This window comes from Pinus tabuliformis, chromosome 4_2, assembly GCF_031772625.1.
Source record: "Pinus tabuliformis cultivar Carrire ecotype Pingquan chromosome 4_2, CPIR1, whole genome shotgun sequence".
NCBI classification, from domain to species: domain Eukaryota; kingdom Viridiplantae; phylum Streptophyta; class Pinopsida; order Pinales; family Pinaceae; genus Pinus; species Pinus tabuliformis.
This window is the reverse complement of record NC_142304.1, coordinates 169458731-169530819: the sequence shown is the minus strand read 5'-3', so window position 1 is coordinate 169530819 and position 72089 is coordinate 169458731.

The window sequence follows — 72089 nt, the reverse complement described above, 5'->3', positions numbered from 1 at the left end:
TATAGAACGCAATTTGAAGAACAGTTCTGTGAAAGGAAATAAAGTTTCATCTGTCATCGTTTGAAGGGAGTAGTAGACAGCACCAACATTGAAGTGTTTGTGAGTTTCTTTCTTGGAAGTAAGATATCGCGATAGTAAGAGGTAACTTTGCAGACTTTATGTGGGAAATATGAAGAGTTGTGAAGACTCCTTCATATGAATACAGGTTGTCATTAATGATGTAGCATGGAGACTACAGTGAAGCTATAGATTGACAGAACTTAGTGAAGAAGATTTTGGGAGCAAAGAATTACTACCAAATATAACTTGACAAGATAGCGTCGGAGCCCTTGGGGTTGGTGCCTCAGAATTGGAAGGATTAGTGTCCTTGGAGTTGGTGCTCCTAAATCCAAGGTTGGTGCCTTGACAAGATAGGGTTGGAGCCCTTGGGGTTGGTGCCTCAGAATTGGAAGGATTAGTGTCCTTGGAGTTGGTGCTCCTAAACACAAGGTTGATGCCTTGAGAAGATAGGGTTGGTGCCCTAGATGTTGGAGCCTCACAAAAGACCAAGTTGGTTCTTGGCAAAAGGTTGGAGCCTTATATATATTGTACCTGATTTATTGTAAATATTATATTAATAAAAGCATTTATTCCTATTTTTCATGTTGTTTTCTAAATATAATGATTTTACTGGTAAAAATAACAATTGAAAAGGAATACTGATTCACCCCCCCCCCCCCGCTAGCATTTCCAACACACATCTACTTTAAATTTTGGTGTGGCTTGACATATTTGATGGTTCATACTACGTAAACCAAATTAATGTTGGAATTCTAACATTCATGTGAATCTCTATCATTTTGGTAATATTTTTTAAATGTGTACGCATAATCTTCTCTACTTAAATGAATGTATGTGTGCGGGGTTCACTCCTTTATATCTCTTTAACTATTTTGGAAAATAATATGCTACATTACAATAAGTGCTAATATTATTTTAAAAATTTATGATTCGAGCGGTAGTTGCAAATTGGGGATCTCCAAAAGGCTTTTGTTTACTGTTATCAATTTCCACCATCATTGTTCTTGTTAGAATTCAGTAGTGTCGAGATAAATTTCCCCTAAGGGAATCCCTAAGCCCTCTATAAAGACCATCTCACCAAAGGGAGAATTACAAAATAAAATTATTTGGAACAAATATTTATAAGAGGGTTTATGTTGGTCATAAGGATAATTTAATTGGTCCAAAATTACTATGACAAATAAAAGCAAGTATTATTGGGCAAATTTAAATTTTGAATTTAATGATCTCCGTCCATATTAAAGTTGGCCTTAAAGAAAGGGATTTGATTAATAAAAATAGATATCAATGAGATGTCATTCATATCATCAAATGGAGTATTCTTTGGAAGTTTGTATCTATGGGTCAAGTCTGGCATCAAATTTCTAAGGGATCGAAGTTTTGTTTGGGATTGAAGTACTTCTTCTTTTCTCTAGATCAAAGTTCTTTTGGCATATATTTTCTCACTACAACTCTTTTATATTTGTTATCATATGATCACATTGAAAGACTTTCACATCACCAGTATCGAACACTATATATCGGTTATAGGGCCTTGCACACAATTTCTCAATAATGGGGTTTTGATGTTTCAGAGTAGCATCTCCTTGGTGACTTCACTTTTCATGCATTACAATATTTCAATGGCATCACTTTAATCTATAGTCTTGGCATTACTTTAATCTAAATTATTGGCATCACATTATAGGCTTCACATGACATGGATGACACTAGTGTCACGCTCTTTATCTTTGTAATTTCACACTAGATCTCACTTGAATATAATGGCATCATCATCATTCTTTTATTATGGTTCATCATAGAAATATTGTACAGGACTAATTTGGTATCAGATCTGTGCAATGTTTTACATTGTCTCGACTCACAATTTCTTGTATATATATTGGTCTCAGCACAATCTCAGCGACATATGTATGATTGGTATAGTCTTCTCATGTGCTCTCCCCTATATCTACATACACTAGTGCATGGTAAGGTCTCTCTGATATATATCTATGGTTGACACAAGTTTTTATAGCTACGATCTCGACACTTCTATGTATATTACAAAAGAAGGGTGGTATATAACTTGTACAATGTATAATATATGCTCTGTGATATATGTCTCAGTAGCATATATTTCAACGCAGTAGTATATATGTATGCCTCATCTCTGTAGCTTATGTATGATCTCGGTGCTCATGTATGTATGGTATCATTAAAATCAATATAATCATGTATGGCATCACAATTCAATGATATGGGTGGGGTTATTGACATCATAGCTTAGTTATATCTTTTTAGTTCAAAATAGTGGTGGGATCTCTATGTTGTGACTCTAATGTCAATATGATGAAGTTATTGATGACAGTATTATGTGACGGTCTTGTTCACAAACAAAGTTGTGAACAAGACGAGTATAGGTCTTGGGTATCTTGATTTTTTGACTTATCACTCAAGATATTTTTTACTATGCATATCAGTTGAACTATTGATGAAACCTAATAGAAGAAGAAGAAGAATTTTGGGTTTTTCCCCCTTATGGGGTTTTCCCTAATCTCTGACCAATTCTGGTGTCTCTATATGTGCTTGATTTTCTTCTGTTGTTCCAATTTACTATTCCACTGCATTACTAATGATGTTGTTCTTTCTACATAATTCCATATGATGTAAAATTGTTATAATGTCGTGGGGATAATTCAATGGGAAAATGATGTAATGAAATTATTAAACCAAAGAAAAATATAGCTCTAAGAGAAAACTAGCATGGTATCAGAGGTAGGATAGAAGAAAAATCATTGAGATCACCCCTTTGAAGACATCGATGACGAAGGAGTGAAGATATTGGAGACCTAAAAGATAGGGTTTGAAGGAAACCCTAGGCACCCTTACTAAGAAAAAATGGGGTTTTTTGGATAACATGAGATTAGGGTTTGGTAGAAACCATTGATGCATAACATAAGGTTTGTAGGTTTCAATCCTATACAGAAATTATACACAAACGAATTCTTAAAAATAGAAAATATATATTGGCAGGAGCATAAAACAAATACATAGATGTTTTACTCTAGATCCCAAAGCCGGGACTACTAGATTGATTTTTCATTATGTTCCTTTCAATGTTACAATACATATATATACATGTTGAAGAATTCATAAACCCTGGATTGGAACTTAATTGTAGTTCCCTTAACCAGATCTACAAAATACCATGGGAAGAAAACCATCATGCCCAAAACCATGTGAAAAACCCATGCTTAAAACCATAGGTAGCTCCACCTACATAATATAGGGTCCAAAAAAATTCTCGGGATGCTACCCCAGACCCTGTATAGGGGGCTACCGCCCCCCTACTATGCCTGATGCAACGGACAGAGGGGTCATGTGCAACTAGTCGTGGAAAAATATAATACACACCCAAAAAAGTTAGGATTTGAAAAAAGACCTTGAATTTGGTCCGTGGAAGTCTGAAATTATAGGGTCCAAGCATGCAAATGTGAACATTTTTTTTTTCCTATGGCCATAGGGTTGGAACTAAGAATTTTAGTTGTAGCCACATGCTTGATAGGGTTATTTGTGTAGCTGGAAAGCTTAAACCACACACATGGTCACTAGCTCCATGTGGCTGTGACCTACGATTTTGTTGATAGTTGACTACTGACTTTGACCATTGACTACAGGATTGGAAACCCTAACCTAGATCTGATCTATCTATTGGGCTTATCTCTTGGATATTGTTTGGTCAGTTCTATTAGATAGTCTCTTGAAGATTTAGTGTAACCCTAGATGGGCTAGTATCATTTGGGTGTGGAAGCTAATGAAGACGTTTGAAAATATTGAAGGCAACGTTGACAAGGAGCTAATCACTTCATTCCATCCTTATTAAATATAAGTGCTTCCTAAACCTTTATTATCTCTTTATGACATTGGTCTTGTTTTGACTTATCATTTAGATTATTTCTTATCCTTCCTCTGTGTTTGAGTAATTCACTTCTAGCTTCCTGATGAAGATATGATAAGAAAATCATTCTTAAGGATCATATAGAAACTAAGTGGTGCAGGAAAAAAAAGCTAGTACAGGTAGTACTAGAAGAAGTTGGTGTAGGAAAAAGGAATTTGAAGCATATATGCAAGTTGACAAAGCAGCTACATAATGCAAGTGTTACAAATGCCAATGGAAAACATGTTCTACAAATTTCTAAAGGTATTTGAATGTTACAAGGTATGTATAGTATATTGTTTTAGTGTTATGATTTATGTTGGATTGCAAGTTATGCCCTGAGGTATGAAAATAATATCACCTTCTACAATTACTTAATTCATGCATAATCATCACATTCATATGAAAGCAAGTTTTCTCTCTGGTACATAGGATATATTGATGCACTCTCTATAATAATAGTTAATATGATCTCCTTGATATTTGGCATTTGGATACTTGCCGTGTGATTGACTTTGATATGCAGTAACTTTATATTGTTGTCAATACTTGTAATGAAAATCGTAACCTTGATGGAAATAATGTGGTTCTAATATTGTTCTATTGACTATTTTCATGTTGATCTTGATAAGGCATTGATAAGCAATAAATGTTTTGATGTCTTAACAACATGGTAAATTTGACAATGTGACAAAATAGATTCCCTGACTTGATGGTATTAGGACTTTGATGGAAATGATTGTATATCGTGATATAGAATTGATATTGTATGGATATACACTTGTCAATTACCTTAACAATATGACATTAACACTTGATGAATATTTGATGACATGTTCATATGTGACAGTAAAACAACTAATGGTGACTTGTCATGACTATGGTGTATATATTTATGAGAACCTGATATAGTTGAACTCTGCGATTTAACAATTTTTTTTATACATGATAGTAATATATAAGACAAGTTGATGTCTTGATGGATGGCGATTGAAGAAGCTTCCCATTTAGAGGGAGAAACCCTTGATGAGATCCCAACACCTACTATTTAATTACACTGGATGATTAGAAGTCCCATTATTGCAGAATAAAACAAGTCTTCTATTAATAAACATCTAATATTGTTAAAGATATGTCTTTTCCTTAATTTTATGAGCTAAAAATTATTTGCTAACAAGATTGGTTTACCCCATGAAGTATCATGATCCACCTCTTATATGGAAGTTGCATTGCATTGATGGATTATTGTTGCTAATTAGTCATATGGACCCTTGTATCCACTCTAAGAGAGACATAGTCTAGCCATATATAGTTGGGACAAAGACATCTTCATGAATTGAGATGATGTTGCAATATAAAACAAGATTAGGTTTGTGGTTTCCACCTCCCTACATGAGTGGGAGAAAATATGAATATAGAATTATTTTCTTTATGTCATATATGTTACTCTGAAATTTGTTATCCTATATAAACAAGAAAACTAGAGGATTGCTTCTTGAAAGTACTGCATAAGGCGGTATGGTTGAACTCCTCCGTGAGTTGCTAGAGTTAGTACTAGATATGGGACTTTGATATGATTCTAATCTTTAGAAGAAACATGGATTGATGGATGTGACCCTCCTAGGTAAGGTTTTGAACTGAGAAGGACAGTGAACAATGTTCTTCCCCTGTTCGAGTTCCCAGGGTGAGGAATTGAGCTATAGAGATCCCGAGGTTGAGGGAACTCATGGAAAATAGGTGTGTCTAATCCTTACCTCACGATAAGTGTATATCTACCCTATTTTCATCACAAGGAATGTTTGATCCTTACATCACATTAAGTGTGTATCTCCCCCTACTGATTATACCCTATTATGCTTCCTACCGACAAGTTGGGCTTGTTGGGATTGTTCTTACTGATCTGGCCAATGGGTTGAGAAGATGACTTGGGCATGTATGATCCTCACCTTGCAATGTAAGTGTGTATCTCCATCAAGTGCCTTGGTTTGTGTCTGATCCTTACCTTATAGGGTAAATCTATATCTCCTCCCAAGGTTGTGGATGTAAGTGTTCTACCACTGACTCTTAAAGGTCATGTTGGGAATATTAACATAGTTTCTCAGGTCTTATAACATTGGCTCCCGACTAGCATGTGTTTTGGGTTGAGCTGGGTTCCCTGATGTGTTTCCATGTTGAACAAGGCTCCCTGATGTTGTTTTGGATTTTTCTTAGCTCTCTTATGTTTTTGTGGGATGATATGGGATCCCCTATGATGTTAGATCATTCTTCTTCATATTTGAGATTGTTCAACAATTGGAAATGGAAAAAAATGAACTAGGACTAGATATGACTTGATGATGATGATGATTCTATTTCAGATGACAACATTGATTATTGGACATATGATGGAAGTCAAATGCTTCCCTATAATGATTATTTTGGGTTGATATGGACTCCTCTGTGATTCTTCTTCTTCTTCTTCTTCTTCTTATATTAGATCGAAATTATTCATCTGAGTCCAAAGGAAGAGTTGTGATAAAATAGATGAGATGGAGGTCATGTGATTTGGCCTGGAAACTAGTAGGGTTTAAAATATTGATCTCCCCTACAATTTTCTATGGATTCCTCTTCTTCCATGAGACGATATAATATGGGTGTTATTAATGATATTGATGTTTTTCTTTATTATGAACACTCGAGATATGTCATTATGCAACTATGATGAGATGAGACCTATGATGCAGATGGAAATTTCTCCCTAGCTGAGAGGGTGTATTAAAATTGGCTAGCGTCAGGACAAATTTCCCCTAAGGGAAACCCTAAGCCCTATATGAAGCCCATCTCGCCAAAGGAATAATAATAAAATAAAATTATTTGGAACAAAGATTTAGAAGATGGTTTATGTTGGTCATAAGGATAATTCAATTGGTCAAAATTAATTTCACAAATAAAATCAAATATTATTGGGAAAATTTAAATTTTGAATTTAATTATCTCCATCCATATTAATTTTGTCCTTAAAGCAAGGTAATCGATTAATATAGATAGACATTAATGAGATCTCATTCAGATCGTGCATGGAGTAGTCTTCATAAGTTTGTATCTTTGGGTCAAGTCTGGCATTGAAGTTCTAAGGGATTGAAGTTTTGTTTTGTGATCGAAATACTACTTATTTTCTCTAGATCGAATTTATGTTGGCATATATGGTATCACTACAACTCTCGCATATTTTTTGGCATATGATCACATTGCAAGACTTTTGCATCACCAATATCACACACTATATCTTGGTGGCAGAGCCTCACACACAATTTATCAATAGCAAGGTCTTGATGTTTCATAGTAGCATCTCTTTGGTGACTTCACTCATCCTGTATTACAATATTTCAATGTCATCGCTTTAATCTACACTATTGGCATTGCTTTAATCTAAATTATTGGAACCACGGTCTCGTTATTTTCATGGCATCACATTACAGGTTTCACATGACATGGATGGCATAAGTGTCATGTTCTTGCTTTGTAATTTCGCACTAGATCTCACTTGAATATAATGGCATCATCATAACTATTTTATTATGGTTCATCACAAAAATATTGTAGAGGACTAATTTGGTCTCAGCTCTATGCAATGTTTTACATGGTCTCAACTCACAACTGCTTGTATATATATTGGTCTCAATACAGTCTCTGCGAGATATGTATGATTGGTATAGTTTGCTCATGGTCTCGCCCGTTTATCTACACACAACAGTGCATGGTAAGGTCTCTCTAATATATATCTATGGTTGACACATGTTTGTATAGCTTCGACCTTGACACCTCTATGTATATTACAAAATAAGGATAGTTTATAACTTTTGCAACATATAATATATGCTCAGCACCATAGTATATATGTATGTCTCATCTCTGTAGCTTATGTATGATATCGACACTCATTTATGTATGGAATAATTAACATCAGTCCATTTATGTATGGCATCACAATTCAGTGATATTTATGGGATTATTGGCATCATAGCTCAGTTATACCTTTGCAGTTCAGGATAGTGGTGGGATCTGTATGTTGTAACTCTAATGTCAATATGGAGAAGTTAATGATGACAGTATTATGTGATAGTCTTGTTCACAAACAAAGTTATGAACAAGATGAGTATAGGTCCTGGATATCCTAATTTTTTGACTTATTGCTCAAGATATTTTGTACTTTGTGTCTCAACTGAACTATTGATGAAACCTAGTAGAAGAAGAAGAATACTTTTGGATTTTCCCCTTTGTGGGGTTTTTCCCCAGTCTCCGACCAATCCTGGTGTCTCTATGTGTTCTTGATTTTATTTTGTTGTTCCTTTTACTATTCTATTGCATTATTGATGATGTTTTTCTTTCTACACAATTGCATATGATGTAATAATGTTATAATGTTGTGGGGTGAATTCAATGTGAAAATGATGTAATGCAATATCAAATCCAAGAATAATATAACTCTAAGAGAAAATCAACAGTTCCCTTTCCTTTTAATCTGTAAGTGGAGAGCGAGAACAAGGACTTCCCTTTCATCCTATTATGAGTTTCCTTTCCTTTCTTTCCCTTCCATTTCATTCGTAGGTGCATGCAAGCGAAAAACAAGAACAAGGGTTTCCCTTTCATCCTGTTACGAGGTCCTGTGGTGTGCTACCTTGGTATGAACTAGAGACTAATCAGAGGATTTTATGGGGAACAAGAAATAGCTAGATACTAAAAAATGGTAATCCTTTTAGCCAGTTATCAAAATTTTCACAAACCAAGGAGCTAGTTGCTAGGGCTTTCTTTAGTGGGCTTTTGGTCATATTTTTCTATGGTTTTCATGGGCACCTGATGCATGCACACTACCTATCACCTATTCCCTTCAAATGGTCAATTTATCCTTCATCAAACTTTATTAATAGACATAACATAAAATATCCAATGAATCACATTCAATGCACTATTCATAAAAAAATTCACAAAGTAGTATGATTCTCACTAAACATAACCAACTAATTATGCAACAAACCCTAACTAGAATTTACAATTGTATTTAAACCTTCCTCCTACTATAATGCACAACTATAGGATGGATAATTCAATTAAACAAACTTCAGATTCTTCCACATGCAATTTGTGTTGCCAAAGATCCTTGTTTCATTTGCTTCCCAAATTACTCACTAGTCTAAAACTCGAGCTTTGCTGTTATAGGAAGGATAGTCCGATTTTGTTAAATCCTACAATATCGAACTATGCCGCAATTACAATTTTTTGTGCCTTTAATAGACCCATCTATCTCCCAGTAAAATCTTCACTTGGCTTCAATGTTGTGATGGAGATTATACTTCTGCACAATCCCTTCAACAATAAATAGATTATCTCACTACCTCATTAGTGATACTCTTGTGCCCAGAAGCTTTGTTTTACTTCTACTATTCCCAAAACAAGGGATCTAAGTCAACAAAGACTTTGTTATCCTTCTATCATGCCTAGAACAAGAGATTAATCTCAAAAAAAAACTTCACTACCTTTCTATTGTGCCTAGAATCAAGGATTAAGGTCTCAAAGAACTTAGTTTCCCAAACAAAGATTAATAATTACAAATTTTGTTGCTAAAATAGTAATTAAACCTCACAAAACTCGTTTCCATGGATAAAAATAATGTGTCAATACCAAAGAGAAAGAGAGAAGGATGTTAATAAGGGTGGAATCTTTCACCACCGAAACTGTCAAAAGAGAGAGAGGTCTTAAAGCCTTTAGATCTAATTCTAAAAAAAAATGAATTGATTCACACTTGATGATTCAAAAGGAATTCATGCCTCTCATATTTATAGATTTCCTAGCGGGGTCCTTTCTTCCTTGATGATTTAGTAGACTTTACTGCAAACCAAAAATTTGGGGTTTTTTTTGCCCAACTGCCATAAAACTTTCCTAACAGTGGATAAGTTAGGGGGTGTTCCCCTTTATGTAGGAATATATCATATGGGAATGTATAGGCTATTACATCCCATTCATCCTCAATTTCTAGAGGATGTTATAGCAGAGCATTCCAATTAATGCTTGAATGCTAGCCATGAATTTAAAGGCCAATACACATTATTTTACAATTGCATTTAATTCATAATTCAAGAAAGGCTAGGCATACCCACAAAACATGTTATTAGATTTGTTTTTTCCTATGATCTCATTGAGGTGATTTCCTTAATATTTCATCAAACTGGGTCTATGATTAAGCACTACTCCATGTAAATTCTTTTACCCAAATCTAATGATTGTAACTCCATGCGCTTGGCATTCTACTCAATAGTTGACACTTATAGTTATCGATCCAAGGGTTGTTTGTACAAGTTCTCTTCAAGATAGAGATGGTTCCTTCTATGGAGATTAGATATCTATGTCATTACCAAAAATCTTTGATATCCATGATATGGTAATACCTTTGTGTGACTGATGGCTCTAAGGCTTAAACTTATATCAATTTTAGGAACAAAGATTCATTTCCATGTTTTCTCATAAATTGATTCCTTTATTTTAAATGTATATTTAGAAAAACATAAGAAACATTTGATAGAAAACTAGTAATTGTTCCTAAACCAATATTTACTTGGCCACCCTTGCAACGTGGATATTTGGGTGAATTCTCCACTCACTCCGTCAATCTTTTGATACCACATTTTTTAGTTGTTTAGAAATCCCCTTTTCCAGTGAATGACAATTATGAAGACCAACCGTAGCTACATTTTCCAAAAGTATGAACAACTAAAGAATGAGGCTACTTTGCACTAACCAAATGAGTGTTTATGCAAATAAATACATTTAACAACAACATACAACCCTTAGGCACACCTCTCAGAGACTATAAAAAACACTAGTCAAAACAAATAAGCGTCCAACAATGACAAGGTTAACTCTTTATAATTATTAGGCAGGTCTACTAATGTACATTTGCATGATAACAACTTGGTTTCATTACCAAGGTCTTTTTCAATTCTGTGATATCTATAATGACATGAGTGAGATTTTCTTGCTTAGTTTTCAAGATTCAAAGCTCCCTTTGAATCCAAGGACTAGTCACAAACTTTTCTTTGATATTATAACTTCTTCTAGCCATAGAGCCTTTAGTATGTTCCTATGATCCTTTTTGCAGAGATCATAAGAGAATAGTTACAATAAAACAATGAAAATAAAGCAAGAGACTATATTTACTAAAGAAATCAATAATAGTAAAAGAAGAGATATAGAGCACTTATCTTTTATGAATAGTGACAAATCCCTCTTCATCTTGTACTTCTCAACGTCATCGATCTAGACATTGTTGGGGTTTCTCTTTGTTTCAACAACTCATCCTAGGGTTTTGATCCATATTAGGGTTTTGATCCATATTAGGGTTTTGATAAAAACCCTGATGTCAAAACCTTAAATATATATTTTTCACTAGGATTAGATTACTCTAGGGTTTTTCCAAAAACCCTAGAAAATCAACCAAACCCTAACTCCTTGCAAGACATATTCCTGAACTTCACACAATCCCATGCTTTATCCAAGTGCTCTAAATCATGTATTACTGTAGGTTCTTCTTGAACAACTTGATAATCAAATAAGGTTTCTATTCCTCAAAAGGACTTACGAACATAACACCATTCTTCCATAGAGGGATCACATCAATGAGATAGCAGACATCATTTCATTTTAGTATTCAATGTAGATGACATTCATTTTTATTACAAGAAAATTGGATGAAGTAGCAAAATATTCTTGGATCTTATATGTATACATTGTTCCTCAAGGATGCCATACCAAATAATTTAGGTTTGCATTAGACCATATCACAAAACTTCATATTTCTTTTCACATTCTACGCACTTCATATTTTACCGCAGATTTTGCAATTTGAACTTGTGTCGAGAGGAATTTTTATAACATCATAAACTTCACTCTTAAGCCTTCTTCAAGGAGTGATTTTCATGCTTCTTCCAATCAAACCAAAGCTCTGATGCCATGTTGGAATTTCTCTCTCCATTTGTAAGGTATGAGTTGAAGAGCTCTAAAGCTCTAGAATAAAATTGTCTATTCATTGTCTAAGATATTTTGGAACTATTATGCTACTTTGTTGAATGAGTGGTAGATGTTTTGGGTGCATATTGGTGATTTTATTATTGCTTTTATATTATCAAATTTGACCAAGGTAATAGTGGGTAGTTTTTCAAAGTTAAGTTGGGATCTCACAACTTCTGCTTAAGGACTTTTAAATCAAGTGAGAGCTTAGGCGGTAACACCTGAAAGATTCTAAGGATTTCTTTCAACTATTTTATTGATGTTTCTAGTATTTTCTAATTACATTTTATTGAGAGGTGGTAGGTAATTGAAATATATAAAAGGAGGAACTCTTCTCACTTGAAAGAAAAATTTCAAGAGGAGGAAATACCCTCTATGAGGCCAATTCCATCATCATTTTGTAGGTGTAAGTGAATAAAGGCCTTTTGGTGAATTTATTTCATCACAACTTATTTTGTTATAAATCACATTGAAGTTTGGGATGCCAAATTAAATATGTTGGTGTATCCATCATTCTAGGGTTGTATACACTTTCTCTATGGGTTGTTTGTATTTGAAGAAGGGATTCTAAGAAAAGTGTTTCATCTCTGTTTATCTCTTGAAGTAAAGAAATATCATATCGAAGAAAAAGTTTCATCTTGTTCTATTTATGAATATTTCTTATTGCTCTCTTTTGAATTAATTTTTGCACAAAATAATAGTTGGAATCATTCCCGCACATCACCCTTGCGGCACATGCTCAGAAATTGAAGCACCATGTCTGCATTAAAGAATATAAGGTCATTGCTAAGATTGGTCATTTCCACCACAGGAAGCTCAAGGAAGTGAATGAGATTGAGAGGCATGCTAATAACCTTAATAGGGATGATGGCTGGAAATTAAATAAAATCTGGATCCCAACTCTCCCCTCTTAACTCTTCCGCCCTCTCCTCCCCCTTTCGTTACTTGACTTCTGGTGTTTTCTTCCTCAATTTTATTTATTTATTTTTTGTTCTCCTCCTTTCTGTGTTTTCCTCATTTCAATGAGGTGAGCTTTCCTCCAGCTTATAATCCTGATTAGAGTTTCGATATAATTTTAGTTCTTTTTTTTTTTTGAAATTTTAGAATATACCTAATTCAAATATAGGTTTTAACTTAATATTCTTAAAAGAAATATTCCAAATAATTATCTTAGGTCATAAGGGTTTAAATATTGATTATTAACCTAATATTATTATTTAAATAATTAATATTAGGAACCTATTTTATATCATAATCATCAATCTCTAACTAATAAAATTATAGATTATTCCTAATAGTATTAATTGAATTGATATATTAATTTTTATTTTCTACAACTAATTTATTTCATAACAACTAATTCATTACTTAACAACTAGTTTTTACCCAATATTATTAATATATAAATTAATTATTTATTATAACGACTAGTTTTAACCGAATATTCTTAAAAGAAATATTTTTTAAATAATTAGCTTAGGTCACATGAGTTTAAATATAGATTATTAACCTAATATTATTATATAAATAATTAATATTAAGAACCTATTTTATATCATAATCATCTATCTCTAATTAATAAAATTATAGATTATTCTTGAATATTATTTGAATTGTTTTTCATTATCTACAACTAATTTATTTCATGACAACTAATTCATTACACAACAACTAGTTTTTACCTAATTTTTATTAATATATGAATTAATTATTTATTATAATGACTAGTTTTCTACATAATATTACTATTTAAATAGCTAGTTTTCTTCCTAATTCTCATTGACCAGGTTAACCCTTGCTTTTAATATTATTTTATTAAATTATATTATTATTTAATTAATAAATTGCATCCATTTCCATAATAAATAATTATTTACTACATAACAGCTAGTTTCTGACTAAATAATTTTATTTCACCAATGGCTAATTCTGAGCGGCGAACCCTGAACAATGATGCATCCATGCTATTTGTTCTCTCAGATCGATTGATTTCTCACCTTGTCCTGAGGATGAACCACATTAGTTGGTTCGAAATGTCGACCCAATTCTTTCAATGTGATTAATCCAAAAGAATGCTCTCTAAGTTGGAAAATAATTGAAATAATAGCTGGCATATAATTGGAGGTGAAATAACATCTTTATAGCCTTTTCATTTAACATTATGTATTATTTTGGTTGATTTAATTGGTAAGGTTAATGTGTACTTAACTTTGTTGAATTCTCAATTACACTTCAAGATTATTCATCAAATTATGTTGATACCTATTCTTTAACATTTTTTTAAAAATATTTCATTGCTCTAATTATAGTATTATGTAGTAGGTTGATCCATGTGGGAAAGTACCTATACAATCAGAAGGAAAAAAATAACAATTTACATTTACATTTAATGTGAAATTTTGATTATTTGTTTACATAATCAAAATAATAAATTTCCTATTGTAGCCCCAAGGGTTAGCTCAATTGGTCAAAATCAGTGCCTCGCCATCGGGAGGCCACAGGGTCTAATCTCCTCGAGGCCCTTGGGGTCAGGCCTTGATAGTGGGCCACAGGGCTAGATTCCCTTCGGGGTCGATCAGCCCAGATTTTTCTGTGGACATAACACCACCCATTGACCAGGGTGTCTGTGAACCACAGCCTAAAAAAAATAATAATAATAACTTTCCTATTGTTGAAATATTTAGTCCAAGCACCATGATGTTGGGATTCACGATTGTCGTTACAGAAAAACCCATAGGTATTAGTCAATGATTGCATCATTAGAGATAAGGATCCATGAGAGGTGGTTAGTCCATGTTGCAAAACACATAGGGAGCGTTGGCTTATCCAATGTCCAACAATATCCCCCACCCAATGCAATTCAGGTGTGTATCGAACTCATGACCTACACTATGATACCACTTATTGGGAATCACGATTTTCGTTACACCAAAACCCGCAGGTATTAGTCAACAATTGCATCACTTGAGATAAGGATCCACGAGAGGCAATTAGTCCATGTCGCGAAACACACGCGGAGAGTTGGCTTATCCAATGTCCAACACATGAAAATGATGTTATTGATGAGGAAGACTTGTGGTCATTCCCCAACCTTGAGGTGACAATAAGAAAGTATGTGACGAAAGAAAACAAAGAAATTGCAGAGTTTATTCGCAATAGGGATGGAAATCCTATGGTCAAGGATAGGATCAAGAAATTGAGAGAATATCTTCAATCATAAAAGGTAATAACCATAGTTTAAAGTGAGTTTTGGTACTACTTGTTTTGATGAGACATGGGCATCTGGCGAACACTAGCACCCAACATATATCTATAAGGCAACTATTCACTACTCCACATTTGATTGGTCATGCTCCTAGTATCGACACTAGGTCCACGCCATTGGTTGTGACTAATGAGCACATTAGGTGGTGACATATGTGACCCTAGTACTGATGACATTATGGGTTCATTTCCTAGAACATCATGTGTTAAGAGCATGGGGAAAATTGACTACACATTTTTGGTGAATGAGAAAGGAATTCCAATAAAACACCAAAAATTCTTGGTATTTTTTTTATGTTTTAACTGTTTCATATTTTCTATATAAAACATAAGTCATCTATATATTATTTTCAAACTAATGATTGTATATTTTTTTCATGTAGGTAACAAGTTTTTTTCAAAAATGGATGAAAAAGCATTAGATATTTTTGGGCCCACCATATGTGGAAGGTGGAACCACCAAATTTCCAACCTCAAAAAAGAGCTTATGGCTATCTTGAAGATCTATTTGGGGTAGATACCTTCAATAAAACCAAGCTCACCGCCGCATTTGTAAGACAAATAAAAAAACTATGATACCATTATAGGATAAAATTGGTAGAAAAACCTAGGTATGAGCACCCTCCCATGATTCCTGATATGGAATGGAAGGGCCTCATCAAGGATGCAAAGGAGAATGAAATGAGAAAGGAAGGGAACACACCACCTGGTCAAGCAAGGTACAAATTACATATTGAATTCAATATGTTTAATTTTCTTTAATTTTGAATAAAATTGCATTACATAACATACCATAAATTTTTCATAAGCTCCACGACACTTCGAAGGAAACCAAGGCAACCCTTGAGAAGCATGGGCAACACAAACTAGGTCAGGATGACTATTTAATGCAACACACATGAATTATAAGTATTAAAAACTTATTAACAATATTACTTGTTATATTTCCTTCCAACATTCTGGTAATTATGCTAGCAAATAACAAAAATCAATGCTCTTATGTAACCCAGGGTGATGTATTCAAAAATTAAGCCACGGAGGAAGAATTCGAGATTGGTTTCAAGTTCGGATTTAAAGGCATATTTGAACACCAAAAAAGCACGGGGAAAAACCAAAGATCTAGTTTGAAGGAGAATGTAAATAAAATTAAATCCACATTAACCTTTCAATAATTATAAAATATAATCATATTTGATATAAATATAATGTGCTTATTTTATTTAATTAGCAGGGGAGTAGCACACAATATAGATGATCCCATGACTATTGAGCACCAATCCTCTGATAGTGTACACAATCCAAAACATTTTGATGCTCCCAAGGAACCCCATGGTAGTGGGGGCAAGATGAGGCCCACAACAGTAATAGGGTTGTATATTAATCATATACTTAATAATTTTGTACTATAAAGTATGTAATTTTTTTTTTACTTATTCATTTATGATTATCTACTTATAAATTTTGTGGTTTCAATGGTAGAGCATCTCGTACAAGAGGATCGTCAACCAGAATAGGACCACGAGGAAGTCATTGCAACAATGTCAACTATTCACAAGATAAATAATTACATTGCAAAGGTATTTTTTATTATTAAAAAACTACTTCAATGATATTAATTAACATAACACATAAATTTAATATTTTTTGTAGGCGATGCTTCCCCACAACATCCTCGACTCCATGAGAACATCACGACCGAGACTAGAATGTGTTAGAGGAGCTAATTACAATAATCACCAGGACAACCCTTGAAATAATATGAAAATGAAATAATGGATGTAATTTTTTTTTAATTATATGGGTTGTAATAAGAATAGGAAAAAAAAATTCATGATGCACAATGTTATAATGTATGGTATAAGATATATGAGTGTAAAATATTTTTGATGTAAAAAATACATGTTGATGTATAAATGTTTTTGAATGATTTCTTGCATAATTGTTTGTACTTATTTTAGAAAAATATGAAATATACTTGCTTAGAAGTTGCCAAAGGATGGATGTCAGCAAATATGTTTCTTTATCAATTTTTTGTTTTGCTAGTGTGTATGTTGCTGGAAAACGTAACTAGTTTTGTGAGTTGGATTTCTGAAGGAACCAAATGAAATACAGATGTAAACAGAAACACAAATCTATAGCGAATAATAATAATAATAATAGTAATAATAAAAAAAAACTTTAATTCATTAATAACAAAGTAATAAAAATTGTTATATGCAAAATGGAAATAAACTAGTTCAGGTGACGGAACTTTATCTCCAAGAAAGGATGTGACAGCTACATTGTTTCTAGGAAAACTAGTGTCTTTTTGATCTGCTAGTCCCACTAGGATTGGCAGCTATCCTAGACACAAACAATCAAAGAAATTTGTGATTTCCTCTATGTATGATAGATAAGAGAGAAGCAAAGGGACCAACCTGGATCTTCTGCTTGACTCTTTGCTTGATTTCTATCCCCCTTGATAGAGCTTGCAACTCCTCTCCTACTTGTCCTGATTAGAGAATATTTGTAGAAACAAAGTAACAAAACACCATTAAAGCATCTCGATCTATTATATCATAAACAATGCAGAATCAAAAATACATTGAACATACAATGGTATTCACAAATAACAAGATTCACAAGTACACAATTATATGGAGGAAAACTCAAAGAACTTTATTAAAATAGAAGGGAGAAATACAACCCAGCTGTTTGATCCAGCATCATCCTCCCAGCATCAAAGCCCTCTTCACCTCATGAAAAGCAAGATCACCCAACAATACAATGCTCCTCAAAGACAAACTATCAGCACTTCCTTACAAATTACAAAATTCTAGCCCCCAGATCACTCAGATGAGGGATCCATTTATAGATGTTTGCAAGGGTGTGAGTCATCTCTGGGTTTTTGATTAGTGTCATTCCACTTGGAGATTTCTTGGATCTCTTACTCATCCCTGGGCGAATTCAGAGAGGCAAGTGTCATAGGATAAGTTTCTAGAAGATTCCATGAGCATCCACTTAGCAAACTGTCTCAGAAATTTGTCCCTTCTTGCTCATCGCACCCCACAGAAGGCCTCTTCAGTATGCATCTCACCTAGCTAGTGTAGGAGTCGGTATGCATTGCACCTTGACAGTGGAGCAGTCAGTATGGTCCAGTTTTGGCCAGTTCTGAGTGGTTTTTCAGGTGGAAATTTTAGGGAATGATGTAATCTTTTGACCATGATCCTTTTAGGGTATGAAACAACACTTTTACTGGTTAAAGAGCCCTTGGTTTATCGACATATAAGATTGGGGTTGCAGTATCCAAATATGTCTATAACAGTTGCCCCCAAAGCATGAAGTCGTAAATATTTTGATGTCGAGTGAAATTCTTTATCATGAGGATCTGAGGTATTCGAACTTGAAGTTGACCTGTATAAGATATAATGCAATACATCATCATCATATTATTTTCATGATCTAGCTGAGGCGGGCATTCCCATGCTTAGCTTTATAAATTCATTTTCATGTACATGGAACAGATAATCGTCTGCAGTTGCAGACTAGTGATTCTTTATATGTAGAGTCATCATCCCTATCTTGGATGATCATCTGTGTAGCTTCTATGTAAATTTGATGTCTTTATATTCCTAAATATATCGCAGCCCGGAAGGATGAAACTAGATCCGGGGTCTTTGAACTCGTTCAATCTTCGCCCAATGTACAAGTCGATCCATGTGAAAAGATGTCCTGAAGTCGAACATGGAAAGACATCGCCTGATTACCAGCCAATAATGTAAGTTGTTAACAGGTGTGAGAGGAATCACCGATAATGATAATGACCCTTAAGGTACTACAGCACAATTCACGTGGTGTGAATATATGATCCAATGCCGAACACCACGCAAAATCTCTCGGTCAAAGGCCATTGATGTAAACCTGTCGTCAGAAGTGAGAAACTTGCCATTGAGGCATGCAAGATTCAAAGTACTGAAAGGGTTGTTCCTAAGTCAACTTCTTGGATAATGAGCTGATGTCAACAAGAAGTGACCCGTTGTAGGAGGGCCTTAATGTATCCCACATCTATGACACGAAACGAAGCAAATGATTTTTTGGAGGTGAAATGATCAGATGATACAAGGTTCAAGAATGGATGTCATGAAAAATGAAGGGTGAAGGTATTGCAGTGGATGAGGCACTAACTGGATGGTGAATTCTCTGAACGACTTCTCTTGAACATATCGGTGACACTGAGATGGATTGGTAGCATTAACCCCAAAATATGGATGGTATGGAGGACCAATGGTGATATGACCGGTGAACGAAATAACCCAACCCGACTCAATCATGGTGATGGAGTGAAAGTGTCATGTTCAAGAGCGACCTGCTACCAATAAAATTCTTCAAGTTTTTTTCCCCTTTTTCCCTAGTCATTGCTGACCAGTACCTCTTTATTTTTGTCAAGCTTGAGGAGGATAACATATGCTTGTTCTATAACTTGCCCTTCAAGCAAACCTGTCGCTATGTTTTAGCGAGCCTAGCGACAGTGAAACTTGTTCTTGTATGGGTGGACAAGTTTGTCGCTATTGTTTTAACAAGTTTAACGACAAGGATAACTCGGTCCTTTTCACGTTTAGAGAGTTTGAAAAGGGACGAAAAGGAAACTCCAACAACTCTTTTTCATAGCATAATCCCTTAAGTCTGAAAAAGGATAAATAATACAAAAGGGATGAGTTTTCGATAACTTTAGCGAGCCGAAAAGACAAGCGCTCGAACTTTTTCATGAGATAATCCCTCAAGTCTGAAAATTTTAAAATATACAGGAGGGACGACACTTCCAATCACTTTAGCGAGCTAAAAAGGCCAATAGCTTGACAATATTTTCATATTTAACAAGTCTAAAAAGAGTTTAAAGGAGGCTCGTTTTTTAGGAACGAGTGGCGTTTAGGGTAGCAACTGGTTTCGGGTAATCTTGGAACTTCTCAAAACATGGTGATGTGAAAAGGGTGGCTAACAGGACCACTCATCGCAGCTGTTCCTCAAAAAGGGAAACAATCAAGTGGAAGCGTATGATCAGCCAAAAGAATGGAGGTGACGACACGAACACAACCAAGGCTCAAAAGGCTGATATAATGGAAATCACAAAGGTTATTTACCGGAGGTGGGTTCATTTTTAACGAGCTTGAACTCTGGGGGAACATATGCTCAGTTGACAGGTTTATTTTTTAACGAGCTTGAACCTTGCGGAAACATTGCTCATGGTGGTAGGTTCATTTTTTAATGAGCTTGAACTCTACGATAACATATGCTCAGGTTTGTTTTTATGTAAGCTAGAAATGACCAAACTAAAAAGCTAAAAAAAATCTAGAAAGCTAAGGAACTACTGAGGTTAGGTAGGATGATGTCATCTGCGGAACAGTCCAAACACTTCCTTTGCTTTGTCCTCAGCGTAGACAAAGGTGAATGGTGGATCAGACCAATCACCTAACCTAAGAAGTTGAAAAACTAAAAAGCTAAAAAGCTAAAAAGTTAAAAAGCTAAAAAGCTAAAAAATTAAATTGGTCATTTTTAGTTTGCATAAAAAGGTTTGCATGCCCCCAGGCATCGAGAAAAGGAGAGTCTCCAGGTAACAATATGGAAATCACTGCGGTTAAGCGGGATTGTTTTTTTCAGCGGAGCCGACGAAACATTTCCTTGGCTTTGTCCATCAAATAGACAAAGGTGAATGGTGTGAGATAACACTTCTAATCACATAACCTATAAGGAAACCTATCTTTTCAGCTAGATTCGTCTGCTCAAGCAGACCAGGGTGCATGCCCCCTAAGCTTCGTTACATTCACCAGACTACTCGCAGTAATTAGGTGGATGGAATAAAGGTTGAAGAGACACTCTTGACGCAAAAGGACCATTTAGGGATGATGTTTGACTTGAAGCTGTTTTTGAAGTGGGAAATGAAAGCTGGTCAACAGTGACAATTTTGCCTTCATGTGGGAAACACATCACTTGAAAGAGTGTTGAAACAATAGCTTCCGTTTTGTAAACATAGTCGTGTCCGAGGAGTATATTGTAATTTAACGGTCCCTGGACTACCATCACGTTCAAGTGAACGGTTTTCCTTCTCAAAGTTATCGGCAACTTAGGAAGGATCCCTAACGGTCGAGTGGTTCCTTTATTAAAGCCTAACAAATTGTGTGTAATAGGCATAAGTGATGGTGAACAAAGCACTTTCCAAGTAGTTGAGGAAAGGATACTCACTGAAGCCCCTTCATCTATGATAGTGCCAGACACGATCATTTTGTAAAATTCTACTATGATCCGAAATGGTACATTAGACGAAAGGTGGGATCTTGCAAGTCTTTTCCAATCAAAGGAAGTGACTAGACTACTTGGAGGGGGTACCAAATAAATGGTTGAAATATCCCCTTGAGTAACGGGAACACGGAGATTTTCCTCCGTTGTGAAGGAACGGGTGGACTGCCCCTAAGTTCATCGGACTCTGAAGTAACAAAAAGAATTTGAAAAGTATCATTCTCACTTTTTTTGGGAAGGGTATCATCTGAAGGTGGACCTTCTAAAGGTAAAACTAGGTCGGCTGCCACCTCCTCCTGTTGATTTTGGTCTGTTATGGACTTAGAAGATTCACTTTCAACGATAGGTGTTTCAACCGACGATTGAGTCATGTTAGTCGAATTTTCAACTAGTAAAGGACTTGGGGAGAGTTTCTTGTATCCAGATGGAAGTCGTTGCGGTGAAGCAGGACGGTTATGCAAGACTCTCTTGGCCTCATCCAAAAAAGGACAACGGGGAAGGGTATGGTCCCCTTCACATAGTCTACATGGAGTTTTGACCTTTCCTTTCTATTTGTGAACTTCACTATTACTAGTTGATGGTGTGATATCAACATGATCACCAGAGGTTGATGACACTGGATGGTGCGAACGGGGGGACCATTCTCTCAAGATCCGAGGGATGCACAGACATTCTCGATGAAAATGGTCTCCCCTACAAATTATGCAAGGAAATCCGGGAGATTTAGTGTGCGGATTTTCACCAAATGGTTCTTGGTTACCCTCTTGCTTAACTGACTTCTTCTTCTTCTTCTCCTTCCCTTTCTTCTTCTTCTTCTCATCTACTCTGTTACTAGTATCACTAATTTCACCAAGCAAAGAGGAAGAAGGGGAGGGAGAAACAAACGAAGAAGAAGGTGAAGGGTCAACTTCAGTATCAACTGGTTGTTGATTCGATTGTTGAGGAATTATGGTATTTTGAATGACAGAGGTTGAGAATAGCCATACCGGCAGACCAATTGTGATTCCTGGAAGGGACAATGTGGCCATATACGGAGCACCAATATTTCCCCAAGAAGAAAATGGACTAGGATTCCCCTCAAGAGGGATTCCATGATTGGTGGACTCCATTATCTCAACCTAAGATCAACGAAGGAACAAGGATGTTATTCCAAATTTAATAAATTTTAATGACGCTTTGACACAACTTTGCTTTTTCAATTTTTAAGAGTCGAGAAAAAGCTAAAGATGACTCTAGTCCCCTTCGATTTTTAATGAGCTTGAAGTGACAAGTGCTCAGATGGACCTTTTCTTTTAAGGAGTCGAAAAGGAACGAAAGTGACTACTCTGGAAATCTAGACAGAGGGATTACCAAACCAATTGCAAAACTGCAATATACACCTTGGTGATAAATTAAAGAGAAATTAACAAGGACTTATGTATGGCAGTCAATCTTCCCGAATGTTGTGTTCAGTGCATTGCGATCGATAGGGCGACAGACACGGCTTCCTATGGATAAAGGATATAAGCCTATTACGGTCTCCCAATATATAATCGATGGTACGGGGAGCACAAGTCTGTGCTAGCACTTGTCGTATCAAAGAGGAGGAGTCACCCAACCTTCGATGAAAACGATAGTTACTAGATTTTACGACGCCGAAACACGTCTCTAGCCTAGACCTCTAGATGTGTTGCGTTAGGTTCCAAAGCGTTGTTAAGTTCATTGAAATAATCTAAAATCTACAATGATAAACAATCATTGTTTATTTTTAGCAATGAAAATCTTAGCTACTAAGGAAAGAAGATTACGATTCTTTCAAACAAAGAACAAAGAGCACACACTAAATGCACTTTTCCTAAATCATTTTTTCGCACACAGTCTAAATGCAAATGTGAATGCATGTATTTTTTTTTCCCCTTAATGTGAAGAATGCCAAAAAGGAAAACTAAGTATAGATCTGAAATATTTTCTTCAAAGCGACATTTCGACAATTTCTTTTTCAAAATGAAAGGAAGACTTAAACGACACTTTCCAATTTCGAATAGAATATGCTTTCGACACTTCAGATATCAACAAATCAAATCAAATACATGATAAAAAGTTCAATCGATTATCCAAAGAAGGAAGCCTCAACGACACTTCTCTTTTTTGACACAAAACAACAGTTACGACACTTTTGTACCAAAACGGTAGATCGATTTAAGCAAATTTTCAACAAAGGATCGTAAATGATGGACAAATACATAAAAACATTTAATAATCCTAATCAATGGAGGTTGAACTATGTAAAGCAAGGAGGCTTCAACAATGAGCTATTGTTCATAAGCAGCAAAAAACGACTAAACAGAGTTGAAAACAAAGACAAAAAACCCCAAATTTCAAGGAGAGAAATGGGATTACTCAGTCATCACACTTTCATTTCACAGAAACATGTATGCATCACACCTACTACACTCGAGAAGTGTGATGCATACTAGCTTCTAGTTACAGACAGTGCGATGGGCCAGGGAGCGCAACTGAGATGGGTTTTGGCTCAAATTTGCAGTTGATTTCAGTGAGTTAAGCTGAGCTATTATGGACAGTAAAGAGAAAAGTACAGGTGTATGATCTTGGGAGGTTATTGAGCTACCAACGAGGCATCTAGAATGCTTGTAAGTTAGATGTTCAACTCATAAACTAAACTAGAGATTGACTGAAGCAACATTCATCTACTTTGCAATTGCAGAGAAAGAGTAGTTCGAAGGCTATCTGGCTAACTTCAGGCTCCATCTATAGTTTATAAAACAAACAATCAACAACAAACAAACAAACTATTCACTCCCCAGTAGAGTCGCCATTTTGTTTCCAGGAAAACTAGTGTGTTTTCGATCTGCTAGTCCCACTAGGATTGGCAGCTATCCTAGAAACAAAAAATCAAAGCAATTTGTGTTTCCTCTATGCATGATAGATAAGAGAGAAGCAAAGGGACCAACCTAGATCTTCCGCTTGACTCCTTTCTTGATTTCTCTCCCCCTTGATAGAGCTTGCAACTCCTCTCCTACTTGTCCCGCTTAGAGAATCTGTAGAAAAAAAGTAACAAAACACCATCAAAGCATCTCGATCTATTATATCATAAACAATTCGGAATCAAAAATACATTGAACATACAATGGAATTCACAAATAACAAGATTCACAAGTACATGATTGTATGGAGGAAAACTCAAAGAACTTTATTAAAATATAAGGGAGAATTACAACCCAGCTGTCTAATCCAACATCATCCTCCTAGCATCAAAGCCCTCTTCACCTCATGAAAAGCAAGATCACCCAACAATACAATGCTCCTTCTCAAAGACAAACTATCAACACTTCCTTACAAATTACAAAATTCCAGCCTCTAGATCTCTCAGATGAGGGATCCATTTATAGATATCTGCAAGGGTGTGAGTCATCTCTGGGTTTTTTATTAGTGTCATTCCACTTGTAGTTCTTGGTTCCACTTGGAGATTTCTTGGATATCTTACTCATCCCTGGGCGAATTCAGAGAGTCAAGTGTCATAAGATAAGTTTCTAGAAGATTCCATGAGCATCCACTTAGAAAACTATCTCAGACATTTTTCCATTCTCGCTCATCGCACCCCACAGAAAGCCTCTTCAGTATGCATCGCACCTGGCTAGTGTAGGAGTCAGTATGCATCGCACCCTGATAGTGGAGCAGTCAGTATGGTCCAGTTTTGGCCAATTCTGAGTGGTTTTTCAGGTGGAACTTTTAGGGAATGATGTAATCTTTTGACCATGATCCTTTTAGGGTATGAAACAACACTTTTAGGGGTTAAAGAGCCCTTGATTTATCGACATATAATATTGGGGTTGCAGTGGCCAAATATGTATATAACATACATGCCTTCTAAACTATGTTACAATGAGGCTTAAAGACCTATTTATTATTGATAAACAATGGGAAACCCTAAATATCCAAAAACCAAACCCTAGGAGATGAAGCACCATAAGTCGTGGGCCCCATTGTGGTAAATTGGTACATCAAATCCCTAGGGTCATAACTTTGGCATATGATATTCATTTGATGAATATGATATCTCATTAGAAATATATATCTAAGGGCAACAACTTTCGAATACAAATTTCGCAAGCGTTAGGTTTGTCTAGTTTCAAAAAAATTGTTGTTTAGGGCCTAAAAATGATTCAGGAAGTTCAGGACCTGAAAAACTGCCAAAAATAAAAAAGTGTGATATAATTAAGGAAAATAAAAGAAACAGTGGTGGGGATCCAAGTGGAATAGGTGGGTTTCCACCAATATTTTCCTAGACTAGTCACCACCCCATAGGAAGCAATGGTCCCCATTGTGTTGATTCCCTCCATGAGATGGGGAAACTTATGTTGAACTTGGTGCTTGGTGAGCCACTTGCCTTGGTGCAAGATTTAGCTAGCTTTGACAACCCGATACAGTTGGATCTTCTGTTGGTGAGCAGTATTGATTTGTGTGTCCATGATTCGATCAATCGTGGCCTATTCCATGCATTCTAGGTTGAGCTTTGTTGATGTTATCAGTTCAATAATGTCTGAGGTGTCCAACAATGTTGGAACGTATGGTTGAAGGTGATCCACATTGAACACTAGGTGAAAACCAATGAATGGGGAAATGTTGAGCTCGAAATAATTGTCTCCCATAACCTTGGTGATGTTGTAAGGACCATATCGAAGTGGTCGGGGCTTCCGATGGGCTCTGACAAGGTGTTCTTTTTGAAAATGCAACCAAACTTTGTCACCCACCTTAAAAATATGTGGCACTCGATGTTGATCATGTCGCTGCTTGTACTTGGCATCAGAATTATCCAAGATGTCATGAACCTGTTGGTGGATATGTTGGATGCATTCAATAAACCTGATTGTTTGATCATCCTTAGACTATACATGTTTGGATTCTTCTTATGTAGTCGCAATATGAATACAACATCAATCAGACACAATGGTTGAATCCTAGACCCACTTGAAAGGTACTACAACTAGTCAAGCTATGGAGAGATCTATTATAACTATGCTACACATAGGGAATGCTCTCATCCTAGGTTCGTGGATGCTTAGGGTTGTACATGCAGAGTATGTGCACTATCATCCTGTTGACAACCTTTGTCTAGCCATCACTCTGGGGATGGAATGAATTTGACTTGGTAATCTTGGTGTCCAATAATATCCATAGGCTTGAACAAAATGTGCTCAAGAACCTGCTATCATGATATGATATAATATTCTGCAGGATCCCAAAATGTACCCACACACATCCAAAGAAGATTTTGGTAGTTTCCTCTGCTATGATACTCTTCTTAAAAAATGAAAATATAGCCATCTTCATTACCATGCGTGGTAAAAGGGAGATCAAACATATAGTCCATGGAGATGGATTCATAAGGCTGGCTAGGAGTAGGTAGAGGGGTGTACAGTCCTTGCTTATTGATGGTTGGCTTGGCGGTAGCACAGGTAGTGCAAAATATGATATATTTTCCAACATTTTGTCAGAGTTTTGGCCAGTAAAAATACTTTTGTAGTACGAGCACAATTTTCTCCACACCAAAGTGTCTTGTGACCTAACTATAGTGTGCCTTCCAAATCAGCGTGGCATGCTCGCTTGAAGGAACACAAAGGTGGTTTGGCTATCATAATAATGCATCTTGGTGGTGGACATTTGGAACTTGCTTGCCATCCAGTAGCATCTGGTATGTGATGGAGAACTCTAGATCATTTTTGTATATTTGTAGCCATCGAGAGGTGTCATGGCTACAAGAATTGAGAACAATATTCAGTGTTGTAACTGGGAGCCAACTGAGGAAATCTGCAACATGATTGGTGCTTCCATTTTTGTATTTAATGTTCAAGTGGAATTTTCATAGTTTTGTAGACCACATATGATGGCGATCACTCAACAACTTCCCCTATGTTTGTATAAAATGAAAAGGTCGGTGATCTATGTGGATGATTGTCTCCTTCCCCATAGTGTAATGTTTCCATTATCGGCAAGCCTGAACGATAGAATACATCTCTTTATCATAGGTGGGGTACTTTTGAATTGTATTAGAAAGTGTGTCACTATGATAAGCCACCAGATGCCTTTATTCGGTGAGAACTGCACCAATAACATAGTTGGAGGCATCTTTTTCAATTTCAAATGGTTGTTTCAGGTCTGGCAATGTGAGTACATGTGCAGAGAAGAGGTGGTGCTTCAACTTAATGAATGCCTTATGTTGGGACCCAAACCAAGAAAACTTTGTTTTCACTATGTCCTTGGTAACATGAGTTTAAGGCCAAGTTATATGGTATAATCCCAACACAAACCTCTGATAAAAATTGGTAAGGCCTAAAAAGCTACGAAGCTCTATTAGAGTGGTAGGGGTTGTCTAATCCTTAATGACTTTGACCTTAGAGAGATCCACATGCATGCCTTGCTCATCTATTATGTAACCCGGATGTTGTACCTAACTCATGACAAAGGTGTATTTCTCTAAGTTGGCACATAGTTTGTGTTTTCATAGGGTTTGAAGTGTTGGAAATACTGAGAGGAGGTGAATCAATATTTCCTTTCAATTGTTACTTTTACTAGTTAGATCACTTATATTTAGAACACAAAATGAACAATAAGAATAAATGCTTTTATTAATTTCTTCAATAAATCAAGTACAATATATGTAGGGCTCCAACCCTAGGTGAAGACACTGATATTGAATCTCCTAGGCTCCAACCTGTATTTTCCAAGTGTTGACTTGGACTTCCAAGGCTCCAACCTTTTCAATTTTGAGGCACCATCCTCAAGGGCTCCAACCCTATATATGGTTTAGGCTTCGACCTGGTTTCTTGAGGACTCCGATCCTTTAGAGCTACAACCTTATCTTATCCAAGGCACCAACCTTGAGTTTAGGAGCACCAACTCCAAGAACACCAATCCTATATTTTCCAAAGCACCAACTTGGAATTTTCAAGGCACCAACCTTGTCAATTTTTAGGCACAAACCCCAAGGGCTCCAACCTTATAGCTTCATTTTTTCAAGGTATGTATGCTTATACCTCATGGCTCCCAATGTTTTGTTCAACAAGCCCTATCAATCTTCAGCTACACCTTCACTTATTCTCCACATCACATCATCAATGAAAACCATGTTCTTCACATGAAGGTGTCACCACTTCTCTTCATGTTACCAAAACAAAACTTCTTCAAGGTCACCTCATAATTGCTTCAATATACCATGGTATTCAATGATATCGACAAATATTCAATATGCTTCTTCACAAAGTTCTCCAACTCTGCCCTATTATGTTCTTAAGAGAAGACTTCAACAAGCTTATTTGTCCAATCCCAATAAATCAACACTTCAACCACAAAAACTATGACAACTTCGAACACGACAGCTTCAACCACGACAACTATGGCAGCTTCAACCATGGAAACTATGGCAGCTTCGACCACGATAGCTTCAACAGCAACTTCAACCACTAAAACTATGACAACTTCGACCATGGAAACTACGATAGCTTTGACCACGGCAACTACGACAACTTCGATCACAGAAAATACGCCAGTTTCAACCACAGAAAATATGGTAGCTTCGACCACGGCAACTATGGAAGCTTTGACCATGGAAAATACAGTAGCTTCAACCAAGAATTTATGCCCAAACAGAATTATCCTTCTTTTTCATCCTAAACAATAGTCTCCTTGTTCTCCTCGGCCTTCTGTCTTCTCTTATTCTTCGTATCTCTAAATTATTTCCTAAATTCCTGATCAAAATGAATTGTTTAGACATCTATTTATAGATATTTCATTTATAACTGAAGGGACACGTCTATTTGAAGTGAGGCCGACTTGTATGACTGAGTGTAGGTTGGCTCACTGCTAGGAATAATTTCCTTAACTTAAAAATTCAATATCTCACAAACTATTGGGAGTTTTAGGGAAAATAAAGGCTCGTTAGAAAGAGGAAAAAATCCTCTTTAATATGGTCTAGGATCTATTTTCTAAGGATGCCTCCAAGGTTTCCAAACTATATTTTTTTTTTTTTTTGTGACTGCCCTTAAATTTTATGCATAAAAAGTTTGGGACAACATGAGGAATGTTTGGGACAACGTGGCTTCTTCATTCTTTGGCTTCTTCATTGTTATCAATGTCATCATAGGATCATAGAGTCATTATGTAGGAGTGCAACATCCATGTAGCATGACACATGAACAATGTCATCATATACTAGTGCAGTCATAGTGCAACATCATTAGGATAACTCCAAAATAATCTTCAAACCATCAAATGATCTCCAACCATGTTATCAAGACCTCATCAAGTTCCATCATCAATTGTGGTCATTCAACAAGAATATGACATCATAAAATGTAGTTCTCCATATGTCATCAAGGGCTTCTAAATATTTGGCACTTGGAACTTCTTAAGACTTCTTCATTAGTGACTTGACATATTAATTGATGACATTCTTATGAAACAAGAGTTATGACATCATCAATTGGAACCAGGAATCTCAACAATATTTTCCATCTCGGCTAGTGCCATATTGAAATCAATGACAACCTAGATTAACAATCTCCCCCTTTTTCATTGATGGAAACATTCTTTCCCTTTCAACATTCTCTCTCCCTTTGACATCAATGGAAAACGGGGTGCCCCAGTACTCCCCCTATCAAGCAGCTTCTTTTCTTTATGAATAGTATTTCTTCATACGTATGTTACTCCCCCTGTCATGGTGCTCTTCTTTCTGGCAATGTGGTCCATGATAGATGTTCTTAAATTCCTTCATTTGATGAACCAACTCCCCCTCTTGAAATATTACCTGCTAATGATCAAGTGGAAGAGATCTTCAATAATAACCCATCGAATGAATAAGGATTATATTCTGCAAGGAGTGTTCCTGAGATATGATCTATCAAAGAATGATTGTCCATATAGCTCATCAAGGATTTCATAAGACTCATTCATGGATGGCTTCTATAAGAATGCCTAATGATCATAAGCTCCCCCTAATTATATGCATGGTCTTCCTTTTGGCAGAGTTTCGCTATCAAATGCTTATATTGTTGAAGATCAAGTCAACAACATGTGTTGTTGGCTAGATAGTTCAAGAGATATTCAGATTGTATTTTCTTCCTTCTCCATACTTGTGTAAATTTATTTTCTGGCATATTTCAACCTTGAGTAGGTTCCCAATTCAAGTTACAATTACGTGCCATATGTCCAATGTTATGAAACTTGAAGCACTCTATATTTTTCATGAATAATACTTCATGACTTCTTGAAAAATTGCTTCTCGGATATTGAGGGGAACATTATAATTATCTTTGTGATATGCCCTGCAATATTTTTCCATGTGCCCAAAGTTTGTACAAGAATAAAAATAACCAATTCACTTTGGTACCTGGGAGAAGGTGGTTTCCTTGATGTACTTCTAAATTCTTTTTACCTTGGGATCCTTTGATGATAACCATTTCTTCTTGCATCCTTGACACCATCTGCATTTCTTCTTGGAAGAAGGTTTCTTCCATAGTTGTCTTGACTCTTCTCCTTGCCTTTGCTAGAACTTGGAATATCAACATTTCTTCCAGGATTCCTCACATCTTTGTTGTTTGAAGCATTAGGGTTTGAATAATTATTTCTTGAGGATTAACCTGCATAGACAAGACTTGAATTACCAAGGGTAGACCTTTGATGATTTAGGATGTCATCTAGGGTTTGAGAGATTTTCAAGTTCTTATTCAGCAAGTCAATTTCCTTTTTAAGAAAGACAATTTCTCCTTTCAAATTTTCACAATCTTCATCTTTCATAACTATTTGCTTCTTCATTTCTTCCATCATCTTGGTTGCTTTACACGATTGGGCCTTAGGAGAAGTGACTTCTGATTTTAACTTAGTGAATCCATCATCCTTTTCTTCTAGTTGGCATATCATGGTGTTTCTCTCCTTTTCTGCTTCATCAACTTGTCCTTCAATGAATGTCAATGCTTCCATAACTTTCTCAGCTCCTTGTGCGTGTTTCCTTTTTTCTTCTAGTTGAGATCTAAGGGAGGAGACGTCTTCCTTGTATTGACCAATCTCTGCTTCAAGTTTTTTCAAGATTTTTTGCCTTTGTTCAAGGTGGCTTGACAAGGTATCCTCCCGTTTATTTGCCTTATCCAATTAATTTTTCATAGATATGACTTCTTCATGATGCTTTATTTTGTTTTGATGAAATTCTTCTTTAAGCTTGGTGAGATCCTCATCTCTTTCTTGTACTTGAAGCTTGACAAGATCAACTTCCTTCCTTGTCTTGTTCTGGTCAACAAATTGCACTTTATTCTTAAGTTCCTCATTTTCCCTTTTCAAATTGTTAATCTCTTCTATGGCAGCCATAAGTTTAGTAAGGAGATTTTCTTCACAATCTTCTTCATTTTATTCATCTCCTAGATATTCTTCAGCCTTGATGTTATCACTCTTATCTTCAGCTTCCTTGATGGGCTCTGGATTTCCTTCTTGTCTTCCATCATTTTATTTACTAGAGATAATTGTCAATGCTCCTTTTGAGTGAAGATCATGAAGTTTATCCCATATGCCTTTAGCCGATGAACATTTTTCAAAATTGGCCTTCATAGAATCAGGGATCCCATTCAAGATTGCTTTCATTGCTCTTGTCTTATGTTCCTTGGATTCTCCATCCATCATGCTATCAGCAATCACCAATTTCCAGACTTCCATTCCTTGATTCTTTAAGAAATTCCTCAAACTTGCTTCCCATATATCAATGTTTCCATTGAACAATGGATCCTTCACAAATTGATTGAATTCAATTTCAGTGGTTAAGGGAGACACATTTTTAGGAGGATTGAATACTTTCTTCCTTGGCTTTGCCATTTTTGTTCTAATGATCAACCTTCAAGCTGTTAGGCTTTGAGTGAAGGTACTAACTCTGATACCAATTGTTGGAAATACTGAAAGGGGGGTGAATCAATATTCCTTTTCAATTGTTACTTTTACCAGTTAGATCAATTCTATTTAGAACACAAAATGAACAATAAGAATAAATGCTTTTATTAATTTCTTCAATAAATCAAGTACAATATATGTAGGGCTCCAACCCTAGGTGAACACATCGATCTTCAATCTCCCAAGCTCCAACCTATATTTTCCAAGCACCGACTTGGACTTCTAAGGCTCCAACCTTTTCAATTTTTAGGCACCAACCTCAAGGGCTCCAACCCTATATCGGGTTCAGGCTTTGACCTGGTTTCTTGAGGACTCTGATCCTCTAGAGTCCAACCCTATCTTATCCAAGGCACCAACCTTGAGTTTAGGAGCACCAACTCCAAGGACACCAACCCTATATTTGCCAAGCACCAACTTGGACTTTCCAAGGAACCAACCCCAAGGGATCCAACCCTATATCTTCACTTTGTCAAGGTATGTTTGGTTATACTTCACGGCTCCCAATGTTTTCTTCAACAAGTCCTGTCAATCTCCAACTACAACTTCACTTAGTCTCCACGTCACATCATCAATGACAACCTTGTTCTTCACATGAAGGTGTCACCACTGCTCTTCATATTACCCAAACAAAACTTCTTCAAGGTCACCTCATAATGGCTTCAATGCATCATGGCCTTCAATGATATCCACAAATATTCAATATGTTGCTTCACAAAGTTATCCAACTCTTCCCTATTATGTTCTCAAGAGAATATTTCAACAAGCTCTATTTGTCCAATCCCAATAAATAAACATGTTGACCATGAAAAATATTACAACTTCGACCACAACAGCTTCAACCACGGAAATTATGATAGCTTCAACCATCATAACGACGAAAACTTTGACAACGGAAACTTCAACCATGGAAAATATGGCATCTTCGACCACGGAAACTACGACAGCTTCAACCATGACAACTACGACAGCTTCAACCACGACAACTACAGCAGTTTCAACCACAGAAACTACGACAACTTTGATCACGACAACTACGACAGCTTCGACCATGGAAAATATGGCAGCTTCGACCAATATTTTATGCCCAAACAGAATTATCATTTTTTTCGTCCTAAACAATAGTCTCCTTGTTCTCCTCATCCTTCTATCTTCTCTTGTACTTCATATCTCTGAATTCTTGCCTAAATTGTTGATCAAAATGAAGTGTTTAGACGTCTATTTATATAGATTCCATTTATAATTGAAGGGACACATCTATTTGAAGTGAGGTTGACTTGTATGACTGAGTGTAGGTCAGCTCACTGCTACGAATAATTTCCTGAACTTAAAAAATCAATATCTCACAAACTATTGGGATTTTCGGGGAAAATAAAGGCTCGTTAGAAAGAGGAAAAAATCCTCTTTAAGATGGCCTAGAATACATTTTCAAAGGATACCTCCAAGGTGTCAAAAATAATTTTTATTTGTGATTGTCCTTAAATTTTATGCATAAAAAGTTTGGGACAACATGACGAATGTTTGGGACATCATGGCTTCTTCATTGTTATCAATGTCATCATAGGATCATAGAGTCATTATGTAGGAGTGCAACATCCATGTAGCATGACGCATGAACAATGTCATCATATACTAGTGCAGTCATAGTGCAACATCGTTAGGTAACTCCAAAATAATCTTCCAACCTTCAAATGATCTCCAACCATGTTATCAAGACCTGATCAAGTGCCATCATCAATTGCGGTCATTCATCAAGAATATGACATCATCAAATGTAGTTCTCCATATGTCATCAAGGGCTTCTAAATACTTGGCACTTGGCACTTCTTAAGACTTCTTCATGACTTGACATATTAATTGATGACATTCTTATGAAACAAGAGTTATGACATTATCATTTGGAACCAGGCATCTCAACAATATTTTCCATCTCGGCTAGTGCCATATTAACATCAATTACAACCTAGATTAACATGAAGGACATGTTGAATGTGTTGCAAGTGTTGTTCCCAAATTTTGTTGAATATGAGGATGTCATCTAGATAAAAAGCTACAAATGAGTTGGTGAAGGGTCACAAGATGTCATCCATCAACCTCATAAAACTTGTAGGGGCTTTTTTCAACCCAAAAAACATGACCAACCATTCAAAAAGGACTTTCTTGTATTTGAAGGTGGCCTTCCATACATTTGTGGGCTCTATTAGAACTTGGTGATAGCCATAATTCAAATCAATCTTGCTAAAATATTTGGCCCCCTTGAATTGGTCTAGAGGATCATCAATCTACGTGATTAGATACCTATTCCTAACAATGATTTTGTTTAGTGCTCGAAAATCAATGCAAAGCCTCCAGGTCAGATGTTCCCTTTTTGCAACAAGTCTTGGATCCATCGCTTGATCTCTTCATTTTCCATAATGGAGCATTGATATATCATCCCATTGGGTAGAGGTGATTCGAGAGTCAAATCGATCGAATGATCGACTTTAAAATGCAAGGGTATCCCTGTGGGTGAGGAGAATATACCCATGTATTCTTCTATGATATTATCCACCTGCTTCTATTGTGTGGTGGAACCCTTCCTAGGGGCCATGGATGTGGCCATGATATTCTCATTAATTTGAGAATGAATCAGAAACAAAACAAATTTCCTGGTTTGGGAGATGATCTTACTGAATTGCTTAGCATAGATCAAGGAGATGGTAGTAGGTAGGGCTACCTCCGACTTCTTGTATAACTTATTGTCCAAAATAATAATAATAGTGTGAGGCCTAAACTCATACATAACATGACACTTCTACAAGTATGGTTTTCCTAATAATACATCACAAACTTCAAGAGGATTAACATCACACAATACCTAATCTGTGAAGGGTATGATGTTGTAGGGAAGGATACATTGTTGGCTGACGCAAAGATCACATCCTTAGTGGATCCACCTGATTGTGTATGGTTATGAGTGTGGTGTAGTTAGAAGGCTGAGCCACTTAACAAATTCTATTGAGATGACGTTATTTTGGTTCCCGTTGTCGAAAATGAACTGCAGCGACAATCCCTTCACCCACATCTGTGAGTGGAAGAGACAATCCCCTTCTTATAGGTCTTCAAGATCAATCTTCTGGACCTGGTGGTGGAAATATTATGGACCTAGTTGGGGTTTGACTCAGAGTTAGAACATGCATCTGACATTGAAGCCTTCAACTCGACCACTAGTGACTGCTTGGCACAACATTCACTTGTGTTGTGAGTGGGGCTCTTGTGGATCACACCACTTCCCTGTGTCCTTCTTCATCTTCGTGGTGCTATTCTTTGCTTGCGCTTTAATGGGTTGTCCTGGGTCACCCAACCTTGGATTTTTCCTTTGTTCTGCAGTTCAGGGGCACCTTTTCCTTGCTTCAGATTCACAGATCCAAAGTCTCAATTTTTCTATTTATATTTCTTCTCAATATTGACAACATATCAGTATGGAGCACTGAGCAAGGAGATTTCTATGAGCTCCATCTCTTCATGGATGTATTTGTGTAAAAATTCATGATACTTGATTACTGGATGCTACTTGAAATCCTTGATACCCAACTTCGTGTGAAGCATATGAAAAATATTTGTGAACTCTAGAACATCTTGGTCCCTTCCATCCCACAATGTGGTCCATTTTATGTACTTATCTTCATAGCTCCTGAGACGGTAATACTATTCCTTGAAAACGACTCAAAATTAATTCCAAGTGGGTACAACTAAAAATAGTGAGGGTTCCCTCTCATCCTTCTACTCATAGTAGGTTTCCCACCAGTCCTTGACGTGGGGGGCTGCTTTGAGAAGCGAAAAAAGTAATGTTTTTCCTTTTATAAAAATCATGAACCCAAAAATATCCTTCCAGCAGATTTAACCATTTATATATGGAATTTGCATCTATTTGACCTTCAAATATAGGTATTTCAAATTTAACTTGGACCTTGAAGGGGCGATACCTCTGAAGTGATTTTTGGATGAAGATGCATCGTCGGTTGGCATTCGCTTAAGGATCTGGGAAAAGTTCTCCATCCTCTTATTCCTTTACCGCTCGAGGCTTATTTGAGAAAAAAATTGATATGATCTCCTACTCCCTCATATTTGTTTCTTCCCCTATGGGCAATTGTCGGTGTCGACAAGGACAGTCTTTCAAGGGTTCAACTAATTCAAGTCCCAACTTTGTATACACTGACCTCGTTGGGAACATGCACAGAAAAACAAAGAAAGAGAAAACCGCTTTGATACAACAGATTTGGATTTATGAAGGAACAAAATGAAATACATATGTAAACATAAAAACAAAGCCACAATGAAAAAAAAACTTTAATTCATTAATAACAAAGTATTAAAAATTGTTACATGCATAATGGAAATAAACTAGTTCGAGTGATGGTATCTTATCTCTGAGAAGAGATGTGGTAGTTACATGCCTTTTGAATTGTGTTACAATGAGGCTCAGAGGACTATTTATTACTAAGAAATAATGGGAAACCCTAAACAACCAAAAACCTAACCCTAGGAGATGAAGCACCAAAAGTCTATGGGCCCCATTGGGGTAAGCTGGTACATCAACTTCTCTTGGTCAAAACTTTATCATATGATCTTCGTTTGACATGTATGATACCTCGTTAGAAATATCTATCATATGACTAAAAATCCATGTCGTAGGCTATTGGTTTTCCCATTTTCCGAAAAAACATCGTTTAGGGCATCAAAATGGATTTAGAAGTTCACTCTTTGAAAAACTATAAAAAATAGTAAATTGTGATAAAATTAAGGAAACTGAAAGAATCAAAGGTGGAGGTCCCAGTGGTAGGCGGGTGGCCACCAATATCCACCTGTGTCATTTTATTCTTCATAATTTTCATTGTAGTCATGTCAATATGCATATATTATGTTACAAGAAAAAGAAGAAAGAAAATATTATTTTTAAGCATGGGTTTCATGCTCCATTTTGATGGTTATCTAGGTCAAGCATGTTCTTCATGCTTATAGGTTTTTTCATGTCAAAAGAATATTTTTCTTGAGTCAGGAATTTCCTTGTCAATTGTATAAGACCCTATTGGGCAAGATGTAACATGTAAAATATGTTAATTATGAGTCTAGAAATTCCTATGAGCCTCCAAGTACAAGTTAGCCCTACCAGTAATAAGTTGGCCTAGAAGAGGTTATTCAACCTCATGGAAAGGCTATAAATACAAGTATATTCGACCTCATTTGGCACCAATTTCATCATCTCAAGAAAGGATTTTGATCTAAGGCAAGGAACAAGGAAGAAGTTAGAGTGAACATCACGGAAGCAAGAAGGAGTCAAGAAAGTTTGTTTTGGGCCTTATTCTCTCACGTGTGAAGCATAGGGTTTATATAGCTACAGGGAGGCTAATAATTGTAGGTATGAATTACAGGAGGCTGAATTGCAGATCCAATACTCTGATTTGACCTAATTTGAATCTTGTTGACTTTAGAGACATTTACTTTCTTAAAGGAGGAACTCTTGAAGGGTTTACACATGCCAAAACTTAGGGTTTCTACATATACTACAAGGTCAAATATTTCAGGTCCAAATTTGGGGGATGAAGTTGAAGTTGGAAGCTGGTTGTAGAAGAAGTGACCCTTGTTGACATGGCTGATTTTTTACCTAATTAGAAGGGTTTCTTCGAGGACTGAATTGGTGCTTGGAAGAGGACTTGGTATAGGGTTTTGGGACTTGGTTTTCTCATATGAAGTAGATTTTATAAGAAGATAAGAGATTCTTTCTGGGTCTTCCCCTTGGAGTTTTTTTTTCCCTAGCTTGGATCCTACTTCCTGTGTTCATTGCCTTTACTGTTTTTTCTCTTGATAATTGTTTGATGAAAATATATAATAAAGAAACATAAGAAGATAAATAATGTTCACAAGAAATTGTTAAGGTTAAGGAAAATTTAAATTAGTAGTTTCCCTACTGCATTCTCCAACATGGTATCAGAGCTAAGGTGACAAAAAAGAAGGCAAATAGAAGATCATGAGAAGGGATTACTTGTTAAGGGGAATCATTTTCAAAAGGACACAAAGAAGAATTAACCCCTCATTGAAGGAAGGAAGAATAAGCTCTGTTGAAAGCTATTGTGCACTCTATCATCTTGAATAGAACAAAGTATCAAGAAGCCTTGGGATCATCATTCACTCCTTAAAGTTGATCAAAGACACCATTGTTGAAGGAATCCTAGAAATCATCATTATAGGGCATCTTTGATGTCTCCTTGAAGGTATTGATCATCAAAAGTGAGGACTCATAGTTTACAAGTAAGTGTTATATTGTCATCTATGTTTCAATCTACAGATCATATGGCTACATTTTGCAAGGAAAGAAAAAATCTCATTGGATTAGCAAATTTCCTTGCATGGAAGAAGAGGATTGACTTAGCACTCATTGAAAATGAAGTCATAGAATATGTCCTTGGTGAAGTATTTGTACCAGAAAAAGAGAAGACTCAATAGTTAGAAAAATACAAGAAGGGATAAGTAAGGGCACAAAGAATAATTGTTGAATCTATAAAAGATCATCTTGTTCCTTGTGTTGTTTATTTGAAGACATCCAAGGCTATGTATGATAATTTGGTAAAGTTGTACTCCATAAGTTCATCAGGTCAAAATATTTCCTTTAGGAATCAACTATATAAAATAAAGAAACCAAAGGATGAAGACATGGTCACTTATCTCATGAAGATTTCACAGATAAGGGATCAATTGCAAGGTCTTGGGGAAACTATTTCCGACTCTGAAATGACCATTTGTGTATTAAATGATTTTCCACCTTATTGGAGCATTTTTGCAACTAGTATATACCCTAATAAGGACACTAAACTTTTTGACAGGTTATGGGCTCATTTTATATTGGAAGAATCCGTGATCAAGGCAATGGATGACACTAAATCAAATGAAAAAAAGCAAGCCTTTATTGTAAGGTCCAAGAAGTTGAATAAAGGGGAGTTTGGAAAGTCCAAAAGAAAGACAAATATGTCCAAGATTCAATACTTTGGATGCAATGAGTATAGAGACTTTAAGAGGGATTGTTTCTATCTCCATGAATAATTGGTAGCTTATACACTTATGCAAACAAGCTAGAGAGATTTTGGTTTTGACTTCCCAATTGAAAGGAAGTGAAAAATATCATCTATGCTTTAGATGGAGTATGAAGTCTCCTTGATATTTGTAAAGGAGAAAGGATCTATTCCCTAAAAACAAGTGGGAGTAGGGATCTCCTCTCTGGTTGAGAGGGAGTAATGATAAACATCACATTTGTATTATATGCTTCATGTATCATGCACTAGGCTAGGACTAATAGTTGTACTTATAAGTGAAGGACATGGAGAGAGAATGGTGGATGGAGGATTAGATAAGTGCCTATGATTTCATTGAGGATAGAAAATCCAAGATAGGGAGTGGACCGACACTCTTTGAGGATTGGATGGGTATCCAAGACAATAGGGCTCGAAGAGGACCATTATTATATGAGGATTGGGAATAAAAGATAAGAATAGTAATAAAAGGACATACCTATTGAACATTTGGATGGGGCATGTACCTTGAAGTGGTAGTTTGTTATTTCACATAAATATTCCCAGCATTATGCTCTTGTATAAGAAAGAGCTTGTCAAGTTAAGACATTACTACGTTGACAATGTTGGTAACGATGTTGATGATTAAAGGATAGCTTACCAATCTAAATGTTCTTATGAGAACCCTTTAGTTTGAGAATAACCTTGTACTAGGTGTACAATTATGAATACCTCCATAGTTAAGAGGGTGTGTTGGAAAGTGCAACTAGTTTCATTCTTCATAATTGTCATTGTACTCATGTCAATATATATATCTTATGTTACAAGAAAAATAAGAAAGAAAATTGTTATTTGTAAGCATGGGTTTCATGCTCCATTTTGATGATCATCTAGGTCAAGCATGTTATTCATGCTTCTAGGGTTTTTCATGTAAAAAGAATATTTTTCTTGAGTCAATAAATTCCTTGTCAATTGTATAAGACCCTAATGGGGAAGATGTAACATGTAAAAGATATTAATTATGAGTCTAGAAATTCCTATGAGCATCCAAGCACAAGTCTACCCTACCAGTAACAAGTCAACCTAGAAGAGGCTATTTGACCTCATGGAAAGGTTATAAATACAAGAAGCTTCAACCTTTGGTACCAATTTGATCATCTCAAGAAAGAAGTTCAATCTGAGGCAAGGAACAATGAAGAAGCTAAAGCGAAGATCAAGGAAGCAAGAAGGAGTCAAGAAAGTTTGTTTTGGGGCCTTATTGTCTCACACGTGCAAAGGTTAGGGTTTCTACAACTATTGGGAGGGTGAGAATTATAGGTCTGAATTGTAGGAGGCTGAATTGAAAATCCAAGTTGCAAGAGGGTCAAATACTTTTATTTGACCTAGTTTGACTCTCATTGACTTTCTTAAAGGAGGAACTCTTGAAGGGTTGACACTTGCTAGAAATTAGGGCTTTTGTAGCTACTATAGGGACAAAATTGCAGGTTTGAAGCTTGGGGCCGCCAGTTGCAGAAGAAGTGACCCTTGTTGACTTGGTTGGTATTTGACCTAATTGGAAAGGTTTCTTGGAGGACTGACTTGGTGCTTGGAGGAGGACTTTGTCTAGGGTTTTAGTTCTTGGTTTTCTCATTTAAACTAGATTCTATAAGAAGAGAAGAAATTATTACTGGGTTTCCCCTTGGAGGGGTTTTTCGGTGGCTTGGAGCCTACTTCTTGTGTCCATTGTCTGTACTGTTTTTTCACTTGATAATTTTTTGATGAAAATATCTAATAAATAAATATAAGAATATAACTAAAGTTCACAAGAAATTACTAAGGTGAAGGAAAATTTGAATTAATAGTTTCCCTACTGCATTCTCCAACATATGCATGAAACATAATGTGTTCCTACCAACTTTTTCTATAATAGATAAATCGTGTACTAGGGAATGCAGAGTGATGTGAGTGGGGGGCGGTGCATAAGAAATTACACCTTCACATGGTTGTCCCTGTTCAGTAGAGAATAACTTACGATTGTGATAGTCTTGTAGCAAACCTCCCTCATTCTAAAAGAGGAACAATTAAGTCAATGTTGCTCCATCAAATCGAGGAATTTTTGCTCCAAGATTAGAATACTCCAATAAATTAATCTTGAAACCAAGAGGATCTCATCCAGGTATTCATGCACCTTAGTCTTGTCTAATTTTTATTTCGTCATAAATTTTTTTCTTAATTTATTTTATTATTTTTCTTATTCTTTATCTACCCTTAACACATTTTATGTGCATTTCAAGTATTATTATTCCAAAAATTTGTTGTCCGCAAATGTATCATGGATAGAAAGCAAGTGGATGATTTTTTCCTCTTGAATAGTCATTCCTTGTTAAGTGTGCACCCTACCTTTTGCATTTCAATTCTGATCCTTCTTTGTTGTAAGTTATTTGCTAGTCATTTGTCAGTTAGTTGTTAGTTTGTATAGTTCTTGGAGTCCTCAATTCATGGACTACATGCATCCACTTAGTTAACTTCATCCTGCATAACCTCATTCACATAATCATGCCTGGGTTAGGGTTTTGATTTATTTATAGCAGAAGTAATCAATCCTAGGGTACAAACCCTAGATCCTTCTAATTCAACCCTTTTCTAGAGTTCACAAATCAACATTTTCAAATATTCAATACCTTTTCTTTCAGCAACCTTTCAACTCACTAGGGTTCTAAATTAGCAGGAGCCCAAATCACAAGACCTAAGTTCAATAATCAACCAATAGATGTACTTGACATCATCTTAACCAATCAGGCTCAATAGCCAAGAGACTATCATCACCAATAGTAATTAAAGATAGGAAATACTTATCCTTTGAAGAAATGTCATCTCCCTCTTAAACTTGAGCCACATGGTAATTTTTCATCCTCTACCATTCCCAAGAGTTAGGGATTCTTTCAAAATAAATACTTTGCAAGGGTTTCACAATGTGCTAACATTTTTAAAAACGTTAATTAAAAATATATATTTTTAATGAGATATAAATACAATATTCAATTATATATATTGTTGGCATTATGACACAGGTGTGGCACTATGCCACAGGTGTTGTCCTTGATGGAAACTCACTCAAAGGGTAGATCTCAGTTCAAGCTCTCAAAATGAAAGAAAATGAGGTATACGCAAGTTCCTCTTAAAAAAATTGCGTATACACACGAGTGTACCGATCAAAAGGTGCGTATACATATGCACGCACTTTCATGCAAAGAAAAGCGCGCACATGTGGAAAAACTTATGGTTGGCCCTTGGTCTTGCATCCAAAGTGTTGAACCCAGGTATTGAGTCCCTAGTATTAGATCTCTATAGTTTTGGACCATGGTTTGAATAAGGCCTAAGTCTATAAAAAGGGAAGAAGATCATTTGGCAAGAATCATCTGAAGTATTGAATATCTTATGAAGAGCAAGATCTAGAATACTGTCATTGGGTTATGGTGCATAACTAGATCTGAATTAAGGAGGAACTTGAGCACAAGGAGAAGGATAAGTTCTATTGATGGGTCAAGATCTTAAGGCGGTTTGAAGAGAAGTATCTTTGTGTAATTTTTTATATGTTATATTTGGCGCATGACGTGATCTATAAATATGATAATCTGGGTATAACTAATGTCTGAATAAGTAAAAAGGATAAATTTTTTGGCATTTTGGCACAGGTGTGGTGCTATGGTACAGGTGTTGTCCTTGATGGAAACTCACTTTGGTGACAGATCTCAGTTCAGGCGCTCAGAATGAAGGAAATCTTGTATACGCAGGTTCACCTTGCCGAAGACGCGTATACACGCGGGTTATACGTTCAGAAGTCGCGTATGCGTATACACACACTTTTATGCTTAGAAAAGCGCGTACATGGCGGGAAACTTATTTTTGGTCCATGGTTGTTAGTCCTTGGAATTTGAACCTATGGTTTTGGACCATGGTATCTCGTCAGAAGTGTTGACCCTAGGTTTTGGGCCCTTGTTATTGGTTTATTATGGTTTTGGACTGTGGTATTGTGGAAGTTCTAAAACTATAAAAGAGGAAGGAGATCATGTGACAAGGAATCATCTGAATTATTATTGAATATTTGATAAAGTGCGAGATCTGGAATTTTGGTGATTAGTGTTGTGGAGTAGATCTGGATCAGAAGGAGGAACCTTAGCGCAAAGAAGGATAAGTTTTATTGATGGGTCATAATCTCTTGGCTTGAATGATAATATCTTTGCATGATTTTGATCTGTTATATATGGCGCATGCGTGATCTATAAATCTGATAATCTGGGTTAATCAGTGCCTGAATATTTGAAAGAGTGAATTATCTTTTGTAGATCTATACGCAGGTTCAGTTCAGCTAAGGCGCGTATATACGCAGGTTCAGTGAAGGAAAATGGCGTATACGCAGGTTGTTCCATATTCAGAAGCGTATACACGCAGGTTTCAGGCTGTTAAATTAGCGTATATATTTTGAGTTATGATCTGCTGCTTCTGTTTATTGCTATAGTGTTCTGGGTTCAGATTTGGTGTTTGATTACTGTTACTATGTTCTGGGTATAGTCGTCAGAGAAGTGTTTATGTTGATTTAGTTTTGATTGGTGAAAAGGTGATTGGTTGATGCAAAAATTCTTGATGGTTGATTGATGATATTTGTCGATCCAGTCTGAAAATTTCTGAAACGTGGTCCCTAAAAGAAAGAGAAGGTTGTAGCCTTCTGTAGGCCAGCACCTACGTACTAGTATCTTAGCTAGTGCAAGAGCAAAGGGGGTTGTAGCTCCCTTCCAGGAGAAGCTGGAAAATGAGAGAGGGTTGTAGCTCTCTGCAGGTTGCAGCCTGCGTACTGGTAAAGGACTGCACCAGTACAACTGTAAAAAAAGTTTCTAATTAAAGAGAAGATAGAGACGAATTGCAGCAGGTGGTTTTCACCCACATTGGGTTTCCACCTTATATCTTGTGTTCATTTGTGCGACTGTCTTTCTGCTCTGTTTTACTGTTTCTGGTTACTGGTTATTTGCTTCTGAATCACAGATTAACAATCAACTTCAGAAAGATAAAGTAAATCAAAAGTTTGCATTATATACGCGAGTTTCCTTCTGCATAATTGTGTATATACACGAGTTTAATTAACAAAAGTAGCGTACATCATTTGATTTTGAAAAGGAATATTTGACTTGATAATACTGATTCACCCCCCCTCTCAGTATTATTTCCAACAATTGGTATCAGAGCCAAGTTCTTCAGAAGAAGCTTGATCACTTGAAGGAAGATCATTCATCATGAGCAACTAAGAGAGGGAAGCATCAATCAGGCCACCGATTTTTGATGGGACAAACTTCATTTATTGGAAGGTAAGAGTTACTGCCTATCTTCAATCTCTTGGTACAGAAGTTTGGGATATCATAGATACAGGGTATAATTTTCCATCAACAACTCCTACAGATCCGGCTGAGAAGAAGAAATATGAAACAAATGCAAAGGCGGTGAATACTCTATTAGGATGTCTATCTCAATCAAAATTTGTCAAGGTAATGCAGTTTAAATCCGCAAAAGAGATATGGGACAAGATTGTTCTGAGCTATGAAGGAGATGATCAAGTAAAACGAGCAAAACTTCAAACCCTCAGGATTTAGTATGAAAATCTCAGGATGTATAATGATGAAAGTGTGGCCAACTATTTTCTTCGTGTAGATGAGATTGTTAATTGTATGAAAAAATTGGGTGAATAAATAAAAGAGGCTATTGTGGTTGAAAAAGTTCTAAGATCTTTGTCCCCTAGGCTTGAGTCTAAAGTTTCTGCAATAGAAGAAAAGGAGAACCTTCAAAACCTTAAAATGTCACAGTTGCATGGAATTATAACTGCTTATGAAATGTGGAAAGGAGGACCTTCAGACAGGAGAGAAGCTGCCTTCAAGGCTTCTGGCAAAGGAGACTACTATGAGTCAGGACACATATCAGAAGAAGAAGAAGAATCAAATTTTGTCAAAAATCTTCAAAGGGGTTCTAGACGATTCCGAGGTAATTTACCTTTCAAGTGCTTTGCTTGTGGAAGAGTAGGTCACTATGCTGCCAAATGTCCTCATAAGGATAAGATTGACAAGGGAAAGGAACCTGTTAGATGGAACAAAAAATAGAATGCAAATAAGAAAAGCTATTACACTCATGAAGATAGTGATGGTCTTTCAAATAGTGACGAAGATGAACGAGGTAATGAATATAAACTTTTAATGGCTTTTGAAGATGATGACTACATGGATGCTATAGATGTAGAAGGTTTTTGTGAAGAGATGACTAATCTCAAAATTTGCTTAGAAGAGAAAAATGCAATTATTGATTCTCTGCAATGTCAACTGACTGAAAGGGAAAAACATCTTGAAAAATTGGAATGTGAAATTGTTGGTCTTAGAAAGGAGATTGAGAAAACAAAAGCTATTAATCTTAAATTTGTTAAAGGATCTGAAACTCTGGATCAGATTATCAATGTGCAGCGTTCTCCACTAATCAAGACAGGTCTGGGATATAATGGAGAAACATCTCAAGCTTCCACCTCCAAAAGTTTTCTTGATGCAGCAAGGAGGAGCGAGCAAAGGCCTAATAGAAATCATCAGGTAAATCAGGGACAGTTTACCTCAAGAACGAATAAAGACTATCTGGAAAATCGAGGACAAGCTACCTTAAGGACAAATAGAAGCTACAATCAGCCACAGTAAAATCTTCCCAATTTGCCTCAATAATGGATGTCAGTAGAAACTAAAATCGGTTGGATGATAGATTTGATAATCACAGGATTTTCTTCAATGGCCAATGTTTCTCTTGCCATAACTTTGGTCACAAAGCAACTCAATGTGTTGCCTATAAGACAATCATGACTAGAGAAGCTCAAAAACAAAGGAATATGACTGGAATCACGAAAAGGACTTATAACAACTTTTCAGCCCTCAAAAATGAAGTTGAATGTTCTATTTGTAATAACTTTGGTCATGAAGATTATGAATGCAGGAGCAGGTTTTGGAAGACAACTCAGAAGGAACAAACCTCAAGTGCCAGAACATGGAGAATGAAGGAACCACAACCAGAAAGATGTGGGATAGCCTTTTATGTAGAAGGACAGGAAAATCTATGGTATATCGACAGCGGATGTTCGAAGCATATGACAGGTGATAAAGAAAAACTTGAATCATATACTGCATTAGAAAAGGGAAAGAAGATGTCTTTTGGAAACGATACCCCTGCAGCCATAAAAGGAAAAGGCACTGCTCAGTTGAAAGAAAAGGTCAAAGCTAGAAATGTTTTATATGTTGATGGCTTGAAGCATAATCTACTGAGTGTTAGTCAGATGTGCGATCAAGGAACCGAGGTAATATTTCGATCAAATGGATGTAGTGTTCGTGATCTTGATACAGGAAAAACAGTGATCAAAGGTAGAAGAACTCCAAATAATCTATACATATTTGAAGAAGGACAACAACAATGCTATTTGAGCAAGGATGATGAACACTGGTTATGGCACCGGAGGTTGGGGCATCTAAGCTTTTCACAAATAAGGAAAGCATGCAAATACCAGGTAGTTCGTGGTCTTCCAATATCAAAATTCCAGATAATATCATATGCAAATCATGTTAGTTTGGTAAGAAAACCAGAACTAACTTTCCTGAGAAGGAAGGATCAGCTAGCAGGCCTCTTGAGCTAGTCCATACAGATGTATGTGGTCCATTTAGGAAAAGGTCACCTCGAGGAGAAGAATACTTGATATTATTCATTGACGACTTCTCCAGGTTTGTTTGGTCAGGACTTATGAAGCACAAAGACGGAGCATTCGAAAAATTCAAATCCTTCAAAGCCTTGGCTGAAAATGAATCAGATTACAAAATCAAGTGCCTCAGGTCCGACAGAGGTGGGGTGTTTACCTCAAATGAATTTTTTGATTTCTGTGAAGAACATGGAATAAGAAGGGAATTCTCTACAGCTAGGACTCCTCAGAAAAATGGAGTGGTGGAAAGGATGAACAGAACAGTCCAGCAAATGGCTCATGCTATGCTTGATGAGTCTGGAACTCCCACAACTTTCTGGGGTGAAGCTGCATATGCTGCGGTTGTTATTCTCAACAAAACAAATGTCCGAGTGAACATCACTCAAACTCCTCATGAGCTCTGGTGTGGTGAGACTCCTTCGGTAAAGCATTTCAAAATTTTTGGGAGCAAATGCTATATTAAGAATACTGATGAGCAGCGTGGACAACTTGAACCTAGAGCAGATGAAGGCATTCTCCTTGGTTATTCTCCCTACAACAAAGCATATAACTGTTACAATAAAAGACTTGGAAGAATTGTTGACAGCATTGATGTAGTGGTTGATGAAAAAGGATACATCCCTGGGCAAGTGAATCATGAAAATATCAATAGGCACCAGAGGAACAGATAAGGACAGAAGAAAAGACTCCATCCAGGTACGTTCAGAAGAATCATCTAGAATCTCAAATTTTTGGGCAGAAAGAGGCAGGTATACAAACAAGAAGAACAATAGCAGAAGCTTCAAGCTATTTGGCATTGCTCTCTTCCACTGAACCACAAAATGTAAAAGAAGCATGCAAAGATGAGTGTTGGGTTAAGGCAATGGATGAAGAGCTTGAGCAAATCGAAAAGAATAACACTTGGGAGTTGGTTCCTAGACCAAAAGACAAAAATGTCATAGGAACAAAATGGATCTTCAAAAATAAGTTGAATGAAAATGGGGAAGTGATTAGAAACAAGGCCAGACTTGTTTATAAAGGGTATGCTCAACAGGAAGGAATAGACTTTGAAGAAACTTCTGTTCCCGTTGCTAGACTTGAGGCCATCAGAATGTTCCTTGCTCTCTTTAGCTTCTAGAAGTTCAAAGTATTTCAAATGGAGATAAAATCAACCTTTCTGAATGGAGACTTAGAAGAAGAAGTGTACATAGAGCAACTAGATGGCTTTATCCTTGGGAATGATCCAAATCTTGTATGCAGACTTAAAAAGGCTCTCTATGGGCTTAAAAAATCTCCAGGGGCTTGGTACTACTGCTTGGACAAATACCTTCATCAACAAGGTTTTTCAAAAGGATCAGCAGATAGCAATCTTTATATAAAAATTGAAAATGAAAAATTGCTAATACTTGTTGTGTATGTAGATGATATTATCTTTGGCAGCAACGAAGAAGCTATGAGTCAAAGCTTTGCCCTGGTGATGCAGAAAGAATTCAAAATGTCTTTGCTTGGAGAACTGACATACTTTCTTGGATTGCAAATCCAACAAAATGAGGGCGGTATCTTCTTGTCTCAAACCAAGTACCTCAAGCAGATTCTGAAGAAATATGGCATGGAAGATTCGAAACCAGTATGTACCCCTATGGTTCCAGGATGCAGTCTCAGTGCAAATGATGAATCAGCAGCATTACATCAACCAACCTATAGATCTACGATTGGAAGTCTACTTTATTTGACAGGTACCCGACCAGACATCATGCATGCAGTGGGAATAGTTGGAAGATTTCAGGAAAATTCAAAGGAAACTCATCTTCAGGCAGTCAAGAGAATCTTCAAGTACCTTCAAGGAACTCAAAACTATGGCTTATGGTATCCTAGAGATACAGATCTCACACTTCATGCTTACACAGATGCAGATTGGGCCGGAAGTGTGGATGATAGGAAGAGCACAAGTGGTGGTGCATTCTTTATGGGTTCCAAATTAGTATCTTGGTTCAGCAAGAAACAGAGTTCGATTGCTTTATCTACAGCTGAAGCGGAATATGTGGCTGCTGCATCTTGTTGCACTCAACTTCTTTGGATGATGCAAACCTTACAGGATTTTCAAATCACTTGTACTCCACCTGTCTCTATCTTATGTGATAATATGAGTGCAATAAGCATTTCAAAGAATCTTGTCATGCATTTGAAGACCAAGCACATACCTATCAAATATCACTTTCTTCGGGAACAAGTGCTTGAGCAAAAAGTCAAGTTGGAGTATGTTCCTTCTAAGGAACAAGTTGTTGATATACTCACCAAATCACTGCCTAGGGAAACTTTTGAATATCTCAGACAGAAGCTAGGAGTAGTTGATGCTTCATCCTGCTGTTCAAGCTTGTCTGTTTCAAAGAGAAGATGGTGTATGTGAGTTGGATGAGGGGCATCCGCGTACATACGCCGATTTATGCAAGTGAAGTCGCGTATATGGAGTTCTGAATAAATTCAGCAAGGACAGACTCTGGTTGGAGAGAGTCTGATATGGGTCTGTCAGAGACCATCAGGCACAGGTTCAGGGGGAGCAGATAATCTTCTAATAATGCATTGTTGGCATTACCTTAGAAGCTCTCGGTTCTAGTACTCAAGCTGTTTTTGGTTCAGGTGGATCAGCTGCAGAAAGGAGAATAGAAGGAGAACATGGTTATTGATATATATAGTGATTGTCAGATGTTGCTAATAGTAGTTATTGGTGATTTGCATAGTCTTGATATTTCGTCTCTATGTCATGTATATTTTTTTTATCAAGTTCATGTAACGACCTATTTTTGTTTCCCACTATGCCTGGGATGATTGATGCAATGTGATTGGTTGTCATATGTAAATTTCTGATGATCCCCACTTGGTTGGGTGATGGTTGTATGTATTGAGTCTTTTGGTGATAGGAAGGTCTTTTATGATGTATAAGTCATGGTTCCTTTTGAAGAACACTTTTTTGCAGATCTTGCCTACAGTCTGGGGGAGCATGTTCAGCACATCAGAGCAGAGATATCAGCATGTACTCAGGGGGAGCACAGCCCTTTGCCCTTGATGACAAAGGGGGAGAATGACTTTGAGGATCTTGGGGTTGCCATCAAGTCCAAAGGGGGGAATTTTTGGCATTTTGGCATAGGTGTGGTGTTATGGTATAGGTGTTGTCCTTGATGGAAACTCACTTTGGTGACAGATCTTAGTTCAGCTGCTCAGAATGAAGGAAATCTTGTATACGCAGGTTCACCTTGCCGAAGATGCATATACATGCGGGTTATACATTCAGAAGTCGCGTATGCGTATACACGCACTTTTATGCTCAGAAAAGCGCGTACATGGTGGGAAACTTATTTTTGGTCCATGGTTGTTAGTCCTTGGAATTTGAACCTATGGTTTTGGACCATGGTATCTCGTCAGAAGTGTTGACCCCAGGTTTTGGGCCCTTGGTATTGGTTTATTATGGTTTTGGACCGTGGTATTGTGGAAGGCCTAAAACTATAAAAGAGGAAGGAGATCATGTGACAAGGAATCATCTGAATTATTATTGAATATCTGATAAAGTGCAAGATCTGGAATTTTGGTGATTAGTGTTGTGGAGCAGATCTTGATCAGAAGGAAGAACCTTAGCACAAAGAAGGATAAGTTCTATTGATGGGTCATAATCTCTTAGCTTGAATGATAATATATTTGCATGATTTTGATCTGTTATATATGGCACATGCGTGATCTATAAATCTAATAATCTGGGTTAATCAGTGCCTGAATATTTGAAAGAGTGAATTATCTTTTGTAGATCTGTACGCAGGTTTAGTTCAGCTAAGGCACGTATATACGCAGGTTCAGTGAAGGAAAACGACGTATACGCAGGTTGTTCCATATTCAGAAGTGTATACATGCAGGTTTCAGGCTGTTAAAGTAGCGTATACATTTTCAGTTGTGATCTGCTGCTTCTGTTTATTGTTGTAGTGTTCTGGGTTCAGATTTGGTGTTTGGTTACTGTTACTGTGTTCTAGGTACAGTCGTCAAAGAAGTGTTTATGTTGATTCAGTTTTGATTGGTGAAAAGGTGATTGGTTGATGCAGAAATTCTTGATGGTTGATTGATGATATTTGTGGATCCAATCTGAAAATTTATGAAACGTGGTCCCTGAAAGAAAGAGAAGGTTGTAGCCTTCTATAGGCCAGCACCTACGTACTAGTATCTTAGCTAGTGCAAGAGCAAAGGGGGTTGTAGCTCCCTTCCAGGAGAAGCTGGAAAATGAGAGAGGGTTGTAGCTCTCTGCAGGTTGCAGCCTGTGTACTGGTAAAGGACTGCACTAGTACAATTGTAAAAAGAAGTTTCTAATTAAAGAGAAGATAGAGACGAATTGCAGTGGGTGGTTTTCACCCACATTGGGTTTCCACCTTATATCTTGTGTTCTTGTGTGTGACTGTCTTTCTGCTCTGTTTTGTATTTCTGGTTACTGGTTATTTGATTCTGAATCACAGATTAACAATCAACTTCTTTTTTGCACCTTCAGCGCTCTGCTGTGAACCGCGGAGCCGAGACTAGGTTTGTCGCCGCCACAGTTCTTGGATGCAGCCATGAGCGGACCTGGGGTGGGGAGTCCGCTCCCACCCCTCCATTATCCTCTGAATATGCTTTTCGAAGACTGTTAACGCAGAAAGGGAAGAAGCAACACAACTCTGAGGTGCCGAAATTCATAAAAAAGCTTGAGGAAATACCAGAGATAGCACTTCCAGAGGAACAACTGATTAAAATTGCACTTGCGCTGTCTGAAAGAGGCCTAGTAGGGCAATTTATGGGCCAATGGCCGTCCACTAAAACCACGGACGATTGGATTCAGCGAAACTGGAGACCTCAGCTGAAAAATAACGTGATTTGTTATGCTGTAGGACGAGGCTATTTCATTTTTGAATTTACCACCAAAGAAGATCGCGACCTGGTGTTCAGAAACGGGCCGTATTTTATGGGAAATCAAGGACTGTATCTCAACAAATGGAGCCCTGACTTTGACCCATCCATCGATGTCCCTAAGGAGGCGCTGGTCTGGGTTCGCTTACCTAACCTCCTGTTACACTGTTGGAGCTATCAATCTCTGCAGAAGATTGGTAATGGGTTGGGTCGATTCATTGACAAAGCTTATCACAAGGGCCAATATACATGTGCTAGAATCTGCGTGAAAGTCGATTTGGAAGCCGGGCTACCAGAAGCGATCAAACTCAAAGTTGGAGAATGACAGCACTACCAGAAGCTGGACTACGAGCAGTTTCCTTTTAAATGCCGAACCTGTCATGAGCATGGACACTTCCAGAGAAACTGCCCAAAAGCTCCAACAGGGAACACGGTTGAAGAAGAAGGATGGAAAGAAATCAGAAAGGGAAAGGCTGTCCCAAAGCCTCTGGGACAGAACATCTCCGTTCCAATGGGGAAGCCTCATTTTAACCCAAAAGCCGTTGCTGCTTCTAAAGATGGCTCCTCCTCTAGAGAAAAGGTGGATGACAAGGAGACCCAAGAGGAAACAGAAAATAAGGAGAAACAAGGGAAAGTAAATGAAGTTGAACCAACAGTCCCTCCACCTGAGGATTGTCAGAGGGGAAATGAAGGCAACGAAGAACACATTAGTCTAGCCTCAGACTCTGAGGGAGAATCAGAAGAGAGAGATTCTGAAACTGACAACTCGCTAGTCACCCCAATCAAGACGACTAGAGGGCGGAAATCCAAGAAGAAACAGAGAGAGGAAAAAACTTACATAGATGTCCTCTAAGGTTCCCAAAAAACTCTCAAAGTAATGATGAATACCAGATCTGGGCGCAAGAGTAACAAGGCTCCAATAGGAGCCTCATCCCCCCAAAATAGTAAATAATGAAATACGTCTCCTGGAACTGCAGAGGTTTAGGTAGCAGGTCGAAAGAGGAAGCCCTGAAAGATATAGTGAGAATATACTCGCCTGAAATCCTCCTCATCTAGGAGACAAAGCTGGAGGATCTTCCTCTCCTCCAATCCAGTAAAGTTTTTTGGAAAAAAGGCCATGGAAGAGTGGTTAGTGCAAGAGGCGCCTCTGGTGGAATATCCACCTTCTGGAACAACGCCATATATGATTTTATTCAAGAAAAAAGCAGCCCCCACTAGCTCTTCATTCAGCTTCTCCACAAGGATTCTGGTCAGCAAGTAAGTATGTTTAATGTTTATGCTCCTGTATTGCCAAGCGAGAAAAAAATCTGTTGGAACTCGCTTCATTCATTTCTTTTAGAGCAAAATCCTGGGAATATCATCATTGCAGGTGACCTGAATGTCACCCTTGCTCTTGATGAGAAAAAGGGAGGCTCCATTGTCAGGGATCCTGCCAGAGAATGGGTTGAAGATATAATGCTGGGCTGGGACCTGGAGGACATTAAACCTTCTTCAGGTAAATTCACCTGGTCCAACAAAAGAATAGCCCCCAATCACATCGCTGCCCGTTTGGATAGATTCCTTGTCCACTCTTCTTTCCTAACTTGCGGTCTTATGGCAACCTCTAAAATCCTTCCAAATCTCACCTCTGATCATAAGCCCATTCTTCTCGAGCTTTCCCTGGACAGCAATCTAGGCCCCATTCCATTTCGGTTCAGCCCTCTTTGGATCCAGCAAGAAGGCTTTCCCCCACAGTCAAAAGAAAAGAAACTCTAAACAGGCTCACTGCTCATCAGTTAGATATGGAGCATAGTCCTGTTTCTCAAAGCCTACTCCTAAAAGAAGTCGAGCTTCAAAAAGAGGTTCATAGATCTAGCAGGGAGGAGGAAGAATTTTGGCGACAGAAGTCTAGGAATCTTTGGCTGCAGTCCAGAGATAAGAACACCAGCTTCTTTCATAAGCAAGCCGAAGCCCGAAAGAATTTCAAATCAGTCTCAGAGATTCATTACCAAAATACTGTGATTAAGGATTTCGAAGGCATTAAGAGAGCTGCATATTCCTTCTATCAAGATCTTTATTCGACTCCTGAAGAACCAGCTATTGATCCCCATTCCTATCTGATCGATTTAATTCCCAAATGCGTCCAGGATTCGGACAATGCCATGCTGAGAGCTCCGATTAGTATGGAAGAGATAAAGGATGTTCTGAACAGCATGGAGCCTGATAAAGCCCCAAGCCCAGATGGGTTCTCTGTCAGGTTTCTTTTGACTTGCTGGTCAACAATTAAAAAATACCTATTGAGAATGGTCAGAAAATCCCAGAATTATGTAAAGCTGGGCGGTGGCATCAACTCATCCTTTCTCGCCTTGATCCCAAAAGAGAAAGGCACCTCATACTTCAGCAGATTTAGGCCAATATCCTTGTGCAATTCCAGTTATAAGTTGGTCTCCAAAATAATAGCCAACAGGCTTAAAAGCATTTTGCCAGTCATCATCCCTGAAAATCAAGGCGGATTCATAAAAGGAAGAAAGATATTGGACAACATTGTTCTGGTCCAAGAAGCAGTTCACTCTAGTTTCCAAAGAAACGAGAAAGGTATGGTGATTAAGCTCGATCTGGCTAATGCATTTGATAGGGTGAGACATGAATTTTTGTTCGCTGTGATGAAGAAGCTAGGCTTCTCAACAGACTTCATAAACTGGGTGAAAACATGTATTGCCTCACCATGGATCGGGCCTTTGGTCAATGGTCATTCTACTGACTTCTTCCAAGCTTCTAGGGGCCTGAGACAAGGATGTCCTTTGTCTCCGCTCCTATATGTTGTCCAGGCCTCGGTGCTTAGCTTCCAACTAGATCATAACCATCAAAATCAAACTCTGCCTGGCCTCAGAACTACTCACAAGGTGAAAGACATTAATCATGCCCAGTTCGCCGACGACACCTTGCTGCTCGGAGGAGCCAGCATAATCTCTGCCAAACATTTCAAGAGGGAGCTGGACATTTACAGGTTGATCTCGGGCAGCAAAATCAATTATCGAAAATGCTCTATCTATGGCTGGAACTGCTCGATCAAAGAGCTGTCTGATATTGCAAGACTTTTAGAAATGGATGGAATTCGAAACTGGGAGTCATTTAAATACCTCGGGATCCCAATCTTCAAATCTAAGCCTAAAGTTGCTCACTGGCTACCTCTGCTCAATAAGATAAAGAATAGAATCCAAGCTTGGGGTGCCTCTTGGCTGAATAATGCAGGGAAAGTCACCCTTATGAAATCGGTCCTAATAAGTATGCCCCTATACCAAAACTCTATTCTCCTTGCCCCCAAAACCTTTCTCAGCAAATTGGACAGCCTGTTGAGAAGATTTCTGTGGGAAGGTGGGAATAACAATGATATAAGGATCCATTTAGTGAACTGGGAAACTCTCAAGAGACCATTTCTGGAAGGAGGCCTCCATCTGCGTAACTTGGCTGCCCAAAATCTTGCTTTGGGATCCAAGATTCTGTGGAATTTAGTCTCTGGAAATAATAGCTGGAGTAAAAGAGTCATTTGGAAGAAATACTTCCAAGGGCAGCGCTTGAGATGCCTAGATAAGCCTCCAAGAATTCTAAAAGGATCCCCGATCTTCAATCTTTGTAATGCTGCTAGGGAGAAATTCAGCCATTACCTTTATTGGATCCCTGGTAATGGAAGAAAAATCAAAATATGGGATGATTCGATCTTGGGTGACCAACCATTGAACCATGTGGAAGGTCTTGCAAACATCAAAGATTGGCTTCAGTCTTGCAATCTGCACACATTGTGGGATATTTCGAATTGGAAGGAAGCTCCTGATAGAACCTGGGATGGTTGGAACCTGGGGGAGGTCCCCATTATGCTGCAGGGGGAAGCTTCTTTACTATTAGATCTGCTCCAAGGTAAATCTCCTTCAAAGGCCACTGCTAAAGACAAAAGAGGCTGGGGATCCATCTCTGGCCATTACACTGTTTCCGAAGGTTATAAAAGAACTATGGTTGTCCCATATGCTCCACCCAATCCAGCCCAATGGAAATTTATATGGGATTTCCCATCTCTTCCCAAAATCGACTTCTTCTGTTGGACCGTTGCACACCAAAGCATTCTTACCAGAGATAACTTGCGAAGACGAGGGATGGAAGGACCTTCCAGATGTCCACTTTGCTGGTCTGATGAAGAAACTATCAATCACCTGTTGCTGCTTTGCCCCTTTGCTCAAGAAGTCTGGAGGGGAGTTCTGCTGTTAGATCCAGCTAACCTTGATTTTCCAGATAACATCCCTGCCCTGTTCAGAACTTGGGCTAGCTTATCTCCCTTCTGCCTTAAAAATAAAAGTCTTCTTAGAACCAGTTGGATGTGGATCCCTAAATTCATTTGTTGGAAATTGTGGTTGGAAAGGAATAACAGAATTTTTCGAGAAGAAAGTTGCACTGCTATAAGAGTTACCTCAAAAATAAAAGCTTTGCTGGGTGAGGCTTTGGAAGCCAATACTTCCTCAAGGAACGAAATGAGTCTGGTCAAAGAGGAGGAGCAATGGTTCAAAGATCTGGTTCCAAATCTGAAGGAAAGGCCCTTTCCTCCTGTTTCCGTCCATGCCAACTGGGAGATTAGGCTGGAAGAACTAGAGTTCATTAAGTGGAGATCGGCCCTGGATGATCATTGTTTATTCTTCGACGGGGCCTCTAAAGGAAACCCTGGGGTTGCTGGCAGTGGTGGAGTTCTATTGAGTCCTGGAGGTTCTCCGGAACTGAGATTCCATTGGGGTCTGGGAATCGAAACCAACAACAGAGCGGAGGCTCTTGCACTGTGGCAGGGGTTGACTTTGGCGATTAACAAAAATATCCTTTCTCTCTCTGTCTTTGGAGATTCAAGACTTATCATCCAGGCAATGCTACATCCTAAGACCTCCCATCAGGTTCATTTAGCCACCACTATCAGAAAAATCCGGCTATTACTGCCCAAATTCAATAAAATCTCCTTTTTTCATATTTTAAGGAACCTCAATTCTCAAGCTGATATGGAGGCCAATCTTGGCTCCCTCTGTTCTCGGAGATCCCTGGTGGTCAACTCAATTGAATCTTCTTGTTCCATCCCTTAATATACCTGCTGATCGATCCTCCTATCCTTCTTGATCTAAGGGCTTCCTATTCCCCCCTCATTCCTGCTCTTCGGGACCTCTTCTCAAATCAAACTAAGTAAACCGATGATTTCAAGCCTGATATCAGCTTCCGTTTTATCGACCTCTGTTTCCTGTTGAGTTCCTGCTTTCCAAGAGCCCTCAAAGGACCCTCAAGGGCGCAACTCAGTTTCAGATTTGATCTTCACTCCATTCTCAATCCTGAAGGCCGTGATCAGCATAAACAGAGCCTCTCACTCCCGGAAAGCAGCATCCTCTGTACTACGCAAAAACTTGCGATGGAGCTTCCCGCTGCAGAAGCAATCTCTCCAAAGCGGGGTCAATCAGGTTCCTACGCCACTCAACAGCATTGATGCTCTTTGGCACAACAAGATCAGGATCTGTAGGAAGTCCTCTGGCACTGTGCGTTGTTCCACCTACTCCAACAGCCAACACTAAGAGATCTCAAATCAAAGTCGACGAAGCTCAATTCTCTGACTCCGAACATCGGATGGACTGGCAAATCTCCGGATTAGAGGCGAACAAACCCAACTCCATTAAGACTTCCCCAGATCTCTGTCTCTGAATCCGCAGAACTGTAAAAGCACGTGGTAGCTTGTTTGCCGCCCAAATAAAACTAACCGTTATTGTAGCAAAAAAACAAAAAAAAACAATCAACTTCAAAAAGATAAAGTAAATTAAAAGTTTGCATTATATACGCGGGTTTACTTCTGCATAATTGCTATATATGTGAGTTTAATTAACAGAAGTAGCATACATCATTTGATTTTGAAAAGGAATATTTGACTTGATAATAATGATTCACCCCCCCTCTTAGTATTATTTCCAACAAAATTATCTTTTATAGATCTGTACGCAGGTTCAGTGCAGCATAGGTGCGCATACACGCTGGTTCGCTAACTTAAAACAGCGTATACGCAAGATGGCCTTGATACAGATGCGTATGCACGCAGGTTCCAGATATTGAAGCAGTGTATATCTCATGAAATATGCTTTAGTTGCTTCTGTTTATTGCTGCAGTGTTTTGGGTCATAATTGGTGTTTTGTTATTGGTACTGTTTTCTGGTTACAACATTCTGAGAAGTTATTGGTTGATTCAGTATTTGTTTGTACAAAGGAGTTTGGTTATGCAGATATACTTGATGTTTGATTGATATTCATGGATCCAGTCTGAAAATTTATGAAACATGGTCCCTGGAAGAAAAGAGAAGGTTGTAGCCTTTTGTAGGTCAGCACCTACGTACTAGTACCTCTGCTAGTACAAGAGCTAAGGGGGTTGTAGCTCCCTTCCTGGAGAAGCTGGAGAACGAGAGAAGGTTGTAGCCTTATGCAGGTAGTAGCCTACGTACTGGTATAAGACTACACCAGTACATAAACATTGTAAAAAGAAGTTTCTAATTGAAAGAATATAGAGATGAATTGCACCAGGTGGTTTTCACCCACATTGGGTTTCCACCTTATATCTTGTGTTCTTATATGTGATTGCCTGTTCTATTTTTCTGTTCCTGGTAACTGTTAATATGGTTTGATGCACACATTAATGATCAACATCTAAAGAATAATTTAAGTTACAAGTCTGCTCATATACGCTTTTTCTTTTAACTGAAGTTGTGTACATATGCAGTATTTACTAGCTGAAGTAGCATATACAAATTTGATTGTGAAATGAAAAATAATTGACCTGATAATACTGATTCACCTCCCCTCTTAGTATTATTTCCAACAATTGGTATCAAAGCCAAGTTCTTCAGAAGAAGCTTGATCGCTTGAAGGAAGATCTATCATCATGAGAAACTACGAAAAAGAAGCATTAATCAAGCCACTAATTTTTTATGGGAGCAACTTCGTCTATTGGAAGGTAAGAATCACTGCCTATCTTCAATCTCTTGGTACAGAAGTTTGGGATATTGTGGAAATAGGATACACATTTCCATTAGCAACTCCTACAGATACGACTGGTAAGAAGCAGTATGAAAAAAATGCAAAGGCTGTGATTACTCTATTAGGGAGCCTATCTCAATCAAAATTCGTCAAGGTTATGCAGCTCAAAACCACAAAAGAAATATGGGACAAGATCGTTCTAAGCTATGAAGGAGATGAACAGGTAAAACGAGAAAAACTACAAACTCTCATAATTCAATATGAAAATCTCATAATGCACAATGATGAAAGCGTGGTTAACTATTTCCTACGTGTAGATGAGATTGTTAATTGTATGAAAAACTTGGGTGAAGAAATAAAAGAAGTTGTTTTGGTTGAAAAGGTTCTAAGATCTTTGTCTCCTAAGTTTGATTCAAAATTTTCTGCCATAGAAGAAAAACAGAATCTACAGAGCATTACCATGTCACAGCTGCACGAAATTCTAACTTCTTACGAAATGAGAAAAGGGGGACCATCAGATAGGAGAGAAGTTGCATTCAAAGCCTCAGGAAAAGGGGATTACAATGAATCAGGACATATGTCAGAAGAAGAGGAGGAATCAAATTTTTTCAAGAACCTTCAACGGGGAACTGGAAGATTCATATGTAAGCTACCTTTCAAATGCTTTGCTTGTGGAAGAGTTGGTCATTATGCTACCAAGTGTCCTATTATACACATGAAGACAATGATGGATATTCAAATAGTGATGAAGATGAACAACGTAATGATTATAGACTTTTGATGGCTTTTGAAGATGATGATTTCTTGGATGCTATAGATGAAGAAGGTCTCTATGAAGAAATTTCTAAACTCAAAATTTGTTTAGAAGAAAAGAATATGATTATAGATACTTTGAGATTCCAACTTGCTGAAAGAGAAAAACACAATGAAAAGTTAGAATGTGAAATTGTGGGACTTAGAAAAGATATTGAGAAATCAAAAGCTCTTAATCTTAGATTTTCTAAGGGATCTGAAACTTTGGATGAGATTATCAAAGTGCAGAGTTCTCCTCTAATCAAGACAGGTCTTGGATATACTGAAGAATCGTCTCAAGCACAAAAGCAATCACAGAAGCCATCCACCTCCAAAAGTTAACTTGATGCAGCAAGAAAAAGTGAACAGGTTGACAATCGACAGCAAAAGCATAATGCAGATCACCAAGTAAATCAAGGACAATTTGCTTCAAGGACGAACAGAAGCTTCAACCAACCACAGGTAAATTATTCTCAATTTTCCTCAAGAATGGATTTCAATATAAACTACAATCATTTGGTTGGTAGGTTTGATAATCAGAGAAATTTCTTCAATGTCCATTGTTTCTCTTGTCATAACTTTGGTCACAAAGCTGCTCAATGTGTTGCCTACAAGACCATCATGAATAGAGAAGCTCAAAAACAAAGGAGTATGACTGGGATCATGAAAATGACCTACAATAACTTTTATGCTCTTGAGAATGAAGTAGAATGTTCTATTTGTAACAACTTCAGTCATGAAGATTCTGAATGCGGGAGTAGGTTTCGGCAAACAACTCAAAAGGAGCAAGTTTCATTGAATTCTAAAACATGGAGAAAGAAAGAATCGGAACCAGAAAGATGTGGGATAGCCTTATATGTGGAAGGATAGGAAAATCAGTGGTACATCGACAGTGGATGCTCGAAACATATGACAGGTGATAAAGAAAAACTCCAGTCATATAGTGCCTTAGAAAAGGAAAAGAAGGTCTCATTTGGAAATGACACCCTACACTCATAAAAGGTAAAGGTTCTGTGTTTTTGAAAGAAAAGGTCAAGGCTGGAAATTTTATGTATGTTGATGGCTTAAAGCATAATCTGTTGAGTGTCAGTCAAATGTGTGATCAAGGAAATGAAGTAATATTTCGATCAAATGGATGCATTGTTCATGAGCTTGATACAGGAGAAACATTGATCAAAGGCATAAGAACTCCAAATAATTTATACATACTCAAGGGAGGACAAAAACAGTGATATCTAAGCAAGAATGATGAACATTGGCTATGGCACAGAAGATTGTGGCATCTAAGCTTCTCTTAGATAAGGAAAGCATGCAAATACCAGGCAGTTCGTGATCTCCCTGACATTAGAATTCCAGACAATACAATATGAAAATCATATCAGTTTGGTAAGCAAACCAGAACTAATTTCCCAGAGAAGGAAGGATCAGCTAGTAGGCCACTTGAACTTGTCCATACTGATGTATGTGGTCCATCTAGCAAAAGGTCTCCTAGAGGAGAAGAATACTTTATATTGTTCATTGACGACTTTTCCAGGATGTGCTGGTTAGGACTTATGAAGCATAAAGATGAAGCCTTTGAGAAGTTCAAAGCATTCAAAGCCGTGGTTGAAAACGAATCAGACCACAGAATCAAATGCCTCAGCTCTGATTAGGGAGGGGAATTTACCTCAGATGAATTTTTCGATTTTTGTGAAGAACATGGAATAAGAAGGGAATTCTCTACTGCAAGAACCCCTCAGCAAAATGGAGTAGTGGAGAGGATGAACAAAACGGTTCAACAAATGTATCGTGCTATGCTTGATGAGTCTGGAAGTCCCGCAACCTTCTGGGGTGAAGCCACATTTGCTGCAGTTACTATTCTCAACAAGACAAACGTCTGGGTAAACAACACTCAGACTCCTCATGAACTTTGGTATGGTAAGACTCCCACAGTTAAATACTTCAAAAATTTTGGAAGCAAATGCTACATCAAAAAGACTAATGAAAACCTTGGCAAGTTTGAACCTAGAGCAGATGAAGGCATTCTCCTTGGTTACTCTCCTCACAGCAAAGCATATAAGTGTTATAATAAAAGACTTGGAAAAATTGTTGAAAGTATTGATGTAGTGGTTGATGAAGAAGGGAACACTCCTAGGCAAGTAAAATCTAAATATTTTGAAGATGATGAAGACTATCCTTCAACATCAAATCAGATTCATGATGAAGAAGAAACAAATGAGGCACCAGAAGAATAGATAAGAATTGAAGAAAAGACTCCATCCAGGTACATTCAGAAGAATCATCCAAAAACCCAAATTTTGGGGCAAAAGGAGGCAGGTGTACAAACAAGAAGAACCATTTCAGAAGCTTCAAGTTATCTAGCATTACTCTCCTCCACTGAACCACAAAATTTAAGAGAGGCATGCAAGGATGAATGCTGGGTAAAGGCCATGGAGGAAGAACTTGAGCAGATTGAAAATAATAACACTTGGGAGTTGGTTCCTAGCCCAAAAGATAAGAATGTCATAGGAACAAAATGGATATTCAAAAATAAGCTGAATGAAAATGGAGATGTGATTAGAAACAAGGCTAGACTTGTCTGTAAAGGGTATGCTCAACAAGAAGGTATAGACTTTGAAGAAACCTTCACACCAGTTGCTAGACTTGAGGCCATAAGAATGTTCCTTGCTCTTTCTAGCTTTTAGAAGTTCAAAGTATTTCAAATGGACGTGAAGTCTGCCTTCCTGAATGGAGACTTGGATGAAGAAGTATATATTGAACAACCAAATGGGTTTATTCTTGGAAATGATCCAAAACTTGTACGCAGACTCAAAAAGGCTCTCTATGGCCTTAAACAGGCTCCAAGGGCTTGGTATTATCGATTTGATAAGTACCTCCATCAACAAGGTTTTATAAAAGGATCAACAGATGGAAATCTATATATAAAAATTGACAATGATAAGTTGCTAATACTTGTTGTGTATAATGATGATATCATCTTTGGTAGCAACGAAGAAGACATGAGTCAAAATTTTGCCTTGGTGATGCAGAAAGAGTTTGAAATGTCCATGCTTGGTGAGCTCACATATTTTCTTGGTTTACAAGTCCAACAAACAAAGACGACATTTTTCTATCACAAACCAAGTATCTCAAGCAGATCTTGAAGAAATATGGGATGGAGGATTCAAAACCAGTGTGTACCCCTATGGTAACAGGATGCAGTCTCAACGCAAATGATGAATAGGCAGTAGTACATCAACCAACCTATAGATCCATGATTGGTAGTCTGCTCTATCTAACAGGTACCCGACCAGACATTATGCATGCAGTGGGAATAGTTGGAAGGTTTCAGGAAAATCCAAAGGAAACTCATCTTCAAGCAGTTAAGAGAATTTTCAAGTATCTTCAAGGAACTCAAAACTATGGCTTATGGTATCCTAGAGATACAGATCTCACACTTCATGCATATATAAATGCAGATTGGGCAGGAAGCGTGGATGATAGAAAAAGAACTAGTGGTGGTGCATTCTTTATGGGTTCCAGATTAGTGTCTTGGTTCAGCAAGAAACAAAGTTCAATTGCACTATCGACAGCTGAAGCAGTATATGTGGCTACTGCATCTTGCTACACACAACTCCTTTGGATGATGCAAACATTGCAAGACCTTAAAAGCACTTGTACTCCACCTATCTCCATTTTCTGTGATAATACAAGTGCAATCAATATTTCAAAGAATCATGTCATGCATTCAAAGACTAAGCACATACCTATCAAGTATCATTTTCTTCAGGAACAAGTGCTTGAACAGAAGGTTCAATTGGAGTATGTTCCCTCTAAGGAACAAGTTGCTGATATACTCACCAAACCACTGCCTAGGGAAACATTTGAATACCTCAAACAGAATCTGGGGGTAGTTGATGCATCATCTTGCTGCTGATGTATGTTTTAGAGGAAAGTGGTTGTACGCGAGTTTCATGAGGAGGATCCGCGTACATATGCCGGTTTATGAAGATACAGTCGCGTATATGTTGGTTTAAAGACAAACAATGGGCCAGGCTCATGATGAAAAGAGTCTGATATGGGTCTGGCAGAGACCATCTGGCACAGGTTCAGGGGGAGCATATATTCTTCTAATAATGAATTGTTGGCATTATTTTAGAAGATCATGGTTCACACTCACAATTGATTTGATTTCACGAGGAACAGGTGTAGAGGGAGAACATGGTTGCTGGTCTGAATGATGGTTGACAGAGTTGTTGATGATAGTTATTGATAACTATCATAGTCTTGTTGTAACTATTTCGTCTCTATGTCATGTATATATTTTCTTATCACGGTCATGTAACGACCTATCTTGGTTCCCCACTATGCCTGGGATGGATGAAGTAATGTTCTTGTTGTTATCATGTGTAAATTCTTGGTGTATCCCCACTTGGTTGGGAGATGGATGTATGTATGAGTCTTTGGTGATAGGAAGGTCATTTATAATGTATAACGTCATGTTTCTTTTATAGAACATCTTCTTGCAGACATTGCCTACAGTCAGGGGGAGCTTGGATAACACAACAGAGCAGAGATTTCAGCTTGCATTCAGGGGGAGCATAACCCTTTGCCCTTGATGTCAAAGGGGGAGAATGATTTTAAGTGACTTGGGGTTGCCATCAAGTCCAAAGGGGGAGATTGTTGGCATTATGACACAGGTGTGGCACTATGGCACAGGTGTTGTCCTTGATGGCAACTCACTAAAACGACAGATCTCAGTTCAGGCTCTCAGAATGAAAGAAAATGAGGTATACACAAGTTCCTCTTAACAAAATCGCATATACACACGAGCGTACAGATCAAAAGGCGCATATACGTATGAACACACTTTCATGCAAAGAAAAGAGCGTACATGTGGGAAAACTTATGGTTAGTCCTTGGTATTGCATCCAAAGTGTTGAACCCAGGTATTGAGTCCCTAGTATTGGATCTCTATGGTTTTGGACCATGGTTTGAATAAGGCCTAAGTCTATAAAAAGGGAAGGAGATCATTTGGCAAGGATCATCTGAAGTATTGAATATCTTATGAAGAGCAAGATCTAGAATACTGTCATTGGGTTAGGTGCATAACTAGATCTGAATTAAAGAGGAACCTGAGCACAAGGAGAAGGATAAGTTCTATTGATGGGTCAAGATCTTAAGGCGGTTTGAAGAGAAGTATCTTTGTATAATTTTTGATCTGTTATATTTGGCACATGACGTGATCTATAAATATGATAATCTGGGTATAACTAATGTCTGAATAAGTAAAAAGGATAAATTATCTTTTATAGATCTGTACGCAGGTTCAACACAGCAGAGGAGTGCATACATGCTGGTTCGCTGACTTAAAACAGCGTATACACAGGATGGCCTTGATACAGATGCGTATGCACTCAGGTTCCACATATTGAAGTAGCGTATATCTCATGAAATATGCTTTAGCTACTTCTGTTTATTGCTGCAGTGTTCTGGGTTCAGAATTGGTGTTTTGTTATTGGTACTGTTTTCTGGTTACAGCATTCTGAGAAGTTATTAGTTGATTCAGTATTTGTTTGTACAAAGGAGGTTGGTTATGCAGATATACTTGATGTTTGAGTGATATTCATGGATCTAGTCTGAAAATTCATGAAACATGGTCCCTGGAAGAAAAGAGAAGGTTGTGGCCTTCTGTAGGTCAGCACCTACATACTAGTACCTCTGCTAGTACAAGAGCTAAGGGGGTTGTAGCTCCCTTCCAGGAGAAGGTCGAGAACGAGAGAAGGTTGTAGCCTTCTGCAGTTAGCAGCCCGCGTACTGGTATAACACTGAACCAGTACAGAAATATTGTAAAAAGAAGTTTCTAATTGAAAAAAGATAGAGACGAATTGCAGAAGGTGGTTTTCACCCACATTGGGTTTCCACCTTATATCTTGTGTTCTTATGTGTGATTGCCTATTCTGTTTTTCTGTTCCTGGTTACTGTTCATATGGTTTGATACACAAATTAATTATCAACATCTGAAGAATAATTTAAATTACAAGTCCTCTCATATACGCTTTTTCTTTTAACTGAAGTTGCGTACATACGCGGTATTTACTAGCTCAAGTAGCCTATACAAATCTGATTGTGAAATGAAAAATAATTGACCTGATAATACTGATTCACCCCCCCTCTCAATATTATTTCCAACATATATATATAAAGCATGAAAATGAAAAATTCTTGGAGCTAAAACAATTCAATTCCATCTTACTTCATATGAGGGATTCTCTCTCTCTCTCTCTCTCTCTCTCTCTCTCAAAACCCTTATCGATCCATCTTAACTCAAAATCTATCATGTGTGAGTAGGGATAAATTTTATTGCTTTCCTAAAATATAAGTTTCACAAATACCCTTCCCTCCCTGAATTTGAGGCGAACTATGAATCATTGTAACTTTCTTCAAAAGTGCAAGAATTTCGTAGTTGTGAAGCCTCATTGGGTGTGCTATTTTTAACAACCTAAATGGAGATTTTGCTCAATAGGTTACCTATTATATCAATTTCTTCACCTTAGGAATTGTTTGAGGCATTCTTTCCCTAAGCATGCTCTCCTTCTCCAATATGGTCCCACTTTTCCTCTCCACAAAACCATTTTATTTTTTATGGAAAAGGAAATAATATGCCCACTGTTAGGACTCCATATTGTCTACTTTTGACCTGGTATTTTGTTATTATATTACTCTCTTTAGCCCATAAGTTGAAAGCCTTGATAACATTTTGACCTAATTATTCCAAAGGTATGAAGTAACTCTCCTCATTACTATAAGTTTAATTATTCAACACATATTCATGTTATCTTTATAATTAATCCTTGGAAGTTGACTAAGTTGTTTAAAGCCTGCAGAATTATAATTCATAGTTGCTGGAACACCAGAAACAACAACTGTGCAGTTGTTGCCATACCAGAAACAGCAACTGACTAAACCGGGTAAATCCTCATTTTGCAAATGGCCGAGACATCTGGAACAACAATTGCCCAGCAGGAGCAGTAACCATCTGAAGCGGCCAGAACAATACGTTGCAGATGCTGATAAAGCATGATCAATCACTATCCAAAATTGACAAAACACAGTCGCAGATATTGGAACACCAGGAGCAGTATGAGAACTTCACGTGAACAGTTAAGATCTACCAGATCAGCAACAATGGTGGAACAACCAAGGATTGTACGAGATCTCAAAGGGACGGTCAAAATCTACCAGCTTTGCAACAGCAAAAGGATCTGATTAACAAAGATGATAAAAGTACATACTGTTGTAACATCATTTCTTATTTTTGTACAAAAGGGTCAACTAAATGGGTAACGACAATCTATTGTAATAGATGTCTCCTCTATAAAGAGGAGACATCTACATTAGGGAAGGGGGGTAGTAACGGGGATACTGTATTACAGAGGGGTCTAAACCTTTGCTGTAACCTAGGTAAAATCCTGAGCATTTTTACTTAGTATCTGTGTCCTGGAGAATCTTGTGAGAGGGACAGGGCCCACCTTCTTCACAAGATTCACCCATTTCTTTTCTGTTGAGTGTGTTTGTGACTTCTGTGTGGCATTTCTTCTGATATTTCCCTTTGCTGATACTCTGTTTTCTTAATCAATTGGCGTTGTAAAAGAGTGTGTCACCGGTGATTAGGAATTGCAGTGTGCATTGGCAAATTGATCACAGGGGCAGGTGCTGAACATCCTTACCCTGGGGATAGGGTCCTGATCCTCTGTTACAAGATAGCCATCATTTCTTTCAGCAGATTTGTTACCTTTAGTTCATTGTTTTCATTTCATTTCTGCAATAGATCATAACTGCTGTAACACAGAGTAAGGGTTTGATAAAAAGTAGATTTATTTATACTACAACTTTTAATACTTTTAGAATTAAGTGCATACAGTACGAGTTCACCTTTGAGACAAAAGGACTTTCCCAGGTTGACAATTTAATGTGCTACTCGACTGTTTAATAAATAAACAATTCGAGCAGCCAACACCCACAATACCATAATATTTGGAATAATTATGTGAGTCATTGGATCTTTGTTCTTCCTCATTGTTCGTATTGATAACTTTTACAGTTTCTGTAAACACACCCCACCTTAACCTTGGTGAAAAGTGTTCATCTTCTAATCCAATCCCTCTTGTAAGGATTAGATATATCGGAAAACCCATTTCCTCCTATTCTTATTCTTCTTCTTAATTTTAAAATAGTAAATGGGTAACACCATTGTGTTCATCTGGTCCAAACGAATTCAGTGATATAAAATTTTGTCTTGATCCAAGCTCTAGATTGAAATATATGAGCCTTGAAAGAATAATTGAATTGTACATCACCACATCATCATTCTTCGACATGGTGCCCTTGTGACTATACTTGTCATCTCCCCCAACACCACTTGGAACCTCCATCACGGTGTCATCTCGAAGAAAAAATATTGGCGGAAAAATGTCTCAAGTTGGACAAGAGGTCTCCACATGTTTCCTTCGAGATCCAAGGATCTGAGATTTTGAGATCTCAGATAAACCTATCTCGGTGCTAACAATTTTTGGTGAAGTGGTTACCACAAATTTCCTCTGAGATTTGAGAATTTGAGATTCTGAGATGTTGGATAAAACCATCTCAACACTCCATGAAAGGGTTACTTCATGAGTTCCCTCCAAGATCTAAGAATCCTGTGAAAATTCTAAACAAGAATCATTTTGCAACCACTGGAAACCATTCTCCTAATTGTTAATTTAATTTAACAATGTATTTACTATTTTCTACAACAATACTGAATAAATCATGCTGCAATCTATACAAATAAAACTTCGAAAGAATATACGTTGGAAGAAAAACATAAAAATAACATAGTATTTTTGGACAAAAGTCCCCAGAAAACCCCAACTCCGGAAAACTAGTGTAGCAACTGAGGGTTTTATTATTAAGAAGCAGTGAAAAAATCTAAGTACAATTTGGATGACAAATACTGGTAATCCTATAGAGAAAATACTGGAAAAAAATTAGTAAGGAATTTTCCTCACCCCAAAGGAAAATTCGGGCTTTGATCACAGCTCCAAGTGAGCCATCCAAACTCCCTCTACGCAGCTACTGCATCACCCTAGCGTAGTCTCTTCTACACTTAGTTTGAATCAACCTCTCCTTAAGTTTTCTACTCTGTTGTTGTCTATGGAAATGTCTCTCTTGGCCTCTGGAACCTTTGTCCAGCTTTTGTCACTAAAACTCATTTTTCCCCAGCAAAATCAAAACTAACTCTAAAGGCTACTGCACTACCCAAGCGTCAGCCTCTCTGTGACTCTTCTACCTCTCTAAAAATTCTCTCACTGGATCTGGAAATCTTCCTCTGATTTCATTGTCCCTTCCACCCTCTCATTTCTTCGATCTCTAGCTCTCTTTCCATCAACTAACTTTTGCTACTATGGAAATCAATTTGCTCATGAAATCGAAGCTCTCAGTGTCTTCTCCATCCCCACATCGATATCCTCTTATAATGCTATTTTGGAGCTCTAACAGCCAAGATTAAAACTTAATAAATTCCTAGGATTATCTCTAGATCAATCTATGTGAGTTTCTAAATCATTCACGCCTTGAATTAATTAATACTTATTAATTAACCATATTGCCTAAGTTTAGACTTAGGAAATATTTGAAAACTGGTTAATGATCTAACTAAGTCATTTCTAGGCAGAATGTACATAAACTATTTCTGGGTTTTGGAGCTCATACATTCTAGCCTCTCCACAAAATTTCAAGGCTATAAAAAATATGATGCTACAAAAAATAACACTCCCTCTTAGCAATGAATGTGTTCTAGTGCTACTGCACAACCTGTAGCAACACCATGTGTCTGCATCATCTCTTGTCATATTGTTGATGTCTAGCCATCTTCTCACCAACCACTCCACAACTATGATATACGATACATTTGTGTTGATGTTGACACTGCCATATTGCTGCCAACACTGCATATGCACTGCAATTCCCTCTCATGTGTTGTTGTTGCAATTACAACATCTACGACTGCAAAGCATCCAAAATATTGAATCAACTGTGATAAGTATAATTCATATGTCACTCAAGTAACTTGTCTCTTCTCCATCAACATCCTATGGTAACTTGTCTCTACCCAATATGCTTTGCAAAAATACCTTCCAGTCCTCAGAGACACTGTTGAGTGCCAATATCACAAGCTATGTGGGTTGAAGTGTTGCCCCAATGGCTAACAAATTGTCCCAAACCTCCTAAATCCTAGTGAGGAAGGGGTATATGCCTTCCCCCTTCTACATCTGGGTGAGTCTCAAGTTATCCTATAGTATTCTACTACTTGAAAATACCCTGATACAATGTGGAGAGAGCATCCCACATCTACTTGGAAGTATCTTTGTCAGCTATATGTGAAACCACATGATTCTAGACTCCATCTAGGATCAATATTTTCACCCATGCCATATCCTTTCTGTACTCCTTCAGTTGATCTTCATCCTGGGGAACTGCTACCATTGCATCAATATATGTTCTCAGGAAAAACTCATATAGAAGGAAGGAAATCCTTGCCTTCCATATGACATATATGGAAGCCCCATCCAACCTATCCTGATGACAAAGCCCAATAGTGGCCATCTCAACAAAATCTCAAAATATCATCTTTCCTTCTGCTCAGCTGCTACTCTGTTATTCACACTTATTTTTGGAGTGAGAAGATCTTCTCACAACCACTACTAATATGCAAGGAAAAAATGAACTTCTTGAGACTAGAAGTTCCCTGAGGAAAATTTCCCTCTGTGTGTGCTCTTCTTCCTTCCACCCAAAACTAGATCTGCTCTAGCGTATTGATGCAAAAATTCTGCATCCAGCTAGAGATCCTCCCAATGAAAAAATCTGAGGTTCTCCCTCTTCCTATGGAATCACTCGATTTGTAAAGATAAAAATTTTATGCCCCTCACATAGAAAAATCGAACCTCCTCAAGCAATTCAACCTCCTAGTAGAATGATTGCGCTACCCTTGGGATTTTGGCCTTCTTCCCATAATGAGTATCAAAATTCCTTCTTTTTTGTCTTAGAGCTCTCTAGCTTATCAACTTCAGTCTAATATGATGTGAAAATTCCAAATTAGAATCGTATTGTAGTAGTTGGAAATTATCCTCCTAATTGTTAATTTAGTTTAACAATTTATTTACTATTTGTTACATCAAATAATGAATAAATGACACCACAATCTACACAAATAAAATTGCAGAAGAATAAATTCTGGAAGAATCTAGCACACACATGTAAAAATAACACAATTATGTTTCGACAAAAGTCCCCAGAAAAACACAACTTGGGGAATTCAGTGCAACAACTGAGGGTTTTATTATTAAGAAGTAGTGAAATAATCTTAGTACAATTTGGATGTCGAATACTGGAAATATTGTAGAGAAAATACTGGCAACAATATGGTAAGGAATTTTCCTCATCCCATCGAAAAATTCAGGTTCTTACCACGGCTCCAAGTGAGTTATCCAAAATGACTCTGGGTAACTACTGTATCACCTTAGTGTAGTCCCTTCTACAGTCAATCTGAATCAACCTCTCCTCAAGTCGTCTAGTCTACTGCTGTCTAGGAAAATGTCTCTCCTAGCTTGATTTGGATTTTAAAATGAACGCAAAAAATTACAGAGGTAATTGTAAACACAGAGATACAACGGAAATAATACTTCATTTCATTAATGTAAAATACTGAAATATGCTTACAAACAGGAATGGAAATAAACCAGCGAGGGCGATGGTAGCTTATCTCTGAGAAGAGATGTGGCGGCTACATGCCTCTGAACTATCTTACAATGAGGCTCAAGGGCCTTTTTATTATTGAACAATAAGAGAAAACCCTAAACAACCAAAACCCTAACCCGAGGAGATGTAGCACCAAGAGTTTATGGGCCCCGTTCGGGTGAGTTGGACAGCCAACTTCCCGAGGTAGCGACTTGGTCATATTATGTCCGTTTGACGTGCATGATAGCCTGTTGGGAATATCTCTCCATGGACTACGATGGAAAAGATGATTTTAGACAAAAAAATCATTGCTAGTAGATTTTCCCAAAAAACATCGTTTAGGGCCTCAAAACGACTCCCGAAGTTTAGGACCCGAA